General features: G+C 38.2%; 2 protein-coding genes across 2 annotated transcripts; one reads left to right on the top strand and one right to left on the bottom strand.

Annotated features, from left to right (window-relative positions):
* Positions 1–43,046: 43,046 nt before the first annotated feature.
* On the bottom strand, positions 43,047–43,991 carry LOC138441590 (olfactory receptor 2T12-like). Its single transcript, XM_069592710.1, has one exon. The coding sequence runs from the start codon at positions 43,989–43,991 to the stop codon at positions 43,047–43,049; it is 945 nt and encodes a 314-aa protein (XP_069448811.1).
* A 22,984-nt stretch (positions 43,992–66,975) lies between these two features.
* On the top strand, positions 66,976–67,911 carry LOC138441589 (olfactory receptor 2L13). Its single transcript, XM_069592709.1, has one exon. The coding sequence runs from the start codon at positions 66,976–66,978 to the stop codon at positions 67,909–67,911; it is 936 nt and encodes a 311-aa protein (XP_069448810.1).
* The last annotated feature ends 4,178 nt before the right edge of the window (positions 67,912–72,089 follow it).

Below are 72,089 nucleotides of genomic sequence, written 5' to 3'. Positions count from 1 at the left end.
GGCCAACTCAAGGGAGAACCAACGTTGAACAGCTGTCCTTAGTCCACGTTTATACCCAGGGTACAAGGAGAGGGATAGGGGTCTTGCGGGTCATTTGCTGATTGGATAAGGCACATATACTGGGTGAGGGGTGAAGAATAAGGCAAATATCTTCTCCCTAAGGGGTAGGAGGGGGGAGACAGGTTATACCCTTAGGAGGACCTGAAATCCGTTAATAGTCACCACATGGGGGCGGGAAGGATGATAAGAGTCTGGTTTTTCTGTTCCTGATAACAAGACCCTCTTTGGTTTTATCTTCCATCCTTGGGTCACCACAGAAACCACATATGCTACGTGTTCTGAGTTTACATACTTAACTTACTACAGCGCCAATTACACTGGAATCACTCAGTGTGTTTATCTTCTCATAATTAGGCAACAGGGAGAAGGAAGTTTTAGCGAGTTTACTGAAATTTTCAAGGAAGAAGACATAATTATCTATGCTGAATAAGTACTTTCAAGAAAAAAAAGACTTCTACCTGTTTGTCTTAGGAGAGAAGATAGAAAACAATGCAAGCTATTATAATTAAAGATGAGGGAATGAATTTCTCAGAGGGCTAAAAACTTAAATTTCTGTTTTCTTACCATGAGGATGGTTAGTAGACATTCCCTAGGAATGAAATCCTTTTAATTTTAACTGCATTGTGTCTTCCTTGAATGTTACAGAGCATAAGAATTCAGTAAAAACACAATTCAGGGCAGGTATGGATTCCAGATTCCATGAGTATGCCAAGAATTTAAATGGAAATATATAAATAATTTACTTCTTAAAATACCTAGAAAGAGAAGAATATATTTCACTTTCATGGATATATATTCACATGGATATATCATGTCTGTAAAATTAGATTTGATTTAGTATGGGGGTTAAACAGAATAATGTACTTCAAAAATATATTGAAAGAAGTGATATTATGATCTGAAACCATTCTCATGAATTCTATTCTATTCCTAGATATACCATATCTATAATTCATTATTTTTCATTTGATTAATATATAAATAACCATAAAGTTTCCAACTTTGGGTTAAGTTTTTTTATGGTAATATGCAAGCATGCAAGATATTTAATTTTCTTTCCTGTAAACTGCAATCTATTGAAATTGCCATACTGTGAAGACTCATACTAAGAAGTAGTATAAATAATAAGGTAAGAATGTGTTTAAACCAATGTCAAACTTTGCTGAACATGGAGATGGTTAGTTTCATAGATTTTTGTGCCAAGTATTTTTTGTAATTCTGTCATATTATTCAAAACAATATTAGTTTGACGAATATTTTCTTTGTGGATAAAGAACTGAGACAGAAGTAAAGTTACCTGCCTTAGCTCATAGATGGGATAGACTAGATAGAATTTTTTTTTTTTTCTTTCCTCATATAGTAATGGTGTTTCCTAGGTAAGAAAGAAATTGGTAGTGGAGAGAAGTGAGTAGGAAAAAAGTGGCAAGTGAGAATAATGATGTAATTGAGTTTTGAATTTGAATGGTGGTTTTGAATTTGAATGAGTTTTGAATTTGAATGGTAGTATAGACCTGGGATTTCTTTGGAAGGAATGATGCTAAAGCTGAAACTCCAGTGCTTTGGCCACCTCTTGCGAAGAGTTGACTCATTGGAAAAGACTCTGATGCTGGGAGGGATTGGGGACAGGAGGAGAAGGGGACGACAGAGGATGAGATGTCTGGATGGCATCACTGGCTCGACGGACGTGAATCTGAGTGAACTCTGGGAGTTGGTGATGGACAGGGAGGCCTGGCGTGCTGCAATTCATGGGGTTGCAAAGAGTAGGACACGACTGAGCGACTGAACTGAACTGATAGACCACATTCAATTTTAATAAGCATAGTTCAGCAACAGGTATTTATAAGTTGGCATGCGTTTTTTTTTTAAAGACTTTTGCATGTTGTATTATTGTTTAGTGTAACTTCAGATGAACATAAAAGTGTACTGATAACAAATATTCATAGTGGTTTTTTTTGTAATATGCTTTAAACAATATTGCCAGTGTTTTTGAAAAGCAATATTATACTCTCTGATCATGTAATTCTCCCGACTCATACCAGTGATAACTGTTTCCTCAATATTGCTATAATTCTTTTAAAAATGTATCATCTGTGCTTAAACTTAATATAACAGGATTCATTAAAGTGTTTCTTTGTGGTGTATTTTTCTATTCAACATTCTATTTTTGAGATTCATTATTATTACTGGTAGCTATGATACATAATCCCATTATTGATGTATATTTGGGCTATATTTTACTGATAGATAAGTGTTGTTATGATCAGTCTTGTTCATGTCACTTCACTCTTTTTTGTATTCTTTAATTCATGATTTCCATGATTACTGGGTTGTTATTGCTTGGACACATAAGCATCATTACAGTGTCATGAAATCCATGACTTTTCTTTGAGAAGTGATGAGATATAGAAAGCCACTACAAAATAATAAAAGAATATGCTATGAATGTGTTAGAATATTCTATGACAAAGTGAAAAGTTTATTTTAAGCAAAGCAGCGAGCTTGAGATAAAATATATTTAGACAAACCATAAATTAACAACTAAGGCAAAAAAGTTAACTCTGAAGGCAAAAATTGAAGCAGAGTTTAAAATTATGTACCTCATTATATTAATATTTTTGAGAAAACAATAAGTATTCTGAAAAAAAAAGATGTACAAATTTGAAATTTATTCCAGAAATGCTTTTGCTATATTTTCCTGCCAAGGGAGATGCTGCTCAAAATGCTGTGCTTTGTTGTTTAGTCATTAAGTTGTGTCTGACTCTTCACCACCATCTAATCACAAGGATATTCATCAATTGATCACACATCCTGTGACTCTCTCCCTCATGTGTGTGTGCCTGCTCAGTTGCTTCAATAGTGTCTGACTCTTTGTGACTCTATGAACTGTAGCCCATGAGGCTCCTCTATCCATTAATATCCTAGAACCAAGGTCTAGTTTCCTCATATAAGAAACAGCATTTGTTTAGTTTTAAAGAACATTCTTGAGTAAATATCCACATGATTCTTATATAGCTGGTAGTAGGTAAGGCAATATTTGATATCTTCCATCTATATCAATATTAAAATGCTATAAATGTTTGATATAGCTGTTTCTTGACAGATTGTCTGGGACAGGGCAAGCTCAGTGAAAGCAATTTCAACACATGACTGTGAAGGGAACTTTGAAGTTTAGAGATTGGAGACAATATGATACAAACAAGTGTGAGTTTCTGTAAGTTCAACATGATGGAACTAAGAAACTTCAGAGGAAATGTGTAGTTTACACATTTGTTACCCAATCTTGTTTTGATATTATATCACTCAACAGACTTATAAGTTGTATGGCAGACATGTCCAGGCTATATTTAATAGGAGTATTCAAATTTTTATATCATTTTTGTTACTAAGACAAATTTTTCCCCACATGTGCTAGCAGGATATGGGCTAACTTTATCTTGTTTGCATGAACTATTCAGATTTTATGATTGCTTTGATTTTAGTTTCATTTTTATAGAAATCTTATTGATAATACAATATTCTATACTACTCTAACCTGTGAACTTCCAGATGTTCAAACTGGTTTTAGAAAAGGCAGAAGAACCAGAGATCAAATTGCCAACATCTGCTGGATCATAGAAAAAGCAAGAGAGTTCCAGGAAACATCTATTTCTGCTTTATTGACTATGCCAAAGCCTTTGACTGTGTGGATCACAATAAACTATGGAAAATATGAAAGAGATGGGAATACCAGACCACCTGACCTGCCTCCTTAGAAATCTGTATGCAGGTCAGGAAGCAACAGTTACAACTGGACATGGAACAACGGACTGGTTCCAAATAGGAAAAGGAGTACATCAAGGCTGTATATTTTCACCCTGCTTATTTAACATATACAGAGTACATCATGAGAAATGCTGGACTGGAAGAAGCACAAACTGGAATCAAGATTGCCGGGAGAAATATCAATAACCTCAGATATGCAGATGACACCACTCTTATGGCAGAAAGTGAAGAGGAACTAAAGAGCCTCTTGGTGAAAGTGAAAGAGGAGACTGAAAAAAATTGGCTTAAAGCCCAACATTCAGAAAACTAAGATCATGGCAACCACTCCCATCATTTCATGGCAATAGATGGGGAAACAATGGAAACAGTGAGGAACTTTATATGCTTGGGCTCCAAAATCACTGCAGATGGTGACTGCAACCATGAAACTAAAAGACGCTTGCTCCTTGGAAGAAAAGCTATGACCAACCTAGACAGCATATTAAAAAGCAGAGACATTACTTTGCCGACAAATGTCCATCTAGTTAGAGCTATGGTTTTTTCCAGTAGTCATTTATGTATGTGAGAGTTGGATGATAAAGAAAGCTGAGTGCTGAAGAATTGATGTTTTTGAACTGTGGTGTTGGAGGAAAGACTCTTGAGAGTCCCTTGGACTACAGGGCGATCAAACCAGTCAATCATAAAATAAATCAGTCCTGAATATTCATTGGAAGGGCTGATGCTGAAGCTGAAACTCCAATACTTCGGTCACCTGATGTGAAGAAGTGACTCATTGGAAAAGACCCTGATGGTAGGAAAGATTGAAGGTGGGAGGAGAAGGGGAAGACAGAAGATGAGATGCTTGGATGGCATCACCGACTTGATGGACATGAGTTTGAGCAAGCTTCCAGAACTGATGATAGACAAGAAAGCCTGGCACACAGGCGGCGGCGGCGGTGGGCCGGTGCACTAAGCGCGGCCAAGAGCTACCCCACGTCTGAAGTCAGGGACAGCGGCCCAGAGTGCCAGGCTGTGACGGCGCAGGAAGGGCCGGGAGGAGCCACCCCGCGTCTGAGGTCAGGGCGGCGGCCGGGAGGAACTACCCTGCGTCCAAGGTCAGTGGTGGCCGGGAGGAGACACCCCATGTCCGAGGTCAGGGGTGGCCAGGAGAAGCCACCTCGCGCCTGAGGCCAGGGGCGGTGACCCTGAGGAGCCACCACGACCCCGAGGCCAGGGGCGGCAGCTGGGAGGAGCCACCCATGCCCGAAGCCAGGGAGGAGCAATGGCTGAGCAGGCACAGGAGGGCCTAGAGGAGCTATCCCAAGTTGAAGGTTAGGAATGGCGGCAGTAAGGAGATAGCCCTCTTCCAGGTAAGGAGCAGTGGCTGTGCTTTGTTGGAGCAGCCGTGAAAAGATACTGCACGCCCAAGGTAAGAGAAACCCAAAAAGATGGTAGTTGTTGCAAGAGGGCATCAGAGGGCAGACACACTGAAATAATACTCACAGAAAACTAGTCAATCTAATCACACAAAGACCACAGCCTTGTCTAACTCAATGAAACCAAGACATGCCTACAGGGCAACCCAAGATGGGTCGGTCGTGGTGGAGAGGTCTGACAGAATGTGGTCCACTGGAGAAGGGAATGGCAAACCACCTCAGTATTCTTGCCTTGAGAACCCCATGAACAGTAGGAAAAGGCAAAGTGATAGGATACCGAAAGAGGAACTCCCCAGGTCAGTAGGTGCCCAATATGCTACACGAGATCAGTGGAGAAATAACTCCAGAAAGAATGAAGGGATGGAGCCAAAGCAAAAACAATACCCACTTGTGGATGTGACTGGTGATAGAAGCAAGGTCCGATGCTGGAAAGAGCAATATTGCATAGGAACCTGGAATGTCAGGTCCATGAATCAAGGCAAATTGGAAGTGGTCAAACAAGAGATGGCAAGGGTGAACATCGACATTCTAGGAATCAGCAAACTAAAATGGACTGGAATGGGTGAATTTAACTCAGATGACCATTACATCTACTACTGCGGGCAGGAATCCCTCAGAAGAAATGGAGTAGCCATCATGGTCAACAAAAGAGTCCGAAATGCAGTACTTGGATGCAATCTCAAAAACGACAGAATGATCTCTGTTCATCTCCAAGGCAAACCATTCAATATCAGAGTTATCCAAGTCTATGCCCCAACCAGCAACGCTGAAGAAACTGAAGTTGAATGGTTTTATGAAGACCTACAGACCTTTTAGAACTAACACCCAAAAAAGATGTCCTTTTCATTATAGGGGACAGGAATGCAAAAGTAGAAAGTCAAGAAACACCTGGAGTAACAGGCAAATTTGGCCTTGGAATGCAGAATGAAGCAGGGCAAAGACTAATAGAGTTTTGCCAAGAAAATGCACTGGTCATAGCAAACACCCTCTTCCAACAACACAAGAGAAGACGCTACACATGGACATCACCAGATGGTCAACACCGAAACCAGATTGATTATATTCTTCGTAGCCAAAGATGGAGAAGCTCTATACAGTCAACAAAAACAAGACTAGGAGCTGACTGTGGCTCAGATCATGATCTCCTTATTACCAAATTCAGACTGAAATTGAAGAAAGTAGGGAAAACCGCTAGACCATTCAAGTATGACCTAAATCAAACCCCTTATGATTATACAGAGGACTTGAGAAATAGATTTAAGGGTTTAGATCTGATAAAGTGCCTGATGAACTATGGAATGAGGTTTGTGACATTGTACAGGAGACAGGAATAAAGACCATCCCCATGGAAAAGAAATGCAAAAAAGCAAAATGGCTGTCTGCAAAAGCCTTACAAAGAATTGTGAAAAGAAGAGAGGCAAAAAGCAAAGGAGAAAAGGAAAGATATAAGCATCTGAATGCAGAGTTCCAAAGAATAGCAAGAAGAGATAAGAAAGTCTTCTTCAGCGATCAGTGCAAAGAAATAGAGGAAAACAACAGAATGGGAAAGACTAGAGATTTCTTCAAGAAAATTAGAGATACCAAGGGAACATTTCATGCAAAGATGTGCTCGATAAAGGACAGAAATGGTATGGCCCTAACAGAAGCAGAAGATATTAAGAAGAGGTGGCAAGAATACATGGAAGAACTGCACAAAAAAGATGTTCATGACCCAGAAAATCATGATTTTGTGATCACTAATCTAGAGCTAGACATTTTGGAATGTGAAGTCAAATGGGCCTTAGAAAGCATCACTATGAACAAAGCTAGGGGAGGTGACGGAATTCCAGTGGAGCTATTTCAAATCCTGAAAGATGATGCTGTGAAAGTGCAGCACTCAATATACCAGCAAATTTGGAAAACTCAGCAGTGGCCACAGGACTGGAAAAGGTCAATATTCATTCCAATTCCAAAGAAAGGCATGCCAAAGAATGCTCAAACTACTGCACGATTGCAACTTATGCACTCAATTTCAGAAAAATAAATGACCCAATCAAAAAATGGGCCAAAGAACTAAATAGACATTTCTCCAAAGAAGACATATGGATGGCTAACAAACACATGAAAAGATGCTCAACATCACTCATTATCAGAGAAATGCAAATCAAAACCACAATGAGGTACCACTTCACACCAGTCAGAATGTCTGCGATCGAAAAGTCAGCAAGCAGTAAATGCTAGAGAGGGTGTGGAGAAAAAGGAACCCTCCTACACTGTTGGTGGGAATGCAAACTAGTACAGCCACTATGGAGAACAGTGTGGAGATTCCTTAAAAAATTGCAAATAGAACTGTCTTATGACCCAGCAATCCCTGTGCTGGGCATACACACCAAGGAAACCAGAATTGAAAGAGACACATGTACTCCAGTGTTCATCTCAGCACTGTTTATAATAGCCAGGACATGGAAACAACCTAGATGTCCATCAGCAGATGAATGGAGAAGAAAGCTGTAGTACATATACACAATGGAGTATTACTCAGCCCTTAAAAAGAATACATTTGAATCAGTTCTGATGAGATGGGTGAAACTGGAGATGATTATACAGAGTGAAGTAAGCCAGAAAGAAAAACACCAATACAGTATACTAACACATATGTATGGAATTTAGAAAGATGGCAATGATGACCCTGTATGCTAGACAGCAAAAAAGACACAGATGTATATAGTGGACTTTTGGACTCAGAGGGAGAGGGAGAGGGTGGGATGATTTGGGAGAATGGCATTGTAACATGTATACTATCATGTAAGAATCGAATCGCCAGTCTGTGTCCGATGCAGGATACAGCTTGCTTGGGGCTGGTGCACGGGGATGACCCAGAGAGATGTTATGGGGAGGGAGGTGGGAGGGGGGTTCATGTTTGGGAATGCATGTACACCCGTGGTGGATTCATGTCAATGTATGGCAAAACCAATACAGTATTGTAAAGTAAAATAAGTAAAAATAAAAATTTAAAAAAAGAAAGCCTAATTTCTATCTAAATTTTGCATTTCTTTTAAAACGTCATCAGAGATAAATATTGTATTTTAAAGATTAACCTAGGTACTAGTTTCTAAACATGTGTTATACTATCCCTATTATTATCTCCATATATGAATTTTTTTAAAATACATTTATTTATTTTAATTGGAGGCTAATTACGATATTGTAGTGGTTTTTGCCTGGAGAAGGCAATGGCAGCCCACTCCAGTACTCTTGCCTGGAAAATCCCATGGACAGAAGAGCCTGGTAGGCTGCAGTCCATGGGGTCGCTGAGAGTCGGACAAGACTGAGCGACTTCACTTTCACTTTTCACTTTCATACATTGGAGAAGGAAATGGAAACCCACTCCAGTGTTCTTGCCTGGAGAATCCCAGGGACAGGGGATACTGGTGGGCTGCTGTCTGTGGGGTCGCACAGAGTCGGACATGACTGCAGTGACTTAGCAGCAGCAGCAGCAGTGGTTTTTGCCATACATTGACAAGAATCAGCCATGGGTGTACATGTGTTCCCCATCCTGAATGTCCTTCCTACCTCCCTCCCCATCTCATCCCTCAGGGTCATTCCAGTGCACCAGCCCTGAGCACATTTTTAGTAATGTATTCTCAATCTGAAACATATACCTTGTGTCTATGGATGATATTTATGCTATAAACTTGAGGATAATTATCTAGTATGACTTCTGGTAGTCTTAAAGATTATTCAAGAGAAATACTTCTTCATGGACACACAATAGATCATTATAAATTAAGATGATATATAGTTCTTCTGTTTTTCTATGAGAGGCAAATTTTTATATTTCTTCGTATATATATCAGATTCATTACAATGAATAATATATGATTACATATATATTTAAATTACATGATTGCTTTATTATGTAAAAACTAGCTGTGTTTTTCTCTTATGATGCAAATTTTATTCTAAACATGAGGTTTTTTTTTTAATTTAAATTTATTTAGTTTAATTGGAGGCTAATTACTTTACAATATTGTATTGGTTCTGCCACACATCAACATGAATCCACCACGGGCATACACGTGTTCCCCATCCTGAACCCTCCTCCCACCTCCCTCCGGGTCATCCCAGTGCACCAGCCCCAAGCATCCTGTATCGAACCTGGGCTGGTGATTTGTTTCTTATATGATATTATACGTGTTTCCACGACATTTCCCCAAATCATCCCACCCTCTCCCTCTCCCACAGAGTCCAAAAGACTGTTCTATACATCTGTGTCTCTTTTGCTGTCTTGCATACAGGGTTATCGTTACCATCTTTTTAAATTCCATATATATGCATTAATATACTGTATTGGTGTTTTTCTTTCTGGCTTACTTCACTCTGTATAATATATGATTATATTTTAAATGAAGTTTTGTGATTGTATTTAATATTGAGAGACTAATTAAATTTCTTTTTCGTTTGTGAGCGTGAGTTAACATATTTTGGGTTTGTTGCTTTGTAGTAGGACAACAGAAGACAGTGTTTTATTACTAAAAGTTTATCATATAACTGGCACCTATTTTATACCAAATCTGGATTGACTCTAGTTAGGTGGTTTTAATGTGCAGTTCAGAGAGAGGACATTTTACTGCTATGAAATATATTCCTCTGCCAGGTGTTACCATGGCAACCACACAACTTTGTTTTCTTTAAATTTTTTAATAACAGATACTTACTGATACCTGAGAATTTCCCTCGATTGCTCTACTAGATTAGGGATCTAATTAACCCTATGTTCCCAAGGGCAATGATAAAGTTTTAAATCTTGCTAATTGAGAAGTTATTTAATAAGGCACTGTGGGGTCTAAACTTAGTCAAACTCATTAAAACTTTTCTGCCAGAATCCCAGAGCCTGATTTAATGAACCCCTGAACACTGCTCTTCCAATTAGGCCATTCCCTTTCATGCTTAGAGCACTGAGTTGCCTATGATTAGTGTCATCATTTCTGATAGTGAGCATCCAAGGCCCGTGATGTAAGAGAAAGAAAAAGTGAATCAAAGATTCTTAGAACTTACCTAGACTTGTAGGCAGTTGGAAGTGCCCCTCAACTTTTGTTTGCCAATTTCATTAAGAATATATTAAGTACTAGAAGATCCCACAATATCTTTCAATACATTTTAGAACACAAATAAAATTATATGCATAAAGGATTATATAACAAGTCCAACAAAGCCAATAGTGATTAAGAGGGCTTGTTTGGCAAACTTCCAAATCTTGAAGGCTGACGAGATGTTGTTATTTCTAGTATCTCTTTGTTTCTTAATAATTTAATAAAATAATATTTCAAGGAATCAAACAAGAATATCGTAGACAGTCTTTTAGACAATTATTTTATTCATACCAACACCAGAGGAGGAGGCGAGGAGAGAATAAAAGCTATGAGATCATTTATCCCTGTAATACTTTTAATCTCCTAATGGCTGTCATATATTACTGACATATTCAATTTCAATGATACGTAGGCTTTGGAGTGTTAAGACATAGTGGAGTTGTGTAAGTCATGAGTATATTGCTCTAAGGACAAAAAATCTCAAATTCACTCATTGATTCTTCACAGTCCCTCACATGTATGGTTTCTCTGAGAGGCAATGCCAGTGTTGAAATGCCAGAGTTCAATGCCAAGTTGAAAAGACTCAATGTAAATATCATGATTTGGAGATTTGTTTTTCTCCAATTCCAATATAGCTGCTTAAAGAACTGAATCTGCCTGGAGAGCTGCTCTAGTCTCCCAGAATTTAGTTTTCTGCCTAAATTCACAGGCAAGCTCAGCATTTTTAAGACTCTTCTTTAAGGGTGAAGAAATTGACCCCAGGAAGGCACATACACTGAAATAAATAATGGAAAGCTTCTCTTTAAAAACAGAAACTATTTTATGCATAATAGTGTGTATATATGTTAATCCCAGCCTCTGAATTTATCCCCCAGCTCCCTTTCCCCTTTAGTAACCGTATGTTTAAGGACTGCTACAACTCAACAACAGCAACAAAATAAATCATTCAATTTAACAATGAGCAAAGGACTTGGCAGTTCTTTAAAGAAGATATACCAATGGTCAATAAACTTATGAAAATTTGCTCGATGTCACTAACCACTAGAGAAAACCACAAAACCACAAATTACAACCACAATGAGATGCCATTTCACATGGCCTATCCATTAAAATGTCTATATCAAAAGAAAGGAAAAAAAAAAAATCTTGACAAGATGTAAAAAAAAAGTGGAATTCTGGTGCATGGAATGGAAAATAAAATAAAATAGTTTGGCAGTTGAGCCAAATATGACTCAGCAGATTGTTTCTGAGATCCAATAATGGTTAAGTAGGACATGGATCTTGCCATAAATACATCACTCACATCAGGACATCATATATGTATCTACAAATGGAAAAATTCTCACAGAACACATACTGAGTACTAATGGAAAACCTCAAAAATTTGAACAGGCAAAAAGATCTCCATTGGACCCAAGGGATAAAAACAGAGAGAGAAAGCAAAACAAGACCTATGCCCCTGAAAGGAGTTGAAGAAGAGGAAATGCTGCCTCACCCTGGAAAGTCTACTGATAAGATCAGGCAAAACCAAAAGGGAGCTTCAGAGGCTCAGAGAAAAGCACAATAACTGGTTTGTGGCAGGTAGATCAAAGAGAGACTTACACAGATGGACAGTACCACCATCCTGCATGTGCCAGTCTGAGACATATGTCCACTGATATGGGCAGGGGCTAGGAATTGAAACTGAAGCTCTGGGTTTAGAGGACAGGCCTGGGAGAAGACAAATGTTGGCTGCATGGAGATAGCCTGAAGGGACTGGAATGTGGTAAGGCGGAAACCAGCAGTGTTCCTAGAAGAAGCCCAGGTTCACCAAAGAAGCAGACCATCATTATTAAATGGTGCATGAGAGGAGGGGCAGGGTTTTGTTTTCAGTCTTTTTCTCCATGTACCAGGCCCCAGTCCTGCAGGCTTTAGGAAAGCATACCCCAGCAGTCACTGAGATGAATTCCCATGACCCAGGCACTGCCTCAGTCAACTCCCACATGAGTGGGTTCATATGCACTAGCCACTGCCTGAGTGAGCTTCTGAGCCAACTACTGCCTCAGAGGCCCTGGGAGCAGAGCTCAGTGGATTGCCAATGCACAGAGGTAAGGTTGAAACCACAGCTGAACCCCAAGGACCACACAACTTAGAACACAGGGCTAAAATCTCTTGTCACTGCTGCATGAGCTGCACATTTATACCTTCACCACTGCCTTTATAAATTCAGCACCTATAGGACATACAAACAGACAATGGGTACTCTGACAACTGGGGCAGGTCTGGCCTTAGAAACTATGGGCTTTGTGGGCACATGCATGCAGGAGCTGGGCTGGGCCACTGGGTCAGGGTCTGAGATGCCTCCATAACTCCCACAGAGGGTCCAGGTAACCTACTACTGAGGTCCTGGGACCTGTCTTCAATAGATCTACACTGGTGATCTTATGAAAATAATGCCTGAGGGATACTACAGCCAATTGCTGACATTCTCACAGTTCAGGTAAGGTCAAGGGCAGTGCCAACAATAGTGTACTATGTGAGACCACACAACAGATGAAAGGTTACACAACAGAGCATACTCACCAATGAACAGCTTCAGTGGAGGAATACCTTGGTTCCTCTCCCAGTGGGGCCGCTCCTATCTTGCCAACCTAGCACCAAAACTCAGAAGTGTAGCTCAGAAACAAATATGAGGGATTCTACTCTAATGATTAGGATCAAGCCTCTGCCTCTGACAGGAAAGTGACAATCACAGAAAAAAAGAGGAGGCCCTGCTCTATATCCAATGCAGACTTCTGTCACCACAACATGAGTAACACCTCCTATCAAGAGGACAATGGCCAGCATATACTGAGAAAAGAGGAGCAAGAATCCATAGTAAAAAACAGCCCTCACACTAAAAGCTATTAAACCTATTATACACATGGAGTGAGTGAGTGAGTGAAGTCGCCCAGTCATGTCTGACTCTTTGCAACCCCATGGGCGGTAGGAGCCTACCATGCTCCTCTATCCATGGGATTTTCCAGGCAAGAGTACTGGAGTGGGGTGCCATTTCCTTCTCCAGAGGATCTTCCCAACCCAGGGATCGAACCCAGGTCTCCCACATTGCAGGCAGACACTTTACTGTCTGAGCCACCAGGAAGTTATACACGTGGATGATCCTAACAAATACAGCCCTCCAAGGCCATAGTAAATAATTGTTTCTCCTAAACTCATGGAGCAAGAAAAATATACGTAAAATGAAGAAGCAGAAGAACCACCCTCAGTTAAAAGATCAAGCTAATTTCACTGATGAAAAACGTAAAATAGATTCACATTAACCGAAAGTAACAGAACAGAAGCCTAGCACAAAAGGAAATCATTGAACCACAAAAGGAAAACAGAACAAACAAAAAGTCTACAAATAGTAAGTTCCGGAGAAGATTTGGAGAAATAGGAACTGATAAGGTCCACATGGGGTTCATTGATAAGATGGCTCCCTATGTCGACCTTGGAAACGAGGAATAAAATCACAGTGATCCATGAGACTGACCAAATTGCCCAAATGGCATCCTGTTATCTCACTGGCACTTATCTTCTCAAAGCTGTGAGACCAGCAGATTCCAGACCTCCAGCTGTGTGACTATCCCTTCAGAGAATTTTTCATTGGTGAGGTATAAGAAGGACTCAGTCAGAAAGGGAGAATGCTGGTTCTCCTTAAGGACCAGTGACCCTCTCTTTTCCTTCTAATAAAATTCCCTTTTCTTGCCTGACTGCCTGGCTCACTCCCTTTTATCTTCACTCACCTTATATTCTGGTGCACAAACCTGGAGATCCACCCCACTGAGTGGGCTCCTCTCACAAGCCTACCTCCGGTGATCCCCTCCCTTGGACCTTGCTGAGAAACCGAGACAAGCTCCGGACTGGGACTCTCCACTTGCCTTGCTGGACTGACATCCACACACCAGCCCACATTTCATCCACTGGTTACAAGGGAGAGTGAAATCCCATTCTCTTGGATCCTTTCTCTCACCTCATTTCCAAGTCCTAGCGCTAGGTGGGAGGATCCCCAAGGCCCTCGGAACATTGGCCTTGTGCCCCATCTGACTTTGAGATAGGGGATGATCATTTCAAAGCAGACTATTCTTACTCTCTGAGAAAGTTCTGATAATGGGGACGCGCTTTCTCTTGGACCTTCCTCATCACTTTCTCCTCACTTTCTTTCACCCTTGTCTAACCTTCCTATTCAGCCGCAATGGGAAATTCTCAATCCCAGCCCTTAAAATCTACTCCTCTAGGATGCTTTCTCCAAAACCAAAAGCTTTGGGCTTCCAAGGGGAGATATAGACTAAAAAGACTTATTTACTATTCTAACACTGTCTGGCCACAATACAGACTTGATAACAGGCCCCAGTGGCCAGAAAATGGAACTTTCAATTTTGACATTCCACGGGACCTTGGTAACTTCTGCCGCAATGGCAAGTGGTTAGAAATCCCTTATGCTCAGGCTTTCTTTGCTCTTCGCTCTTGACCTCTCTCTGTGAATCCTGTACTACTTCTCAAATACTCCTAGCCTACTCTGGGCCATATCCTCCTAATACAATGTCTCCCAATCCCTGTTCAGACTTTTCTTCTTCCTTTGGCCCTTCTGACCACAGCTCACCCCTCAGCACTCCCAGTCCCCTTTCAGCCACTCCAGATCCAGTTCCACAAACTCCACCTTACGTCCCCTCCTCCCTCCCTCCTTCTCAAGGCCACCCCAGCCCCCAAACCCCCTCCCCAGCCTGTGCCTGAGATAAGTGCTGAGACCTCAGCCCCATCCTCTAACCTGAGGATCCCAAGGTTTTACCCAGACCTCCCTAGATCCCCTGCATGTACCTGATCCCAAACAGCTTAAAAACAGGAGACTTCACTGCAGCAGCCCACTCCTTCCCCTGCCCCACTCTTTCCTTCATGGGAAGTAGCTGGAGCAGAAGGCATTGTTCGGGTTCATGTCCCATTCTCCCTCCCTGATCTATCTCAGGTTGAAAAGCATCTTGGCTTCTTCTCCTCAGACTCTGAAAATTATTTAAAAGAATTCAAGTCTCTTACCAGTCTTATGACTTAACCTGGCATGATATTTGCATCGTGCTTTCCTCCACTCTTCTCCCAGAAGAGAAGGAATGAGTATGGCAAGCCTCTCAGGCGCATGCTGATGAGATACACTGGAGAGATGACACTAAGCCCATAGGGGCAACGGCTGTCCCCCGAGATGATTCCAGCTGGGATTATCAGGCAGGCAGACCTGGATGAGCAGCCAGTAATCACATGGTTGCTTGCCTCATTGTGGGCCTTCAAAAGGCAGGTCATAAAGCCGTCAACTTTGATAAATTCTGGGAAATAACTCAATGACTAGATGAAAACCCAGCACAATTTCCAGCCAGGTTAACGAAGAACTAAAAAAATATACAAAATTAGACCCCACTTCAGCAGAGGGCACCATTGTCCTTAACACCCATTTTATTTCCCAGTCATCCCCAGATATTGGAAAGAAACTTAAAAAAGGCAGAAGAAGGCTTCAATGAGACCTTTTAAATTTAGCCTTTAAGGTTTTCAATAACCAGGAAGAACAGACAAAGCTAGAGATCAGGCCAAATGCCACGTTGTAGCCACTGCCCTGCATAGCTCCATGCCTCCATCAGCCAATAAGGAAAGGAAGCCACCTGGGCCCTGCTTCAAATGCAGCAAAGAAGGCCACTGGGCCTGCTCATGCTTAAGGACAAGGCCCCCTCCAGGTCCATGTCCCAGCTGTGGCATAAAGGGACATTTGGGTTGACTGCCCAAATCCCCATCCAGGAATCTGGACATCTCCTCTTGGTCCAGAGCAGGAGTCCTCTGACCCAGCTCTGCCCAGACTCCTCAGACACTGTTGAAGACTGAAGGTGTGCAGGGTCCCAGGCCTCAGTTCTCATCATCTTTAAGGAGCCCAGGGTAACTCTTACAGTGGCAGGTAAGCCAATCTCTTTTCTCATTGACACAGGGGCCACTTACTCTGCTATGCCTGCCTACTCTAGAAAAACCAGGGTCTCTCAGGTCTCTGTTATGGGGGTTGACAGTTTAAAATTTACCCCACGAATAACCAAGCCTCTACCTTGCTCACTTCAAGATACCCCATCTTCCCATTCTTTTCTCATACTCCCCAAATGCCCCCCTCTTATTCTTGGGAGAGACCTCTCAAAATTCAAAGCCTCTATTATTATCCCAAGCCCACCCTCTGTCTGTTTTTGGAGGAAGCCTGTTGTTTCCACACCAATAAATCAGGCGTTGTAAAGGCAGCAGCAAGGAATCTGACAAAAAGCAAGAAATTGAGAATACACCAACACCTCAGTAATTCATGGGAAAACTGTTTAAGCAATTGAAATTGGATACCCTGGGTCCTACCTTTTCTAGGCCTCTACTTCTACTTACCTTTATTTTAAATTTTGGCCATGTTTAATACTTCTATTTTCAAAATTTCAGGATCGCTTACAAGCCTTCACCAAACTAACTATTCATGAACTACTTCTAAATCACTCAGATTATCAAAAACTTTGACCCACACAAATCCCCTCGTAATCTTACCCCTATGCTGCAACAGTTATAGAAGACTGACCTTCAGGCCTTATCCTAAATCAAAAAGGCTGGAATGAGAGGGTCCACAGGGGTCATTGATAAGATGGCTTGTTACGTTGACCTCCCAAACAAAGAATAAAATCACAGTGGTCCTTGAGACGGACCAAATTGCCCAAATGGCATCCTGTTATCTCACTGGTGCCTATCAAAGCTGCGAGAACACCAGATTCCAGACCTCTGGCTATGTGACCATTCCTTCAGGGAATTTTTCATTGGTGGGGTATACTCCATCAGAAAGGGAGGACACTGGTTCTCCTTAAGGGTCAGTTACCCTCTCTTTTTCCTCTAGTAAATTTCCCTTTTCTTGCCTGACTGCTCAGCTCGCTGTCTTTTTCTCTGCACTCACCTTATAGGAACCTTCCTACACTGTTAATAGGAATGTAGATTGATACCGCCACTGTAGAGGACAGTATGGTGGTGGTGGTGGTTTAGTCACTGAGTCATATCTGACTCTTGCAACCACATGGACTGTAGCTCACCAGGTTTCTCTGTCCATGGGATTTCCCAGGCAAGTATACTTGAGTGAGTTGCCATTTCCTTCTCTAGGGGATCTTCTTAAACCAAGGATTGAACCCAGGTCTCATTCATTGCATACAGATTCTTTAATGATTGAGTCACCAGTGAATCCCTGGAGAACAGTATGGAGGTTCCTTAAAAATCGGACATTCTTTCTTTCATTATTATTTTTTCAGCCACCAAGTTTCTCTTTTCTCATAGGGACTCTGACAACATGAATAATAGGTCTGTTGGAGTCCTATAGAGCTCTGAGTTTGTATTTATTTGCTTTAAGCTTATTTTATTTTTTACAGGGGAATAATCTCTACTGTTCTATCTTCATGTTCACTGATTCTTTTCTTTACCTTCCTTTTTCTACTAATTAACCCATCCAAAGCTTTAGAAAACTGATACTGCGCTTTTTAGTTCTAAAATTTGCATTTGATTCTCCTTTCTATGTTTTATTTCTTACTGAGAACTTTATTGATTGATATATTTATTTTAAAAAAATCAACTGTTTTAAATTAGTCATTGAATCAGTTTTATGATATCCGTTTTAAAGTCCTTGTCGGATAAATCCAAAATCTGTGTCATCTCATTGACAATATTTGCTGATTTTGCTTTCATTTTATGGTTTTCTTATTTCTTTCTTATAGAATAATTTATGTAATGATTTTCAAAGCCATCCTGAGCATTTAGGGTATTATATTCTGAGACTTTAAATCTTACTTAAATTTTGTTTTACTGGATCTCTTCTAATAACACACTGCATGGTGAGGGTAAAAGTACAGGTATTCCACTTGGCCTCTTTTGACATTTTAGGGAGGAAGGGGGCCTATTACTCTTCTAATGATTTCCATTTGTGCTGACATGTAACCAACCAGTAGGGATAATAATATGCGGATGTTAGTAATGGATGCTTATGTTCATTTATTTCTTAGCATAATTACTTGTAATATTAAAGTGGTTAGTCAAATATCATGAGCTGGAGCATGTTTTCTCTTTTGTTTTAATATTAGTATGCTATTTTCCCCTTAATTATTTCATTGGCTACGAGATTAAAATTAAGAGAGCCTTAATTTTTTTTTCTTGATCCTCTAACCTGTTTTGAGTCGTTACTTGTTTGTTGTTATTAATTTTTTCTATAAAGGTTTCCCTTGTAATTTTTTTTTACCTCTCTTTTCTATCAAGTGCACAACCTAATCTTAAAAAGTCAAATTTATTGGACTAAGAACATACATTTATCAAAGCCAGGGGATACTTGAAACAACTGATAGTCCCAAAGCCTATATATAGTACGTTTTTGCTATACATACATATTTATGATGAAGTTGAATTTATGTTAGGTATAGTAAGAGGTTAGCAACAATAGCTAATAAGAGGAAAATTATAACAATACATTGTAGTAAGTTATGGGAATCTGATTCTATATCTCTCAAAATACCTCATTGTGCAAAAACAATGTGTTTTTCATCTTAACTTATCACATATGTACAACTTTTACAGTTGAGGTGCCATAGCAAAATGTGCACAATTTTTTTCTTACTCTTGTCTTCACATTCCCATGGATAGATTTATTCTTACCATAGATCTTAGCAACCTAAGTGTACATTTTTAATGTCCTTATTAAGAGAAGAACTATTATCCCTTTTTCACTTAAAGAAATCACTTTCCAAGTTTTGTTTTTATTTTCAAGTTTCCAGATTTTCTATTCTATTTATTAAATAAAATAGGGATTATTTAAACAAAATACTGCTGCAATACTGTGACAGTTGACAAAATAGCCAAAATGACTCAGTTCAGTTCAGTTGCTCAGCAATGTCCAACTCTTTGTGACCCCATGGACTGCAGCATGCCAGACTTCCCTGCCCATCACCAACCCCCAGAGCTTGCTCAAACTCATGTTCACTGAGTCAGTGATGACATCTAACCATCTCATCCTCTGTCATCCCCTTCTCCTCCCACCTTCAATCTTTCCCAGCATCAGGGTTTTTTTCCCAGTGAGTCAGTTCTTTGCATCAGGAGGCCAAAGTTTTGGGGCTTCAGCTTCATCATCAGTCCTTCCAATGAATGTTCAGGACTAATTTCCTTGAGGATTGACTGATTGGATATCCTTGAAGTCCAAGGGATTCTCAAGAGTCTTCTCCAACATCACAGTTGAAAAGGATCAATTCTTTAGCGCTTAGCTTTCTTTATAGTCCAACTCTCACATCCATACATGACTACTGGGGAAAAACAAATCTTTGACTAGATGGACCTTTGTTGGCAAAGTAATGTCTCTGCTTTTTAATATGCTTTTTAGTTTGATCATAGCTTTTCTTCCAAGTAGCAAGTGTCTTTTAATATCATGGCTGTAGTTACCATCTGCAATGATTACAGAGTCCAGGAAAATAAAGACTGTCACTATTTCCATTGTTTCTCCATCCATTTGCCATGGAGTGATGGAACCAGATGCCATGCTTAGTTTTTTGAATGTTAAGTTTTAAACCAGCTTTTTCACTGTCCTTTCACTTTTATCATGAGGCCCTTTAGTTCTTCTTCACTTTCTGCCGTAAGGGTAGTGTCATCTGCATATCTGAGATTATTGATATTTCTCCCGACAATCCTTGATTCCAGCTTGTGCTTCATCCAGCCTGGCGTTTCTCATGGTCTGCTGCTGCTGGTGCTGCTAAGTCGCTTCAGTCGTGTCTGACTCTGTGCGACCCCGTAGATGGCAGCCCATCAGGCTCCTCCGTCCCTGGGATTCTCCAGGCAAGAACACTGGAGTGGGTTGCCATTTCCTTCTCCAATGCATGGAAGTTTAAAGTGAAAAGGAAGTCGCTCAGTCGTGTCCGACTCTTAGCGACCCCATGGACTGCAGCCCACCAGGCTCCTCCGTCCTTGGGAGTTTCCAGGCAAGAGTACTGGAGTGGGGCGCCATTGCCTTCTCCGTTCTCATGGTCTACTCTGCATGTAAGTTAAATAAGCAGGGTGACAATATACAGCCTTGATGTACTCTGTTCCATGTTGTGGTTCCGTGTCGTTCCATGTCCGGTTCTAACTATTGCTTCTTGACCTGAATACAGATTTCTCAGGAAGCAGGTAACATGGTCCGGTATTCCCATCACTTGAAGAATTTTCCACAGTTTGCTTTGATCTACATGACACAGTCAAAGACTTTGGCATAATCAATAAAGCAGAAAGATGTTTTTCTGGAACTCTCTTGCTTTTATGATGATCCAACAAATGTTGAAATTTGATCTCTGGTTCCTCTGCTTTTTCAAAATCCAACTTGAACATCTGGAAGTTCTTGGTTCCCATACTGTTGAAGCCTGACTTGGAGAATTTTGAGCATTATTTTCCTTCATATGAGTGCTATTGTGCACTCTTTGGCATAGCCCTTCTTTGGGACTGGAATTAAAACTGACCTTTTCCAGTCCTGTGGCCACTGCTGAGTTCTCCAAATTTGCTGGCATATTGAGTGCAGCACTTTCACAGCATCATCTTTTAGGAATTGAAGTAGCTCAACTGGAATTCCACCACCTCCACTAGCTTTGTTCATAGTGATGCTTCCCGAAGCCCACTTGACTTCTCATTTAAGGATGTCTGGCTCTAGGTGAGTGATCACATCACCGTGGTTATCTAGGTCATGACAATCTTTTTTGTATAGTTCTGTGTATTCTTGCCACCTCTTCTTAATATCTCTGCTTCTGTTAGGTCCGTACCATTTCTGTCCTTTATTGTGCCCATGTTTGCCTGAAATGTTCCCTTGGTATCCCTCATTTTCTTGAAGAGATCTTTAGTCTTTTCCATTCTATTGTTTTCCCATATTTCTTTGCACTGATCTACTATATGACTTATTGGCAGGATACATTTGACAAAGTGATAATCCACATCCCTAGGGGAATGAGTATGGTGGTGAGAGGTTTTATCATACTACTTAAAGTAGTGTCCACTTTTAAACTGTTGACTAAAAACCATAGTCACAACCTGAAAGTAGAGACTTATTTTATTTGGTGAGAATGTTAGGACTTTGAGCCCAGGAGACAGCATCTCAGTAGCAGGGGGAAGTCAGTCTATATACAAGTTTGCAACAAAAGGAGGAGGCAGCCTGAACATCAAAGATCAGATATCAAATTAAGGAATTTAGTTTACTTTGTATATGAAGACACAAGCCTCTGGACTCACTGAATTCCTTCCTTTCATATGCATCTCAGCTGTTTGGGGCCAGTCTTGTTCCCTTGTTCACCTTGCTTCTTGCATTTTGCCAGCTCCTCAGCAATCACCTTGAGGGGTGGTGGCATCCTCTGGATTGCAGTTTTGGTTGCCCTTGTTCACATTTGGAAGCCAGAAATCACTGATGGCTGTGACTTTTCTTGATGATTAATATGGCAGGAGCTATTTTCATTTCATAAAACTTAAGAATTTTTATTTCTAGAATTTTTCATTTAATATTTTTTATTTATTTTACTATGTTAGCCACTCAGTTATGTCTGACTCTTTGTGACCCCATGAACTGTAGCCTGCCAGGCTTCTCTGTCTAAGGAATTTTCCAGTCAAGGATACTCGGGTGGATAGCCATTCCTTTCTCCAGGTGATCTTTCTGACTCAGGGATCGAACCAGGGTCTCCTGCACTGCAGGCAGATCCTTTACCATCTGAGCCGCCAGGGAAACCCAACAGTTTACCATGGGTAACTGGAAACATGGAAAACAAAACCAGGGATAAAAGCAGGGAAACCACTATATAAGAAATACTATGCAAAATAGTTATATCAAATCCACAAAATATTGTTAGAGATGTTAAGAGAAAATTAGCATTTAGATGTATAATATGGCTTTTGACTGAGGCATAATATTTTACCATGATTATTCTCTCTCAGTCGATGTATGGACTAACATAAACACTAGAAGTAAATGCATAGTATGTTTTTACATCCTTCAAGTACACTGTCAACTGAAAAAAATACTCATGAGTTAAGAATTAAGTATATTTGATCAGAATCATGAGAACCCCAAGTCCAAGAAACAGCATCTCAGGTAGCCCAGAGAGACTCCTAGGAAGTGAGGGAAAGATGCAGGCTACATAGAAGTTTGAAGCAAGGAGACAGGTAATCTGAATACAAAAAGAACACTGTTATTGAAGAAAACTGGATCTCACACACTAAGGGATTTAGCACTCTTCTGTGTGTAGGAAGATGCAAGAGTCTAGGTTTACTGAAATAATTTCTTTTATATGCATCTCAGTTATCTGGGGTCACATCTTGCTTTTTGAATGGCTATTGTTCACATCCTTAATTTCTCCTTTTCCTTAAGGAGTGGAGAATATGGTGGGTGGCTGCCTCTTGCCCTTTCTTGTATCCACCCAGCTCTAAGTTGCTCAGCTCTCACAGTGGACAAAGTGATTGATGACAGCTGAATGGCTGGTATTGTTTAACCTGGGCTCATAATTTTGCATTTGAAAGACTGGAATTCCTGATGACTGTAATATGGCTTGTTTACTGGTATAGCAGAAAATATTTCATTTCACAACACAATGATTTCTCAGAAAGTACACACCTAAAGGGCCACTGATCATAATTCTTTTTAATGATAAATTAAATTTTATCAAGCTGAAAAACTTTGTTCATCAATATACACTTGTTAGAAAACAAACAGTTCAGCCACAGAGGTACTTTGAACAAGGTACTTTGGTTCAAAATATTATACTTGAAAATATTTTACAATTCAATGATATAAATATGTTCCTGGTGAATTTAAAGTTCTTACTTCATTGCAAAATCAACCAAAGATGAAGCAGAGAGGTTAATAAAATAAAATAAAAATTTATTTAAGCAAGGACATTCTCTCAGAGGGAGAGCAGACAGGTGAGGAGTTGCTTCCCTAAGTTTCTTTGGAAAGCTGGTTACAAAGAGCATAAAAATACAGGGGTAAAATATTCACTGGGAAAGTAAGAATTTGGGGTTGTATTCCCTAATTTTTCATTCTAGCTGTAATTTCCCAAGGGGAGAAGGGATTGTTGTCCTTATTTATCTTAGATCAGAAGGGCCATGGCATCAGTATATGATAGTTACTTCTTAGGTGTAGTTAGAATAGGAAAAAGGAGTCCAGAACAGTGGTAGCTAAAAGCCAAGGAAGGGAAAACCCCATGAAAAGGGAACAAAGTAAGATCCAAAGACCAGAGTAAGGACCTTAGGTAGAACAAATAACACTCCTGGCTAGCCCAATTTACTTAGGGCATGCCCAGGGGGAGGAGAAAAAACATATGAAAAGAGGAGCCAAAGGGCTGGAGGCCTTTCTTCTCTTCATGTCTTTTGGGTCAGCATGCCCTCATGCCTTGAGGATGTATTTTCCTTTACTTTCTAAATATAACTGAGCTGTAACACTGCTCCATCCGAGGGATGTAATACTGGTCCACTTCAAATTTCTGTTGTGACAAGACAGAACTGAGGAAATTACAAACTCCCCTGACATGTGTAAGGGTAATTTTATTGTTGTTGTTGTACTTCAATAACTCAGTCCAGTCTGACTCTTTGTGACCCCATGAACTGCAGCACGCCAGTCTTCCCTGTTCTTCACTATTTCCCTGAGTTCACTCAAACTCATGTCAATCCAACTATCTCATTCTATGTTATCCCCTTCTCCTCCTGCCTTCAATGTTTCCCATCAACAGGGTCTTTTCCAATGCTTCGGCTCTTCCCATCAGATGGCCCAAGTATTGAAGCTTCAGGTTCAGCATCAGTTCTTCCAATGAGTATTCAGGGTTGATTTCCTTTAGGAATGACTAATTTGATATCCTTGTTGTCCAAGGGATTCTCAAGAGTCTTTTCCAGCACTATAGTTCAAAGGCATCAATTCTTCAGAGTTCAGCTTTTTTTACGGTCTAGCTCTCACATCCGTATGTGACTACTGGAAAAACTATAGCTTTGAATATACAGACCTTTGTTGGCTAAGTGACGTCCCTGCTTTTTCATACAATGTCTAGGATTGTTATAGCTTTTCTTCCAAAGAGTGACTTTAATTTTGTGGCTGCAATCATCATCTACAGTGATTCTGGAGCCCCCCAAAATAAAGTCTGTCACTGTTTCCACTCTTTCAACATCTATTTGCCATGAAGTGTCAGGACTGGATGCCATGATCTTAGTTTTTTGAATGTTGAGTTTTAAACCAGTTTTTTCACTCTCCTTTTTAATTTTCATCAAAAGGCTCTTTAGTTCCATTTTGCATTCTGCCATTAAGGTATTGTCATTTGCATATCTGAGGTTATAAATATTTCTCTCACCAATCTTGATTCCAGCTTGAGCTTCATCCAACCTGGCATTTCTCATGATGTACTCTGCATATAAGTTAGATAGCCAGGGTTACAATATACAGCCTTGATGTGACACTTTCCCAATTTTGAATAGTTCATTGTTCCACGTTCAGTTCTAATTGTTTCTTCTTGACCTGCATTCAGGTTTCTTAGGAGACATGTAAGATGGTCAGGTATTCCCACCTCATTAAGAATTTCCCAGAGTTTGTTGTGATCCACACAGTCAAAGGCTTTAGCATTGTTAATGAAGCAGAAGTAGATGTTTTTCTGGAATTCTCTTGCTTTTTATATGATCCAACAGATGTTGGCAATTTGATCTCTGGTTCCTCTGTCTTTTCTCAATCCAGCTTATACATCTGAAAGTTCTCAGTTCATATACCCTAGCTTGAAGGATTTTGAGTATTACCATGCTAGCATGTGATATGACTGCAATTGTGTGGTAGTTTTAACATTCTTCACATCAGGTTCCAGACGTGAGTTTGAACAAGGTCTGGAAGCTGGTGATGGACAGGGAAGCATGGTGTGCTGCAGTCCATGGAGTCGCAAAGAATGTGACATGACTGAGTAACTGAATTGAACTGAACTTGAACATTCTTTGGCATTGCTCTTTATTTGGGATTGGAAGTAAAATTGGACTTTTCCAGTCCTGTGGCCACTGCTGAGTCTTTCAAATTTGCTGGCATATTGAGTGCAGTACTTTCATAACTTCATCTTTTCAGATTTGAAGTAGTTCAGCTGGAATTCCATTGTCTCCGTTAGCTTTGTTCATAGTGATGCTTCCTAAATCCCACTTCACTTCACACTCCTCAATGTCTGGCTTTAGGTGAGTGATCATACCATCATGGTTATATGGATCATGAAGACCTTTTTTGTATGGTTCTTCTGTATATTCTTGCCACCTCTTCTTAATATCTTCTGCTGCTGTTAGGTCCATATCTTTTCTGTTCTTTATTCTGTTCATTTTTGCATGAAATGTTCCCTTGGTATCTTAATTTTCTTGAAGAGATCTCTAGTCTTTCTGTTTCTATTGTTTTCCTCTATTTCTTTCCATTGTTCACTTAAAAATGCTTTCTTATCTCTCCTTGCTATTGTTTGGAACTCTGCATTCAAATGGTTATATTTTTCATTTTCTTCTTTGACTTTTGCTTCTCTTTTCTCAGCTATTTGTAAGGCTTCCTCAGACAATCATTTTGCTTTTTTGCATTTCTTTGGGATAGTTTTGATCACTGCATACTGTATGATGTTATAAACCTTCGTCCATGGTTGTTCAGGCACTCTGTCTATCAGATGTAATTCTTTGAATCTATTTGTCAGTTTCACTGTATAATCATAGGGGATTTGATTTAGGTCATACCTGAATGGCCTAGTTTTTTTTCCCTGCCTTCTTCAATTTAAGTCTGAATTTGACAATAAGGAGTTCATGATCTGAGCCACAGTCAGTTCCCAGTCTTATTTTGGCTGACTGTAACATAGAGCTTCTCCATCTTTGGCTGCAAAGAATGTAATTGGTCTGATTTTGGTATTGACCATCTGATGATGTCCATGTGTAGAGTCATCTCCTGAGTAGTTGTAAGAATGTTTGCTATGGTAAAGCATCTGCGTACAGTGCGGGAGACCCGGGTTCAATCCCTGGGTCAGGAAGATCTCTTGGAGAAGGGAATGGCAACCCAGTCCAGTATTCTTGCCTGAAAAATCCCATGGATGGAGGAGCCTGGTAGGCTACAGTCCATGGGGTCGCAAAGAGTCGGACATGACTGAGTGACTTCACTTTCCTTTCACTTTCATTTTGCTATGTTTGCTATGACCAACAAACTCTATTAACTCTATTGGCAAAACTTTATTAAACTTTGCCATGGTTCATTTTGTACTCCAAGGCCAAACTTGCCTGTCACTCCAGGTATCTCTTGACTTCCTACTTTTGCATTCCAATCCCCTATGATGAAAAGGGTGTATATAGTAGTTAGTTCTAGAAGGTCTTGTAGGTCTTCATAGAACGGATTAACTTCAGCTTCTTTATCACTAGTGTTTGGGGCATAGACTTTGATTACTGTGACACTGAATGGCTATCTTGGAAATGGACTGAGATCATTCTGTCATTTTTGAGACTGCACCCAAGTACTGCATCTCAGATTCTTCTGTTTACTATGAGGGCTACTCCATTTCTTCTAAGGGTTTCTCACCCACTCTAGTAGGTATAATGGCCAGCTGAATTAAATTCACCCATTCTTGTCCATTTTAGCTCACTGATTTCTAAAGTGTTGATGTTTACTTTTGCAATCTCCTGGCTGACTACTTCCAGTTCACTTTGATTCATGGTCCTAACATTCCAAATTCCTATCAATATTGTTCTTTACAGCATCAGACTTTATTTTCACCACCAGACACATCCACAATTGGGCTGTTTCCCCTTTCGCTCAGCCTCTTCATTCCTTCTGGAGGTATTTCTCTACTCTTCTACAGGAGCATATTGGACACCTGCTGACTTGGGGGCTCATCTTTCAGTGTCACATCTTTTTGCCTTTTCATACTGTTCATGGGGTTCTCAAGGCAAGAATGCTGAAGTAGTTTGTTATTCCCTTCTCCAGTGGATCCATAAAGAGCAACAGGTTATATTCTAACAGAGGAGATTTCCAGCTTTCCCCACCATCTTTGCCTGCTAGCTGGAAACTGATCACTCAAAATTTGTGGTTTCCTGTCAATCTTGAGGTTCTTTTGTCTGCCTATGGACCCCCATTGTTTACAATACAAGTGATTTCCTACCATTTGGCCCTGCCTCCATTTCTCTGCTCATTCCTAGACACCTGCCTGCTGTAACAAATGGAAGCAAAAAAAAAAAAAAAAAAAAGGACAAAGGACTGAAGATATTTCATGAAAGATGATTTATGAATGGCCAGTCAGCTAGCATTTTTAGAGCACAATGCTGCTGCTGTGTGTGCTCAAGTCATGTCCGACTATTTGCAACCACATGGACTGTAGCCCTTCAGTCTCCTCAGTCCATGGAATTTTCCAGGCCAGAATACTGGAGTCAGTTGCCATTTCTTACTCCAGGGTGTCTTCCCTGCCCAGGGATTGAACCTGAGTCTCTTGTATCGCCTGCCTTGGTAACTGGATTCTTTACCACTGCACTACCTGGGAAACCCGATATGTCTCATACCAATTTAATTTTTAAACCAGCCAAAAGCACCCTAGAAGGTAGAGAAAAATGTTGATGTTGCTTAGTCACTACATAATTTTCAACTCTTTTGCAACTCCATGGAATGTAGACCAACAGGCCCCTCTGTCCATGGGATTTCCTAGGATCTTCTGAATTGGCAGGCAAATTTCTTACCACTGGGCCACCAAGAAAACCCAGCGAAAAATATGTTCCTCTCCAATAGTAGCTAACCTTATCAGATTAGATTTCACCAAAAAAGTGTTGATAGAGAAGCAAGTTGAAAATTTTCCTGAGATGTTGCAAACAATTATATGGAGATAATCCATTTAGAAGATTGCAAAGGAAAATTCAATGATGTGGGAAGAAGAGGGATAGTGGGAGATGAGTGGCTCAAAGGACAAAGAAGAAGAGGATCATCAAAAGCTTGAAATCTTGATTAAGTGGGTGATAAGAAAAGACTCAAACTGATTATTTACCTAACAATATATAGGCTATCAGTTACCATATCATGGGGAGATTTGATAAAATTAATTTACAGGTGAATTTGATTTTCCCCTACTTATACAGTGTCTGGATTGTACATAAAACATTTTTTTAGATGGGGGAGGAGTAACGTAGGCAATTTTGTCTGCCATTTTCTAATTTGCACTGATACAGAATGTTGAAATAATGGTAGAAGCTGTAGTGGACTTTTTCTTTTCTTTTTCTTCTTCTTTTTTTTTTTTTTACCATGCAACAATTATAAGTTGAGAGCTAAACCCAAGAGATAGCAGAGTAGAGAGGGAAACAGTGTTAGTGAAACTGATATTGTTGTGCATCTACCACTGTTCCACCAGGCTGTTCACCTTGACCTTCTGTTAACTAAGAGAGAAATGCATCAAGATTAGATGACTTCCATTTCAAGCCATTCATTTTCAAAAGCTGAATTGAAGCTGAGTAAAATTACACAAAGACACACAAATTCACACACACACACTTTTGATATCAGGGTGCACCCTTCACCATAAGCTTAACAATGAGCTCTATTTGGTACATGCAGTTTGTTACTGGTTTTGGAGACTTCTTTCATTTTTACAGCAAAAGTAATTTTTACATATATTTGATATTCCATGTATGCAGCTCAAGTATAATGAATTTACACCAGTTATTTTGTGATCAGATTTGACATAACATAGGCAGTGTATCTCATATATTTGTCAATTAATATTTGTCTATAGTATCTTCCCTCTGAATATATAGGTTTACTTGAATAGATTTCAAAATATAAGAGTTGATTGTCAAAATTTCTGACAATATTAGAAACTCTGTTGTTTGTAATTATTGACTGTAGACATTTATCAATGTTGTTAAGCGTTCTAGTATTCTGGTAGATTTGGAGGAAAGTGATGAAGTATAAATATGTTTATCAAATGGCTAAGTAAAGGTAAATTATTCTTACTTTATTCAGGATCAAATTTACAAATAAATTTGTTTTCTGAAAGATTGACAAATTCTGTCCTAAGAAGTCTAATTATTTGACAGTTTGGTTTTTAGTTTTGGTGTAGGCATAGCATCAAGACAATAAATACAAGCAAAGTATTAATGTATCAATAAATACATTTGTTACTACTTAAAATTTGATAACCATGTACTCTAGAGGGAAAATCACGTGAACCAACTCATGGCTACATCTAACAATAACAGTGCAAAATAATTTAATATTTTGATAGCACAGATTTAGTGGCTCACAGATGCCAGGCATGAATGTGCAATTCTATTGTCTGTTTTCTGGTTTTTCAACATGTTTCTGTAGTCACAGACCTCATTCATTATTTCAAACAAAAATCAGGAGAGGTAAAAAGATTGATAAGTTATATAATGCCTTTTCAAACATGCCTGAGACTCAGCTAATGATTTTTTTTCTACTTGAAAGGAAGAACAAACATATATAACTTTTTTTTCATACTTGGTACTTTTCTATTTCATAAACAGAGAGATTTTACTAATTAGATGTGGAATATGGGTATAGAACCTAAAAATTGTAGTCTTTACACCAATGTGCTTGAAAACATTCAAATATATTGGAATGGATGTAAAATATCAAATATCTGATGTTGGATAATTTTTTACACCGTACAAAAAAAAAAAAAAAGAAATAACTGAAGGATTGTTGAACTCCTCATTACTAATTTTCCTGCTTACAAAAAGTGATAAATATTCTACTTCCTTTAATATTTTAGTTTGTACCTTAAAATAAGAATATTAATATTTTTAACAGACATATACAGGACATTCCGTCCAAAAGCAAAATAATGCCCATTCTTCTCAAGTGTTCATGAAAATATCGAGGATAAATTATCTGTTAGTCAACAAAACAAGTTTTAATAAATTAAATATTTAAATTGTATCAAACATCTTTCTGGACTACAGTCATATAAAATTAGAAATCAATTAAAGAAAATTGTAGGTTTTACAAATATGTGGATATTAAACAATATAAAGGTCTTCTCTGGTGGCTCAGACTGTAAAGAATCTGCCTGCATTGTGGGAGACCTGAGTTCGATCCCAGATTGAGAAGATCCCCTGGAGAAAGTCATGGCAACCCATTCCAGTATTCTTGCCTGGAGAATCCCTATGGACAGAAGAGCCTGGCCAGCTACAGTCCATGGGGTCACAAAGAGTCGGACACAACTGAGTAACTAAGCACACACAAACAATAGACTGCAACACAAAAGTCAGTTAAAAAGGAATAAGAAATCAATTAAAATATATTGAAAGAAATAAACTTAGAAATATAGCATATCAAAATTCATGGAACTCAGCAAAAGTAGTTTTAAAGGAGAACTTCACAGAGATAAATGCCTTCCTAAAAAAAATAAGACTCAAATAAGTAACCTAATTTTATACCTAAAAAAGCTAAAAGATGAGAAAAAAAAATGAAGCTCAAAGTTAGGAGGGAGGAAATCACAAAGATTAGAGCAAAAATAAATGAAATAGAGACTGAAAATACCATAGACAAGATAAATAAAGCTAATAATTAGTTCTTTGAAAATATAAACAGAATTGGCCAGTCTTTAATCAGACTCAGCAGGAAAAAAGTATAGAAGTCTTAAATAAACAAAATCAGAAATGTAAAGGAAATATTATAAATGATACCCTGGAAACAAAGGGTCATAAAAGACCATTATGAATAATCATATAACAACAAATTTGACAAGGTAGAAGAAATGAATAAATTTCTAGAAATAAATGTTTACCAAAATTGAATCATGAAGAAGTAAAAAACCTGAAAAGGTTGATTACTAGTAAGGACATTAAATCATTAAACAACAACCTCTCCACAAATAAAAGTTCAGGATCTGATAGCTTCACTGGTGAATTCTACCAAATATTCAAGAAAGAATAAATCATAATTCTTCTCAAGCTATTTTAAAAATAAATGAAAGAGGTGAAGAGGCAAAATTTCTTTTATATACATTATACAAGGCTAAAATTACACTGCTAACCAATACCATATTAAGAATGCTATGAGAAAAAAAATAGACTGCTATCCCTGATGAACAAAAATTCAAAAATTCTCAAGATATTAGTAAATACTGTATCAATACACTGAAAGGATCATCCACTGTGAGGAAATAGGACTGTCAAACCTTCAAAAATCATGCTCCATGAACAAAAAAATGGATAAAAATCATATAATCATCTCAATAACATCAAAACCAGCATTGGAATACATTCACAACTTTTTTAATAATAAAAGCTGTCAGTAAAATGCATATAGCAAAAATGTATTTCAACATAATAAAGGTCATATATGACAAGCCTGCAGCTAACTTCATACCCCATGGTGAAAAGTTGAAAACATTTTCTCTAACATCAGGAAAAAGATAAAGTTGCCCACTCTTGTCACTTTTGTTTAATACAGCCAAGGAAATTAGACAAAAAAGAAATAAAATATATCCATATTGGAAAGAGAGAAGTAAAACTGTCACTATTTGCAGATAAAATAACTATACATCTACAACAAGTTGGAGATTTCACCAAAACATGATATTGTGAATAAACAAATGGTATAAAGTTGCAGGATACAAAGATAATATATATTTCATTTTAATATGCTAATAAGAAACTATCAAAAGAAGAATTTAAGAAAGGAATTCTTTTGGCATTTGCATTAAAAGAATAAAATACCTAAGAATAAATTTAACCGAGGAGTTGTGAGATCTGTATAATGAAAAATACATGATACTAATAAAAATAATTAAAGAAGAGAAATAAGCAGAAAGATGTTTCGTACTCATGTACTGAAGGAATTAATATTGTTAAAATGTCCCCACCACCTAAAACAATCTATAAAATCAATACATTCAAAATTTCTACATCTTCTTTACAGAAACAGAAAAATATTAAAATTTGTATGAAATCACAAAGACCCTAAATAACTAAAGGACATTCTCTTTAATAAACAGTGTTGGGGAATCTGACAGCCACATGCATGAGAGTAAAAGTAGACCATTACCATACATCACACAAAAGTTATGTCAAAATTAAAAGCAAGCATGAAACCATCAAACTCCTAGAAGAGAATATATGTGATAAGTTCCTTGATAGAAGTCTTGGTGATGACTTTTTGGATCTGACACCAAAAGCAAAGGTAGCAAAAATAAAACAAACAAGTGGGACTAGATCAAACTAAGAAACTTCTGCACAGCCAAGAACTCTTCAACAGAAAGAGAAGGCAACCTATTGAATGAAAGAACATGTTTGCAAACTGTATATTTGGTAAGGAGTTAATATTTAAATACATAAAAACACATACAACTCAATTTTTAAAAATCCAGTTAAAAACTTGGCAAGTCTGAGTAGCTATCTTTCCAAAGAAGGCACACAGATTCCCAAAGGGACATGAGAAAGATGCTTAACATCATGAATCATTATGGAATTGAAAGTCAAAATTATAATGAAATATCACCTTGCACCTGTTAAAATAGCTATTACTAGAAAGACAAGAAGCAACATTTCTGGCAAGAATATGAAAACAAACAAAAAAAAGAAATCCTTGTCCACTGCTGGTGAGAGTGTACACTGGTTTAGCCATTATAGAGATCACTAAGTGTAAAAATAGAATTATCATTTGACCCAGCAATTCTACTTCTGGGTATTTATCTCAAGAAAATGTAAACACTCAAAAAGATATATGTGCTCCTATATTCACTGCAGCACTATTTACAGTAGCCAAGATATAGAAATAAAGTAAATAATTATCAGTGGATGAATGGATGAAGAGATTGTGACATTTGCAACAACTGAAATGGACCTCAAGAGCATTATGCTAAATAATAAGTCAGCCAGAGCAAGAGAAATTCAGGTGATCTCTCTTATATGTGAAATCTGTTAAAGAAAATACAACAACAAAACAAACTGATACAGAGAGAGAATAGATTCATAGTTAACAGAGGCAGGAGTGGGAGAGAAAGAAATTAGTGAAATAATCAGAAACTAAACATAAAAATAAAATAACAGTAAAGTTACAAGTAGTATAGCCCTATAGACATTAGAAGTTACACTAAATAAATATTTTATGTTGTAGTGATGATGATGATGTTTGTTATCATGCTATTCAGGAACTTTTATTTGCTTATATATTAACAACTCTGCTGCTGCCACTGCTAAGTCACTTCAGTTTTGTCTGATTTTGTGTGACCCCATAGAGGACAGCCCACCAGGCTCCCCCGTCCCTGGGATTCTCCAGGCAAGAACACTGGAGTGGGTTGCCATTTCCTTCTCCAATGCATGAAAGTGAAAAGTGAAAGTGAAATTGCTCAGTCATGTGTGACTCTTAGCGACCCCATGGACTGCAGCCTACCAGGCTCCTCCGTCCATGGGATTTTCCAGGCAAGAGTACTGGAGTGCGTTACCATTGTCTTCTCCATAAACAACTCAGGTATATCCAAAATATAATACCACTCAGCAACAAAAATAAATAAATTTTTGGTGCTAGGTTTTGATAGTTTTGCTTTATTGTTCAGCATAATATCCTGAATCCAAAAATGAAGTCTCAAAACTATAGACTACACCAATACAGTACTGTGATAAGAAAAGCAAAAAAAAAAAAAAAAAAGACAAAACAAAACCAAGACAAATACTTTGTGAAAATCCTAGAACCTGAGGGTGAGCTGAATATATCCCTTGGATCAGAGAATGACCTTATTAAAATGTTGTGCTTATTTGTTTTTTAAAGAAAAGACACTTTGAATATTCTGGCTTTCTCCCAGAGAAGCACAGCATAGCCTGGTGGTTCCTCTGGGCATATAATTCCTCCACTAGGAAAAAGAGAATCCAAAGTTGACGTACACTATCCCCAGAGTTGTGGGACACTTACCAAGAGGCCCATGTAGGTCTTGCCTCATAAGATACTGGGGAATAACTGGGAAATATGCAGAGCTGTGCCATTAAGGATCAGATAGAGAAGGAAAGTGGAAGGTTCAGAGAAAGAAGCATACTAATATTGGAAGACTGAATTTCTGTCCATTGTGGAGCCTGAACAGAGACCTCAACCAGCAATTCTGCTCATTTACAAAGCCAAGCTACTGACCTTACTGGTTAGGGAACTCAGTCAGCTGTTTTGTTTGTCCTGGGTCTCTAGCTTGCAGTTACGCACATTACAGAGTCAAAGCAACAGCCCTCCCATGAAACAGAGCAGAGTCTGTTACTGCATATCCATCTGCCCAGAGGTCATTGTGACCCCATTCTTGCCTTGAGAACCCCATGAACAGTATGGAAATGAAAAAATATATGGCACTAAAAGATGAACTTCCCAGGTGATAGGTGCCCAAAATGCTCCTGGAGAAGACTGGAGATAACTCCAGAAAGACTGAAGAGAGCTAAAGCATAAACAATGCCCAGTTGTGGATGTGACTGGTGATGCAAGTAAAGTCTGATGCTGTAAAGAACAATACTGCATAGGAACCTGGAATATTAGGTAGGTCCATGAATCAAGGTAAATTAGAAGCGATCAAACAGGAGATGGTAAGAGTGAAAGTGGATATTTTAGGAATCGGTGAAATAAAATGGATTGGAACAGGTGAATTTAATTCAGATGACCATTATATCTACTACTGTGGACAAGAATCCCTTAGAAGAAATGAAGTAGCCCTCATAGTCAACAAAAGAGTCAGAAATACAGTACTTGGGTGCAATTAAAAAATGACAGAATGATCTCTGTTCATTTCCAAGGCAAGTCATTCATTATCACAGTAATTCAAGTCTATGCTGCAACAAGTAATGCTGAAGAAGTTGACTTTAAATGGTTCTATGAACTAACTCCCAAAAGATGTCCTTTTAATCAGACTGGAATGCAAAAGTAGGAAGTCAAGAGATACCTGGAGTAACAGGGAAGTTTGGCCTTGGAGCACAGAATGAAGCAGGGCAAAGGCTAACAGAGTTTTGCCTAGAGAACACATTGATAATAGCAAACACCCTCTTCTAACAATGCAAGAGAAGACTCTACACATGGACATTGACAGGTGGTCAATACCAAAATCAGATTGATTATATTCTTTGCAGCCAAAGATGGAGAAGCTCTATACAGTCAGCAAAAACAAGACCAGGAGCTGACTGTGGCTCAGATCATCAACTCTTTATTGCAAAATTCAGAATTAAATTGAAGAAAGTAGGGAAAACCACTACACCATTCAGATATGACCTAAATCAAATCTCTAATGATTATACAGCAGAAGTGAGAAATAGATTTAAAGGACTAGATCTGATAGACAGAGTGCCTGAAGAACTATGGATGGAGGTTTGTGACATTGTACAGGAGGCAGTGATCAAGAGCATCCCCAAGAAAAATAAATGCCAGAAGGCAAAATGGTTGTCTGAGGAGGCCTTACAAATACTGGGAAAAGAAGAGAAGTGAAAGACAAGGAGAAAAGGAAAGATATACCCATTTGAATGCAGAGTTCCAAAGAATAGCACACAGAGATAAGAAAAGAAACAGAGGTGATCAGTGATCAGTGCAAAGAAATAGAGGAAAATAATAGAATGGGAAAGGCTAGAGATCTCTTCAAGAAAAGTAGATACTAAGTGAACAGTTCAGGCAAAGATGGGCACAATAAGGACAGAAATGGTATGAATCTAACAGAAGCAGAAGATATTAAGAAGAGGTGGCAAGAATACACAGAAGAACTATATAAAATAGATCTTCATTACCAAGATAACCATGATGGTGTGTTCACTCACCTGGAGCCAGACATTCTGGAATGCAAAGTCAAGTGGACTTTAGGAAGCATCACTAAGAACAAAGCTAGTGGAGGTGATGGAATTCCAGGTGAGCTATTTCACTTTAAAGATGAACTATTTCATCTAAAATCTATTTCATTTAAAAACTATTTCCAGTTCAGCTATTTCACATAAAAGGTGATGCTGTGAAAGTGCTGCTGTCAATATGCTAGCAAATTTGGAAAACTCATCTGTGGTTACAAGATTGGTAAAGGTCAGTTTCATTCCAATCCCAAAGAAAGACAATGCTAATGAATGTTCAAATGACTGCACAATTGAACTCATCTCACACACTAGCAAAGTAACCCTCAAAATTATCCAAGCCAGGCTTCAACAGTAAGTGAACTGTGAAATTCCAGGTGTTCAACCTGAATTTAGAAAAGGCAGAGGAACCAGAGGTAAATTGCGAACATCGGTTTGATCATCGAAAAAGCAAGAGAATACCAGAAAACTGTGTACATCACAACAAACTATGGGAAATTCTTCAAGATATGGGAATAACAGACCATGTTACCTGCCTCCTGAAAAACCTGTATTCAGGTCAAGAAGCAATAGTTAGAACTGGACATAGAACAACAGATTGGTTCCAAATTGGGAAAGGAGTACATTAGGCTATATATTGTCACCCTGCTTATTTAACTTCTATGTGTAGAAAGCAAGTACAACAGAGAAAAAGCAGACTCCATGAAAGGCATGTGAAAGCATTATCAATCTTGCTGACCAGATACAAGACATATGACTCTTGGATTAAGTCCAGAGGGAACAGAGAAAAATCTTGAAAGCAGGATGTGTGCCCAGAGGTGAAAAGCCATCATCAGACTGTTCCATGACCTGACGTCTCTGAGTCAAATGTTTTTCATATCTGGAGCTTTGTTATTTAGACAGCAACCTAAATCATTAGTTAAAAGTAAATCTTTCTTAGCTAATCTTTATGTTACTTTCCTAGCCTATCTTTAATAGCCATATCATTCCATATGTTTCTGAGAGCATGTCTCCCTTGGATGTACTCCCCTGCCTGAAAACATATAATAAAGCTGATTTGATCAGTTTGGGCACCTTCACCTCAGAGTGGTGTTGGCCCCCTGATCCTCACTTTCAATTCTTGTGTCTTTCTCATTCTTTTGCCATATCACGCTTTTGGGAAACCCTGGCTTGTTGAGTGGGACTCGACATATATGCAGAGTACATTGTGCAAAATTCTGGGCTGGATGCAACACAAACTGGAATCAAGATTTCTGGGAGAAATATCAGTAACCTCAGATACACAGATGACACCACCCTTAGGGCAGAAAGCGAAGAACTAACAGCCTCTTGATGAAGATGAAAAAGGAGAGTGAAAAAAGCTCACTTAAAATTCAGCATTCAAAAAACTAAGATCATGGCATCTGGTCCCATCACTTCATGGCATATAGATGGGGAAACAGTGGCAGACAATAAAGTGTCAACTTTCCTTTCTTGAGCTCCAAAATCACTGCAGATGGTGACTGCAGCCATGAAATTAAAAGATGCTTGCTCCTTGGAAGAAAAGCTATGACAAACCTAGACAAAGTATTAAATAATATGGACATTACTTTGCAGACAAATGTCCATCTAGTCCAAGCTATGGTTTTTCCAGTAGTCATGTATGCATGTGAGAGTTGAACCATAACAGTGGCTTATCAATGAAGAACTGACACTTTCAAACTGTGGTGTTGGAGAAGACTCTTGAGAATCTCTTAAAATAGATAAGAAACCAAGGACCTATTGAATACCACAGAGAACTATATTCAATATCTATAATAATATATAATAGGAAAAATCTGAAAATAATATATATATGTATGTATAACTGAATCACTTTGCTTTACACATGGAACAGTGTGAATCAACTATACTTCAGTAAAGAAATTACGCATATACTTAAAAAAAATAAAGAGAGAGAATCTCTTGGATTGCAAGGAGACCAACCCAGTCAGTCCTAAAGGAAATCAATCCTGAATATCTCTGGATCGACTGATGCTGAAGCTGAAGCTCCAATACTTTGGCCACCTGATGCAAAGAGCCAACTCATTTGAAAAAGACCCTGATTCTGGGAAAGACTGAAGGCAGGAGGAGAAGGGGACAACAGAGAATGCGATGGTTAGATGGCATCACTAACTCAATGGACACGAGTTTAAGCAAGCTCCCAGAGATAGTGAAGGACCGGGAAGCCTGGCATTCTGCAGTCCACGGTGTCAGAGAGTTAGACAGGACTGAGAGACTGAACAACAACAACCACAGCTAGAGAGCTTACTCGTTTCAAGGAAATGAGGCAACTAACACCCAGCGCCAAGTTCAGTCGCTCAGTCATGTCCGACTCTTTGCGATCCCATGAATTGCAGCATGTCAGGCCTCCCTGTCCATCACCAACTCCCAGAGTTCACCCAAACTCATGTCCATCGCGTCAGTGATGCCATCTCGCCATCCCATCCCCTGTCGTCCGCTTCTCCTCCTGCCCTCAATCCCTCCCAGCGTCAGAGCCTTTTCCAATGAGTCAACTCTTCGCATGAGGTGGACAAAGTACTGGAGTTTCAACTTTAGCATCATTCCTTCCAGAGAACACCCAGGACTGATCTCTTCAGAATGGACTGGTTGGATCTCCTTGCAGTCCAAGGGACTCTCAAGAGTCTTCTCCAACACCACAGTTCAAAAGCATCAATTCCTTGGCACTGAATTTTCTTCACAGTCTAACTCTCACATCCATACATGACTACTGGAAAAACCATAGCCTTGACTACATGGAACATTTGTTGGCAAAGTAATGTCTGCTTTTGAATATGCTATCTAGGTTGGTCATAACTTTCCTTCCATGGAGTAAGTATCTTTTAATTTCATGGCTGCAATCACCATCTGCAGTGATTTTGGAGCCCAGAAAAATAAAGTCTGACGCTGTTTCCACTGTTTCGCTATCTATTTCCCATGAAGTGATGGGACCAGATGCCATGATCTTCATTTTCTGAATTTTGAGCTTTAAGCCAACTTTTTCACTCTCCACTTTCACTTTCATCAAGAGGCTTTTTAGTTCCTCTTCACTTTCTGCCATAAGGGTGGTGTCATCTGCATATCTGAGGTTATTGATATTTCTCCCAGCAATCTTGATCCTTCTTGTGCTTCTTCCAGCCCAGCATTTCTCATGATGTACTCTGCATATAAGTTAAATAAGCAGGGTGACAATATACAGCCTTGATGTACTCCTTTTCCTGTTTGGAACCAGTCTGTTGTTCCATGTCCAGTTCTAACTGTTGCTTCCTGACCTGCATATAGGTTTCTCAAGAGGCAGGTCAGGTGGTCTGGTATTCCCATCTCTTTCAGAATTTTGCACAGTTTAATGTGATCCACACAGTCAAAGGCTTTAGCATAGTCAATAAAGCAGAAATAGATATGTTTCTGGAACTCTCTTGCTTTTTTGATGATCCAACAGATGTTGTCAATTTGATCTCTGGTTCCTCTGCCTTTTCTAAAACCAGCTTGAACATCTGGAGGTTCACGGTTCACATATTGCTGAAGCCTGGCCAAGAGGAGCAACCCCATGTCCAAGGAGAGGTAGCTGCGCAGGCACAGGAGGGTGGAGAGGAGCTACTCCACGTTCAAGGTCAGAAGGGGTGGCTGTGAGGAGATAACCCTTGTCCAAGGTATGGAGCAGTGGCTGCGCTTTGCTGGAGCAGCTGTGAAGAGATACCGCACGACCAAGATAAGAGAAACTCAAGTAAGATGGTAAGTGTTGCACGAGGCATCAGAGGGCAGACACACAAACCAGTGCCAAGTAAATAAATACTAAATGTTAAAAAACTACAATGGTAAGCTACTTATTTCAGTGGCTAAAATTAAAAGGACTTAAATGGCAATCCACTCCAATACTATTGCCTGGAAAATCCCATGAACAGAGAAGCCTGGTAGGCTAAAGTCCATGGGGTCGCAACGAGTCTGGACACGACTGAGCGACTTCACTTTCACAATAATGTAGAACAACTAGCATTCTCAGTTTGTAAGTGAGCTTTGCCTATAAGTTCGCATAAAAATCTTAGGAAAATTTAACATTATCAAGTACTGATCAATATTATTAAAACTAATGAACTAATAATTCCACTGTTGTCTAAACAGAAATGAAAGCTGAGTTTATTAATTGGTAATACAGAAATGTCTGCAGCAGTTTAATTTACAGTAGTCCAAAATTGGAACAATTCAAGTATTCACAAGAGATGAATTAATAAGTGTTATAGTATTAATATTACACAATAAATAAAGCATAATATTTAATAGGAATATAAAACTATAAATGTTCATAGTACTGAGGAAACAAAATATGGCATAACTAACACTGATATTTTATTTTATTATTTATTTATTTATTATTATTTAAAAAAATTATTTTTACTTTATTTTACTTTACAATACTGTATTGGTTTTGCCATACATTGACATGGATCCACCACGGGTGTACATGCGTTCCCAAACATGAACCTCCCTCCCAGCTCCCTCCCCGTAATATCTCTCTGGGTCATCCCCGTGCACCAGCCCCAAGCATCCTGTATCCTGCATAGGACATAGACTGGCGATTCGTTTCTTACATGATAGTATACATGTTTCAATGCCATTCTCCCAAATCATCCCACCCTCTCCCTCTCCCTCAGAGTCCAAAAGAGAGACACAGATGTGTAGAGCGGACTTTTGAACACTGATATTTTAAATAAGGATTTCTGGAGTTATTGACTGGAAGATAGCAAAAGGAAAACTTCAAGAATACTAGAAATATTCTAAACCTTAATATTTATTGTGGTTACACTGGCATAAACATATGTAAAATTCATCAAAATTTACTTGTGAATTTGTATTTAATAACATTAATTAAAATCTGTATCAACTGTAGAGAAATGACTTAATGATGATATATTCAAGTTCATTCCCCAATTAAAATTCTCTTATTATTCATACTTTTGATATATTGCCTCTATCTGGTACTACTTTATTTCTAGACATATATAAAAAATATACCAGTGCAACTTTTGGTATTTTTTGTGCAAATTTTATTAAAGAATTAAGAGTGGGAAATCCCCAAAGTAAGCAAAACAATAAACAGGTGTACATTGTATAACTTTGAAAACTATTTTGAAATAATTTTTTAAATTATTGATATCATATTTAACTCATTTTGTTCAGATCTGTTATTCAGTCACTCTGTTGTGTCTGACTCTTTGCAACTTCATGGACTGCAGCATGCCTGCAGTCTTCCTTGTCCTTCACCATCTCCGGGAGCTTGCACAAACTTCGTTATGGTCCAACTCTCACATCCATACATGACTACTGGAAAAACCATAGCTTTGACTAGATGGACCTTTGTTGGCAAAGTAATGTCTCTGCCTTTTAATATGCTGTCTAGGTTGGTTATAGCCTTTCTTCCAAGGAACAAGTGTCTTTTAATTTCATGGCTGCAGTCACCATCTGCAGTGATTTTGGAGCCTAAAAAAATAAAGTCTCTCACTGTTTCCACTGTTTCCTCATCTATTTGCCGTGAAGTGATGGGACCAGATGCCATGATCTTAGTTTTCTGAATGTTGAATTTTAAGCCACTTTTTCACTCTCCTCTTTTGCTTTCATTAAGAGGCTCTTTAGTTCTTCTTCACTTTCTGCCATAAGAGTGGTGTCATCTGTGATTGCATAGGCCAATTTACGCAGTTTCTGATGGGCGTTTGACTTTGATGGCCAAATGTTCTGTTGTATTTGCCTAGGTTGTGCCTTTAACAGATAAATAGTCCTCTTTCCCAACCCTTAAGGAGTGACTTGTATTTTGCATAAGAAATAACCCTAGTGATCTGCACATTTGCAGAGATCAAGTGTCTGAAATAATTTTAAAAAAGAAATAGCTGATTATTACTCACATTTGAAAACTCATTATCATCAGGTGGTTTATTAAGACTGAGCATATTTATACATCTCAGGTCACATCCATGGACCCATGTCCATCATAAATCAATATACCCTTTAAATATTATGGACAAAATCAGTTTCAAAAATAAGAGTTTATTTGTGGTTTGTGTTAAAACATATTACTCGCTGCAGTTACAAACATTTTTCACTCTTTGTTATTGGCGATAATATTTAACTAACTTCCTGTTTATTTAGAAAATGGGAATCAAAATACTTATATCACATGGTTGTCATAGGATGAAAAATAATTTCAGGCTTCTGAGGTAAGGGAATCTGCCTGTCTGTGCATGAGATGCAGGAGAGGTGAATTCAATCCTTAGGAGAAGGTAATGGCAACCCACTCCAGAACTCTTGCTGCTTAGCATGAGTTACGCTGCTAAGTTGCTTCAGTCATTGCCGACTCTGTGCGACCCCATAGACGGCAGCCCACCAGGATCCCCCGTTCCTGGGATTCTCCAGGCAAGAACACTGGGATGGGTTGCCATTTCCTTCTCCAATGCATGAAAGTGAAAAGTGAAAGTGAAGTCGCTCAGCCATGTCTGACTCTTCGCTACACCATGGACTGCAGCCTACCAGGCTTCTCTGTCCATGTGATTTTCCAGGCAAGAGTACTGGAGTGGGGTGCCATTGCCTTCTCTGAGCATGAGGTATAGCAAATATTAAAAGCTCGAGAAACATTATATCTTGATATGGGCCAGTATCCTTGCTTATAAAAGCCCATGGACAGAGGAGCCTGGCAGGCTGCGGTCTATGGGGTCACAAAGAGTCAGACTACTGAGGGACTGAGGGAGCGTGCGCGCGCGCGCGCGCGCACACACACACACACACACACACACACGGTAGACTGACAATTCTTAACAACTTCCTATTATACCAACCATTGAATTTAATTTTCTCTTCAAGCATTACTAAAGAAGAGATAGCTATAATATGGTTATAATGCTAATAACTTCAATAATTTGACAATGGGTAATGTTAAAAACTGGGACTAAGTTTGCTGACATTTGTAGTCTGCACATTTTCCCAGCCACCTTTTCAAGGCTTCTCTGACCTCACAGTTCCTCCAACTGTAGATGAGGGGGTTCAGCACAGGAGTAAAGATAGTATAGAATGCTGACACAACCTTATCATGGTTAGCTGACCTGTAGGATTTGGGTCTCATGTAGATAAAAATGGCAGGTCCATAAAAGAGTGCCACCACAGCTAAATGGGAGGAACAGGTGGTGAAAGCCTTCTTGAGGGCTTCTTGAGAATGCAAATGGAGAACAGCAGAGAGAATAAGGCCATAGGAAGTCAGAATGAAGGAAAAGGGAATTAGGAGCATTAACACACAGCAAACGTACATGACATTTTCAAAGACTGATGTGTCAGCACAAGCCAAACACACCAACATGGGGGCCTCACAGAAGAAATGATCGATCTCGTGAGCGCTGCAAAATGGGAAGCTCAGTGTAGTGGCCACTTGCATGAGCCCATCAGCTGCCCCCAGGAACCAAGAGCCCAAAGTCATTTGAATACATAATGGCCAGTTCAGGAGTACAGGGTATCTCAGTGGGTGGCAAACAGCTACATAACGGTCATAGGACATGGCAGCTAAGAGGAAACTCTCTCCACCACCAAGCGTGAGTGAGACAAAAATCTGCAACCCACAGCCAGCAGGAGAGATGGATTTGTTCCATGTCAGGTAGGCAGCAGCCATTTTGGGCACGATGGAGGAAACCAGCATCAGGTCCATGAGGGAGAGTTGGCTCAGTAGGAAGTACATGAGCCTGTGGAGTTGGGGGTCCAGGAGAATCAAGAGAAGCATGAGGGCATTGGCCATCAAGGAAGCAATGGCCATCGTCAGAACCATCATAAATAGAAAGAGGTGGGATTTCGTGTGCTTAAAGATTCCTAGGAGAATAAAGTCTGAGGTTGCATTTCTCTTCTCCATGATTTCTGTTGGATATGACACTGGAAATGGAAAAAAAAGAAAATGTAAGGGCTTTTATTATCCAAAAATCATAGTTCAACTTCATAACTTCTGGGTATGTAGTGGATATGGGATCCAAGGACCTGATTCAAAGCCTAACTTCCTGTTTATAATGAGTCTTCTTGACCTATCATCCACTTCTCTATAGTGGAGTGTTAATTAATGTTAATATTTTAAGTAAAGTGAAAGTGAAAGTGAAGTCGCTCAGTCATGTCCGACTCTTTGAGACCCCATGGACAGTAGCCTACCAGGCTCTGCCGTCCATGGGATTTTCCAGGCAAGAATACAGGAGTGAGCTGCCATTTCCTTCTCCAGGGGATCTTCCCAACCCAGGGATCGAACCTGGGTCTCCTGCATTACAGACAGAAGCTTTACCGTCTGAGCCACCAGAGAATACTGTATTAACTAATTAAGATGATAGATTAAAATAGACCAAAAGCAGAAAATGATGTCAAGGGTTAAATAATTGTAAATAGTTACTTTGACTATACATTTTGTATTGTTATTTTATGCTCTTATTATGTGTCATGAAACCAAATTAACTTATTGAGGAAATAAACACTCACTTAAAAATTTGTCATCTATATTTTCTTAATCACAGGTAATTTTTTCTAAATTTTGGAAATTGTAACATATTCAATCTAGTGTTTTTTTTTTTAATATATAACAAGAAATTATAGTTCCTAGGACCATGAAATGGAATGGATGAATATAAGTGAAACAAAATTTCTGCATTGAAGAGAGATAATATCCTCAGTAATTGATGAAAATGTTCTTTTTTTCTTTTTCTCACTGAATCACTATTCTATTCACATGATTTTAAAATGCAGATATTCTAGTTCATTACTCTCTCCTCTGAAATCTTCAGTGTCTTCCCACAACACTTATTCTCACAAACTTATTTCTCCAGTTTACTAAGCTTGGTGACAAGCCCTAAACACCATTTCACTGCAAAGTATACTATCACAGAGACTTCACATCATCAGGTGCATATGACAGGGAAGACCGAAAGATCTTTCGTGTTAATAAATGCTCAGAGAAAATACCAATAAATATAATGAGAAGTAACATAACTAAAAGGACAAAGAAGCAATTTTAAAGCAACTTCAATACCATGAAGTGTAATTATTAACAAAATGTAAAGATACTTTGGAAGAAAAAACACTTTATTTTAAAAATACCTAAATTCAAATATGTTGCTTGTCTTTAAACATAGTTTTTAATATTCAACAAAAAAGAACCATTTTCTTGTGCTGTGTGTGCTTAGTCACTCAGTCATGTCTGACTCTTTGGGACTCCACGGACTGCAGCCCGCCAGGCACCTCTGTTCATGGGGATTCTCCAGGCAGAAATACTGGAGTGGGTTGCCATGCCCTTCTCCAGGGGATCTTCCCAACTCAGGGATTGAACTCAGGTCTCCTGCATTTCAGGTGGATTCTTTACCATCTGAGCCACCAGGGAAGACAAAACTGAAATGACTGAGATAAATGAGTACAGCTTCATTAGAAAGGATTTACATGAATCCACCACAGGTGTACATGTGATCCCAAACATCATGTCAATGCATGGCAAAACCAATACAGTATTGTAAAGTAAAATAAAGTAAAAATAAAATTTTTTTTAAAAAAAGAAAGGATTTACAGGTTGAAAGCCATTATACACAGAATACAAGTAAGAATTTTTTAGTGTTTACCATTTTTAAAGTCGATAAAGACATGTAAATTTATAAAGAGCAGAAGAGTATGCAGCTGCAAGGAACCAATAATCCCTTGTTATTAGGAGAAAAAAAATGCACAAATGTGCCACTTTAAAAAAAATGAATGTAACGTTTGCAGATCATGGCATCTAGTCCCATCACTTCATGGCAAATAGATGGGGAAACAGTGGAAATAGTGACAGATTTCATTTTTGGGAGCTCCAAAATCACTGCAGATGATGACTGCAGCCGTGAAATTAAAAGATATCTTGGAAGAAAAGTTGTGACCAACCTAGACAGCATATTAAAAAGCAGAGACATCACTTTGCCAACAAAGGTCTGCCTAGTCAAAGCTATAGTTTTTCCCGTACTCATGTATGGATGTAAGAGTTGGACTATAAAGAAAGCTGAGCACCAAAGAATTCATGTTTTTGAACTCTGGTGTTGGAGAAGACTATTGAGAGTTCCTTGGGACAGCAAGGAGATCCAACCAGCCCATCCTAAAGGTAATCAGTCCTGAATATTCACTAGAAGGACTGATACTGAAGCTGAAACTCCAATACTTTGGCCACCTGATGTGAAGAACTGGCTCATTTGAAAAGACCCTGATGCTGGGAAAGATTGAAGGTGGGAGGAGAAGGGGATGACAGAGGATGAGATGGTTGAATGGCATCACTGACTCAATGGACATGAGTTTGAGCAAGCTCTGGGAGTTGGAGATAGGCAGAGAGGCCTAGGGTGCTGCAGTCCATGGGGTCAGAGTCGAACACGACTGAGTGACTGAACTGAACTGAACTGAAGGTTTGCAGACCTCTTTATTTCTGATATGGTGAAGAAAGCATCACCAAATCTTTAGAGATGTAACAATTTCTAAGCCTGTTGTCTAGAATTTGTCCACTTATTTATTATTACAGAGGGAGGTAGTGATGCTGCTTTCTATTCTAAAGAGTTTGATTTTGTGAATATCTTAATTCTGTAAAAATCATATGGCCATCATAGCCCACCTCTTGCAAAGAAATCATGACATCATACACACTAGCAGTCTCTGTAAAACACCTGCAGAAAAGCAGTGCTAATGGCTTATTAAATCACTATTTGAACCACAAGAACATTCACATTTGAACAGACATAAAACACATATTAACACCAGTATCTTTTGGAGATTTGTTTAAGCATCAGATACCAGAAAAAATAGATATTCTACTTTACCCAATCAAGGCATTGTTAAACCTTGTGAGTCCAAATAACCTCTGTCTAGTATATGCAGTCCCTTGTTGTATATACTATTTAAAATATCTTTCTCCTATTTTTGCCATGAACCTTGAATTCAGACCCCTTCTGCCTTCATTATAAATTTAAGTTACACTTGGGTTCATCTTACTGATGATGAACAAAGATCCCAAGACCTGGAAAATAAGTCCTGGTTTAAGAATCATTCTGTCATTTTCTACATATGTGATAGATCAGTCAACTTTGTTTTGTTTGTTTACTTATGCTTAAAATTATAAGCCTCCTAAACAGATTACTCAGATAATTAAAAGAAGACATTTTGTACATGACAGATTTTTGAAATAATTTCCCAAGTCATTTTGCAGATAAAATTTTAAATTTTAATTTAATTCATCATTCAGGATCATTTGCTTCCAATTAAAAAAAAATTCACATAAACAGGAGCTAGAAAATCTTAGTATAATACATTGATTTGATAAATTGACTGAATGCTCTGGCAAATTGAAGGTGACATTCAAAGGCGAAACATAAATGACAGAGATACACACATACACATGCATGCAGGCATGTATGTGTTTAAATTAAATAAGAGTAAAACTTGGAACTATTACTGTTTATAATGAAAAAATAGTAAAAGTACATAAATCTGCTATATTTGTTTATTGTTTTAATAAATTACACTGCTCAGAATTCAATATGGTAATTTAATAAAAATGTCAGCTTAAATGTATTACATAATTCTTTCAGTTATATAGACAAGCAGCTTCATCTTTTTTTCCTAAATATCATACAAATTATGTTTAAATGAAGAATTTATGTAATTATGAATATATCAATGTATTTACTTGCTATGTGAAATGTTTAGCTGTTAAGTAAAAGGCTACATTAACTCAGCAAATTATGACTATGGACACCCCCTTATAAGTATTTCTTCATTAGGCCAGTTGTGGACAAAAGTAATTCCAGCATGTTATTAATAAATAGGGCAAAAAAATTGAAAAAAATTAAAACTATACATATTTTTTTCAGAAATGATAGAAATATTTCTCCTGCAGAAATAGATGATGTATACTTTTTTAGAAAGTTTTATTTATTTATTTTTTCAGTCTCTTATTTTTAAAATTTTTTTCACAATAAAATGTTTTATTTTTTTTTTCTACAAACTGTGGCCTGGGATTTTATTTTATTTTAATATAAATTTATTTATTTTAATTGGAGGATGTGTACTTTTTTAGGCGCACATGTATGTATCTTTCAGAGAAAGAAAAGGAGACTTTGTTTCATTTTCTTTAAAGCAACAGTATATCTTGCCCCCCACCCCTGATGTTTTATACTTATTTTGTACCCGTTATATGAAAAATATTTTATAAACTCCACTAATCTCAAAAGTATGCCCTTTCTGATGCTGTTACACAAATTGATTATAGTCTCCCCCTAGCCATACTTACTTGTAAACGCTGGTAGAGATCATTGTCATGAATTATTGGGAGTTGCCCTTTATAAACTCCTTTTCTCTTCTGCCATCCTGCACTTCACAAACAAAGTGGCTTTACAGTCACAAGATACTGATATAGTATGGTTATTTCCTTAAAACTGTCCCACACTGTTCAGTGAAAAATTACCGTATAATTAACTCAATAAACTGACTGAATTCACTGCCATTTCAAAATGACTTTTTAACTCACAGAGTGGACACAGCCCACAACTTACACATAGACAATAGGGAGGCTTTTATTTTTTATCATTTGTGGATGACATTTTACAAAATTACTATGAAATTAAAAATTCAAATGTAAAGCATCAAGTACATAGCAAATATGAATTAATTGAGACATCTTTGTCAGGTTTTGGTATTAGGGTGATGGTGGCCTCATAGAATGAGTTTGGAAGTTTACCTTCCTCTGCAATTTTCTGGAAGAGTTTGAGGAGGATAGGTGTTAGCTCTTCTCGAAATTTTTGGTAGAATTCAGCTGTGAAGCCATCTGGACCTGGGCTTTTGTTTGCTGGAAGATTTCTGATTACAGTATCAATTTCCGTGCTTGTGATGGGTCTGTTAAGATTTTCTATTTCTTCCTGGTTCAGTTTTGGAAAATTGTACTTTTCTAAGAATTTGTCCATTTCTTCCACGTTGTCCATTTTATTGGCATACAACTGCTGATAGTAGTCTCTTATGATCCTTTGTATTTCTGTGTTGTCTGTTGTGATCTCTCCATTTTCATTTCTAATTTTATTGATTTGATTTTTCTCTCTTTGCTTCTTGATGAGTCTGGCTAATGGTTTGTCAATTTTATTTATCCTTTCAAAGAACCAGCTTTTGGCTTTGTTGATTTTTGCTATGGTCTCTTTTGTTTCTTTTGCATTTATTTCTGCCCTAATTTTTAATATTTCTTTCCTTCTACTAACTCTGGGGTTCTCCAACTCTTCCTTTTCTAGTTGCTTTAGTTGTAGAGTTAGGTTATTTATTTGACTTTTTTCTTGTTTCTTGAGGTATGCCTGTATTGCTATGAACTTTCCTCTTAGCACTGCTTTTATAGTGTCCCACAGGTTTTGGGTTGTTGTGTTTTCATTTTCATTAGTTTCTATGCTTATTTTGATTTCTTTTTTGATTTCTTCTGTGATTTGTTGGTTATTCAGAAGTGTGTTGTTCAACCTCCATATGTTGGAATTTTTAATAGTTTTTCTCCTGTAATTGAGATCTAATCTTAATGCATTATGGTCAGAAAAGATGCTTGGAATGATTTCGATTTTCTTGAATTTATCAAGTTTAGATTTATGGCCCAGGATGTGATCTATCCTGGAGAAGGTTCCATGAGCACTTGAAAAAAAGGTGAAATTCGTTGTTTTGGGGTGAAATGTCCTATAGATATCAATTAGGTCTAACTGATCTAATGTATCATTTAAAGTTTGCGTTTCTTTGTTAATTTTCTGTTTAGTTGATCTGTCCATAGGTGTGAGTGGGGTATTAAAGTCTCCCACTATTATTGTGTTATTGTTGATTTCCCCTTTCATACTTGTTAGCATTTGTCTTACATATTGTGGTGCTCCTATATTGGGTGCATATATATTTATAATTGTTATATCTTCTTCTTGGATTGTCCCTTTGATCATTATGTAGTGGCCTTCTTTGTCTCTTTTCACAGCCTTTGTTTTAAAGTCTATTTTATCGGATATGAGTATTGCCACTCCTGCTTTCTTTTGGTCTCTATTCGCGTGGTATATCTTTTTCCAGCCCTTCACTTTCAGTCTGTATGTGTCCCTTGTTTTGAGGTGGGTCTCTTGTAAGCAGCATATAGAGGGGTCTTGTTTTTGTATCCATTCGGCCAGTCTTTGTCTTTTGGTTGGGGCGTTCAACCCATTTACGTTTAAGGTAATTATTGATAAGTATGATCCCGTTGCCATTTACTTTATTGTTTTGGGTTCGGGTTTATACACCCTTTTCGTGTTTCCTGTCTAGAGGATATCCTTTAGAATTTGTTGGAGAGCTGGTTTGGTGGTGCTGAATTCTCTCAGCTTTTGCTTGTCTGTAAAGCTTTTGATTTCTCCTTCGTATTTGAATGAGATCCTTGCTGGGTACAGTAATCTGGGCTGTAGGTTATTGTCTTTCATCACTTTAAGTATGTCTTGCCATTCCCTCCTGGCCTGAAGAGTTTCTATTGACAGATCAGCTGTTATCCTTATGGGAATCCCCTTGTGTGTTATTTGTTGTTTTTCCCTTGCTGCTTTTAATATTTGTTCTTTGTGTTTGATCTTTGTTAATTTGATTAATATGTGTCTTGGGGTGTTTCGCCTTGGGTTTATCCTATTTGGGACTCTCTGTGTTTCTTGGACTTGGGTGATTATTTCCTTCCCCATTTTAGGGAAGTTTTCAACTATTATCTCCTCAAGGATTTTCTCATGGTCTTTCTTTCTGTCTTCTTCTTCTGGGACTCCTATAATTCGAATGTTGGAGCGTTTCATATTGTCCTGGAGGTCTCTGAGATTGTCCTCGTTTCTTTTAATTCGTTTTTCTTGTTTCCTCTCTGATTCATTTATTTCTACCATTCTATGTTCTATTTCACTAATCCTATCTTCTGCCTCCGTTATTCTACTATTTGTTGCCTCCAGAGAGTTTCTGATCTCATTTATTGTGTTATTCATTATATTTTGACTCTTTTTTATTTCTTCTAGGTCCTTGTTAAACCTTTCTTGCATCTTCTCAATCCTTGTCTCTAGGCTATTTATCTGTGTTTCCATTTTGATTTCAAGATTTTGGATCATTTTCACTATCAATATTCGGAATTCCTTCTCCGGTAGATTCCCTACTTCTTCCTCTTTTGTTTGGTTTGGTGGGCAACTTTCCTGTTCCTTTACCTGCTGAGTATTCCTCTGTCTCTTCATCTTGGTTATATTGCTGCGTTTGGGGTGGCCTTTTTATATTCTGATAATTTGTGGAGTTCTCTTTATTATGGAGCTTCCTCACTTTGGGTGGGGTTCTATCAGTGGCTTGTCAAGGTTTCCTAGTTAGGGAGGCTTGTGTTGGAGTTTTGGTGGGTGGAGCTGGGTTTCTTCTCTCTGGAGTGCAGTGGAGTGACCCGTAATGGGTTATGAGACATCAAAGGTTTTGGGATAATCTATGACAAACCCACAGCAAACATTATCCTCAATGGTGAAAAATTGAAAGCATTTCCCCTAAAGTCAGGAACAAGACAAGGGTGTCCACTTTCACCGCTACTATTCAACATAGTTCTGGAAGTTTTGGCCACAGCAATCAGAGCAGAAAAAGAAATAAAAGGAATCCAAATTGGAAAAGAAGAAGTAAAACTCTCACTGTTTGCAGATGACATGATCCTCTACATGGAAAACCCTAAAGACTCCACCAGAAAATTACTAGACCCAATCAATGAATATAGTAAAGTTGCAGGATATAAAATCAACACACAGAAATCCCTTGCATTCCTATACACGAATAATGAGAAAGTAGAAAAAGAAATTAAGGAAACAATTCCATTCACCATTGCAACAAAAAGAATAAAATACTTAGGAATATATCTACCTAAAGAAACTAAAGACCTATACATAGAAAACTATAAAACACTGATGAAAGAAATCAAAGAGGACACTAAAAATGGAGAAATATACCATGTTCATGGATTGGAAGAATCAATATAGTGAAAATGAGTATACTACCCAAAGCAATTTACAAATTCAATGCAATCCCTATCAAGCTACCAGCCACATTTTTCACAGAACTAGAACAAATAATTTCAAGATTTGTATGGAAATACAAAAAACCTCGAATAGCCAAAGCAATCTTGAGAAAGAAGAATGGAACTGGAGGAATCAACTTGCCTGACTTCAGGCTCTACTACAAAGCCACAGTCATCAAGACAGTATGGTACTGGCACAAAGACAGACATATAGATCAATGGAACAAAATAGAAAGCCCAGAGATAAATCCACACACATATGGACACCTTATCTTTGACAAAGGAGGCAAGAATATACAATGGAGTAAAGACAATCTCTTTAACAAGTGGTGCTGGGAAAACTGGTCAACCACTTGTAAAAGAATGAAACTAGATCACTTTCTAACACCGCACACAAAAATAAACTCAAAATGGATTAAAGATCTAAATGTAAGATCAGAAACTATAAAACTCCTAGAGGAGAACATAGGAAAAACACTCTCAGACATAAATCACAGCAGGATCCTCTATGATCCACCTCCCAGAATTCTGGAAATAAAAGCAAAAATAAACAAATGGGATCTAAATAAAATTAAAAGCTTCTGCACAACAAAGGAAACTATAAGCAAGGTGAAAAGACAGCCTTCTGAATGGGAGAAAATAATAGCAAATGAAGCAACTGACAAACAACTAATCTCAAAAATATACAAGCAACTTATGCAGCTCAATTCCACAAAAATAAACGACCCAATCAAAAAATGGGCCAAAGAACTAAATAGACATTTCTCCAAAGAAGACATACGGATGGCTAACAAACACATGAAAAGATGCTCAACATCACTCATTATTAGAGAAATGCAAATCAAAACCACAATGAGGTACCACTTCACACCAGTCAGAATGACTGCGATCCAAAAATCTGCAAGCAATAAATGCTGGAGAGGGTGTGGAGAAAAGGGAACCCTCCTACACTGTTGGTGGGAATGCAAACTAGTACAGCCACTATGGAGAACAGTGTGGAGATTCCTTAAAAAATTGCAAATAGAACTCCCTTATGACCCAGCAATCCCACTGCTGGGCATACACACCGAGGAAACCAGAATTGAAAGAGACACATGTACCCCAATGTTCATCGCAGCACTGTTTATAATAGCCAGGACATGGAAACAACCTAGATGTCCATCAGCAGATGAATGTATAAGAAAGCTGTGGTACATATACACAATGGAGTATTACTCAGCCGTTAAAAAGAATTCATTTGAATCAGTTCTGATGAGATGGATGAAACTGGAGCCGATTATACAGAGTGAAGTAAGCCAGAAAGAAAAACACCAATACAGTATACTAACACATATATATGGAATTTAGGAAGATGGCAATGACGACCCTGTATGCAAGACAGGGAAAGAGACACAGATGTGTATAACGGACTTTTGGACTCAGAGGGAGAGGGAGAGGGTGGGATGATTTGGGAGAATGACATTCTAACATGTATACTATCATGTGAATTGAATCGCCAGTCTATGTCTGACGCAGGATGCAGCATGCTTGGGGCTGGTGCATGGGGATGACCCAGAAAGTTGTTATGGGGAGGGAGGTGGGAGGGGGGTTCATGTTTGGGAATGCATGCAAGAATTAAAGATTTTAAAATTTAAAAAAATAAAATAAAATAAAAAATTAAAAAAAAATAAAAAAATAAAAAACTAAAATTAAAAAAAATAAATAAAAAAAAATGAATCAATTGAGATGCCTTCTTAAAAAATGAGTAAATGATTTTCAAACTAATTAGACTCACCTCTATAGAAGAGTCACAATCCATGAAACGTGCATATATACATATTTGATGCTCGATTTTTCTGATAGGTTGGCTACAAATGTTTGTTTTTATGAGTGCTGAGGATACTGCTTTCTGCTCCTGGCTACATGCCATATTTACTTAGCAGTCCTATACGACTGCTTAAAATATCCTACACCTACAAAATGTCTTCCCTTGAGCAATGGCACTTGCAAAGGCACATCTTCTATGGCAAGGGAACACAGATAAATGTTTCTTAAGAGTAAATGATGAAATGAACTAATTTACCTCCTAGGTTTTTGTTAAAGCAAAAGAATCCTGAGTGGTAAGATGAAGCAATGTGACACTGTTTGGAACAGCAAATACAAGAAATTGTGCAAGGCAAAACTGGAATTCTGCTCCTTGAACCAAACACATGTGATTTAATTGCCTGAAATAGTTCTACAAGAATGCAAACAATATTAATACTTTAAAAAAAACTGTCCTGAGATACCGGAGTAGAAAGATTGATCTCTAAATAGTTTTAAATTTGTGATTCTCCGACTTTAGGGAATACATGAATCACCAGAAGGGCGTGTTAATTACACTTTGAGAAATATTTCCTTAGTTATACCATCTAAAGGTGAATGTTGACTCTATCCTGAACTGGATGTCAGTGCTCCATAAACTCATCAATTGCAAATTTTGTGTGTGTGCTTAAATCCTTGTGTCTATTCCTTATCCATTTCACAATCTTGCATTACTGTAATGAATAACCCCTGTCTTTCTTTTCCAGGAAATATGCATAACATTGCTTACTTGGTAGCATTATTAGAGGATTAAATCAAATAGTTGTAAACTACCTGGAAAGGTATCTGGCCCATTGTAAATGCGGTATCAGTGTTTATTGTTATCATCATTGTGATTGTTTCGAACAGGGGAAAAAAAAAATCTCTAAACTAGTGTTTCTGTTGATATTGACCCAAGCATTGTGAAAAGTTATCTATAATAGAAAATATAGCAAATGGAAAAGAGCCTGTCATTTCTGTATAATCCTGGAGCATTGTTTAAGATGCTTGTTTAAAGATTGTTTAGCTCTCCAGGTGAATGCATCTGTGTTTAACTTGCTATTTACTACTTATTTAAGGCTTAGAATTTGTGAAGTTGTGTATGAACATGTGTATTTGTGTCCAGTACAGGTGCAAATAATTTCTGTCCAGTAATGCAAGAAATCAGCCAGCTTAACTGAAAACAGAAATACTTCACCATGTAAATTTAGTGGGAAAGGATCGTTTCTTCAGGACATGCATTGTGAAACTGGATACTCATATGCCAAATAATAAGATAGAAATCTTATTTTACATCTTATACAAAAATCAACTAAAAATAGAGTAAAGGTCAAAATATAAGATGGAAAATTGTTAACTTCTAGAAGAAATTATTAGGAGAAACTTCCTTGACATTGTGTTAGTAATGATTTTTTGGATATGGCTCCAAAAATTCAGGCAACAAGGGCAAAAATAGGCAAGTAGTATCATATCTAACTAAAATGTGTCTTCACAGCAACGTGCTGCTGCTGCTGCTGCTAAGTCGCTTCAGTCATGTCGGACTCTATGTGACCCCATAGACGGCAGCCCACCAGTCTCCGCCATCCCTGGGATTCTCCAGGCAAGAACACTGAAGTGGGTTGCCATTTCTTTCTCCAAGGCAGGAAAGTGAAAAGTGAGAATGAAGTCGCTCAGTTGCGTCCGACTCAGCGATCTCATGGACTGCAGCCTACCAAGCTCCTCCGTCCATGTGATTTTCCAGGCCAGAGTACTGGAGTGGGGTGACATTGCCTTCTCCATCACAGCAACATTAACAATCACAAAATAGGCAATGTACACATTGGGAGAAAATATTTGCCAACTATATATCTGATAAGGAGTTAATATATGAAACATATAAGACCTTAGTGAATTTAACAGCAGAAAAACATCTCAATTATAATACTGGCAAGTACCTAAATTGACATTTTTACAAAGAAGATACACAAATGGCTAATAGGCTCATCATAAAAAGGGGTTCAGCATTCACTAATTATCAGGGAAATGCAAATCAAAACCACAATAAGATGTCCCCTAACACCTCTCAGACTGTGAAGAAGGCTGAGCTCCGAAGAATTGATGCTTTTGAACTGTGGTGTTGGAGAAGACTCTTGAGAGTCCCATGGACTGCAAGGAGATCCAACCAGTCCATTCTGAAGGAGATCAACCCTGGGATTTCTTTGGAAGGAATGATGCTAAAGCTGAAACTCCAGTACTTTGGCCACCTCATGCGAAGAGTTGACTCATTGGAAGAGACTCTGATGCTGGGAGAGATTGGGGGCAGGAGGAGAAGGGGATGACCCAGGATGAGATGTCTGGATGGCATCACGGACCTGATGGACGTGAGTCTGAGTGAACTCCGGGAGATGGTGATGGACAGGGAGGCCTGGCGTGCTGCAGTTCATGGGGTCACAAAGAGTTGGACATGACTGAGTGACTGAACTGAACTGAAAATATGATGCTGTGAAAGTGCTATACTCAATATGCCAGCAAATGTGGAAAATTAATCAGTGGCACAGAACTGGAGATCAGCTTTCATTCCAATCCCAAAGAAGGGCAATGCCAATGAATGTTCAAACTATTTCTTTAATATTGCCCTCATTCACATGATGGGAAGGTATGCTCAAAATCCTTCAAGCTAGGCTTAAACCAGTAACTTTCAGATGTACAAACTGGATTTAGAAAAGGCAGAGGAACAAGAGGTTGAATTGCCAACATTCATTGTATCATGGGGAAAGCAAGGGAACTCCAGAAAAATATCTAATTCTGCTTCATTGACTATTCTAAAGCCTTTGACAGTGTGGATCACAACAAACTGTGGGAAACTATTAAAGAGATTGGAGTAACTGACTATCTTACCTGTTTTCTGAGAAACATGTATGTGGGTCAAGAAGCTACAGTTAGAATCAGACATGGAACTATGGACTGGTTCCAAACTGGGAAAGGAGTATGACAAGTCTGTCCATTGTCACCCTGCTTATTTCAGTTATATGCAGAATATGTCATGTGAAATGCCATGCTGGGTGAATCACAAGTTGGAATCAAGATTGCTGGGAGATATATCAGTAAGAGTGGCATCATCAGATATGCAACTGAGACCACTTTAATGGCAGAAAGTGAAGAGGAACCAAAGAGTCTCTTGATAAACGTGAAAGAGGACAGTAAAAACAACAAAAAAAAATGCTGGCTTAAAATTCAACATTAAAAAAAAAAAAACTATATAATGCCATCCAGTCTCATCACTTCATGGCAGATAAAATTGGAAAAAGTAGAAACAGTGACAGATTTTATTTTCTTGGACTCCAAAATCACTGCAGTACTTGACTGCAGCCATGAAATTAAAAGACACTTGTTCCTTGGAATTGAAACTATGACAAACATAGACAGCACGTTAAAAAGCAGAAACATCACTTTGGTGACAAAGGTCCACCCATTAAAGGTATGACTTTTTCAGTAGTCAGGTATGAGCGTGAGATTTGGACCATAAAGAAGGCTGAGCACTGAAGAATTGATGCTTTTGAATTGTGGTGCTGGAGAAGACTCTTGAGAGTGCCTTGGACTGCAGGGAGATCAAACTCATCCATCCGAAATGAAATCAATCCTGAATATTCATTGGAAGGATTGTTGCTGATGCTGAAGCTCCAACACTTGGGCTACATAATGTGAAGAGCTGACTTATTGGAAAATACCTTGATTCTGGGAAAGATTGAAGGCAAAAGAAGGGCATGACAGAGGACAAGATTGTTAGAAAGCATAACTGACTCAATGAACATGAATTTGAGCAAACTCCAGGATGTAGAGGAGGACAGGAGAGCCTTAGCATGTCGACAGGACTGCAAAGAGTCAGACAAGACTTATCAACTGAAAAATAGTAACAGGAAATAATAGGGAGTTATGGGTCTAAAGTTCAGGACACTTGTACATTCAGTTGTCATAGAATTGGAATTGTGATTGATACTGTTTTAATACATTTTTTTTCTTTTCCATCTGAGTCCACAGATCATTAAAGTGTGTTGGAGTTTTGCACAGAAGAGGATGCATATATTACTAGTTTAGAGAAAGTCTGCAGAGATTATGGCCATATTGTGACTTTACCAAGAAGCTAACTCAAGATTTATTTATCTTTTTTAATAATTTTAAAGTGAGATTTGTCACATAGTTCTGAATTTTATACTGTTTTATAGAAAACAGTCATGTTTTGCTGCTCAGTGGGTCCTTTGGTCTTGATAGCATGCTGAGGATGAGATTTAACCAGGTTAGAGTAAATGCAAAGAGGATGCCGTATGGTAGGGGGACACAGACATTAATATAATTGCTATAAGAAAATTATGCACATATTAGTAACTTATCCCTTAATCAAAGGGGATAAGTTATTAATCAAAGGCAAAGCAGTGAAATTAATTCATTGCTTTATATTTTATTTTATTTTCACTATATAAATGCATATAATGTATTTAATGTACATATAATACATATAATGTGCCATATATATAGTACAGCATTGTTATTTATTAAGTAAAATCTTGCTAAACAATATTCCACGATCTTTTCCCAGGATAAGTAACCCCATTTTAATACTTTTCTTGATTATAAATTTGTTAATTGAATGGGGTAATAAATCCTAAAATGCATTGAGGCTTTTCTCTGTGAAAGGTACTATGTAAACATCTGACATATATTATTCCATTTTGTTCTTAGAATATTTTTTAGAACAACTTTAGAAGCTTAGCATAAACTAGAACCTTAAGTAATTTTTCCCAGCCAACTGCTTAACCAGTGGTGGGCCTGGCAGGTTGGATTTTTCTCTGTATCTAAATTCTTATTGTATTGTACCACCTCTAACTTTCCACTTCAGTAGAACAGCTGACTGGAGTAATATTTTCATGTATCACTTATCTACTCGTCAATAAAAGGAAGGAAGTATTTTGACATAGCAAAATTTAGTTTAGTCACAATCACCAATAATTTCCTCTGTCGTTGTTCAGTCACTAAATTGTGTCTGACTCTGCAACCACATAACTGCAGCACACCAGGCTTCCCTGTTCTCCACTATCTCCCAGAGTTTGCTCAAACAGGCAGGAAAACTGTCTCTGATACTGTTTGTATTATTCAGCCAAGTACCAATAAGTACTATCTGCAACTCTTCAGTCTGTAGATTTCTAACTTACAAAATTTTAACATACATGATGTGACATCTCACAGGTATTAAGTCATGTTTTGGAATAATGAAGTTCATCCTTCTTTGGGATTCTGGGAATGCAACATCAATTGAGTTGACTCTTTTTTCTCTAGGTGCAGAACTGAGTTCGTCTTCAAATAAGCAAAGTCAACTAAATTTCCAAGATTTTGGCCACAGTGGACTTGGACATTGGGGATCAATTACAGGAGAGAGAGAAATGTCTAAAGAGTTGATGATGTAACAGTCTGCATATAAAGTGTTACAACTTAGCTTTCTGTCTTCCAACAGTAGGATCTGAGGAAACGAAGTATAAAATGTGTTAGTCTGTATTCACTGAAACAGGTAATAGGAAAGAAAGTTGCTTTAACTAACCAATACCTATGCAAATGGAAAAATATTTCACTAGACAGAGTTAAGTTGTTTTCTAATTCCAGTGAGTCTTGGACAAAAGGAAACTAAAAATGGCCATGCTGCTGCTGCTGCTGCTAAGTAGCTTCAGTCGTGTCCGACTCTGTGTGACCCCATAGACGACAGACCACCAGGCTCCTCTGTCCATGGGATTCTCCAGGCAAGAGTACTGGAGTCTGGTGCCATTGCCTTCTCCAAAAATGGCCATAGTTTTATGCTAAAGAAAATGATATACAGTAGGAGCAATGAGGAATATATATCACAACGTGTTTTCAGAAATTTCCTTCTCATGAATTTTAGCAAATAAAGCAGAGATTCTTATGTCAGACAGAGAGTTTTGATTTGATGTAGACACTTTTAACCAATGACATGATCTTGTAGCTTAGCCCAAGAAGCAATGTCAGTAAAATTTGGTACTTAAACATTTTAAATAATTTAATGTACTGATAGCAAGAAATTGTGCCATTATAAGGCTACATTCTCTCTCAAAATACGCAAGAACTTCAGAAAAGGTGAGTCATAGTATTTTTATAGAATTGAGTTGATTTGGGTTACTAGGGAGTAACTTTGAAGATATGGTTTTCCTGTCTTAGGAAAATATTTTGTTCTGCACAGAGAATAAGCAGTTTCAAAGCAAATTGGAAAAGTAAAGTGTGAACTTGAAATATAAAAATGTAAAAAGAGGTAATATGTACTGGATTGAAATATATTACGTGTGGCTCTGGAGTGATGTGTTACCTTAACTAAGACATTTTATTTCTCTCTATATGATATTTCTCAATGATTAAGATATAGAATGGACAAAGAAGAATGACACTGACTAGGACCTCTGTGCTTGCTGAACACAGTCTGTTTAGGTCCATCTTCAGAGCTGTCCTATAAAGTTGTGGGAATTAAGTTAGCTGAGACTCAGACAATTTCTTTACTGGTCTTGGACTGACTGTCTACAAGACTTTTTTTAAGGGTCCCTGATATGTAACTTTTGCAAAAATAAGTTCAGGACCCTGACACTGACACATTTACATATAGCAGATTCTGTAAGTTGAAATTGTGTTTTCCTTTTAACTCTATGAATGTCAGAAATATGATTCTTAAAATGACCAACAGAAGCATTCATTGTAGGCCCAACTGTAGTCTCAGGGACAATATTCTCCAAGTTATAATATAACCAAAGGGTATTGTTTCATGTAATTTTGGTGCATTAAGTAAAGTCCATACCCAATAAAGAAATCTATTGGGTATCAACAAAAAGAGACCCTGAGTTCCAGCTTCTGCGATCCATATCCTAAAAGCTTCAAGTTCCAGATTTATAGAATATTGAAATTAACTGTTGCTTTCTGTTGTCTAACAAAATGTCAGTTTTTAGTTTAGAAAGAAAAATAGGTGTTGTAGCTATCATCAAAATATCTTTATGATACTCTGAGCTCTCATTCATACAGCATAAAATCAACATACTTATGTGTCTTTCTACAAAATTACTGGCCCATACAATACGTTAACAGAGCTAGAGCTGTTTGTATAGCACTTACTATTGGAAACACACGGCCTAGGAGGACTGGTTGGTATTTTTCCTCCCCTGAGTTTAGACCTGAATTAAATGAAGAAATGAGGAAAGTGCCCTATGAGACTGTTCTCTTAATTTCCAAGCCACATTTACTAAAGACTGATTTTTAAACTGAACTGGCTACCTTTTATGAGTATCACACTAACTTACTTTTCAGGCAATGCTTCCATTCATTTTATCAGACAGATAAAATGTTGAAAGCCACTATGCAATAGTCACTATGTAAGGGTGCAGAGAAAGGATGATTCATCAAGTAATACTCTATCCCTAAATTGGTAAACAACTGTCCTGATTTTCCCAGGGCTTCAGTTCGGTCGCTCAGTCATGTCCGATTTAAAATGCAAGCTCCTATCATAGTATAATAGTTCCTACACAAATGCCCTAATGTTCTACACATCAAAAACCCTGATCTCATTGGTATTGTTCTGAGAAACAAAATAGATATTCCATTTTACCTGTAGTTCACTCTGAGTTGAAAATTCTTTAACCAGACTTTCTTTAATATTGCCTACTGCTGGGTTTGTTTATTTATTTTTTCAGTTCTTTCATATATATCTTTATTTCTTTACCCTAGATATTTTTATTTTTAGTACTAACCATTATATAACAACAGATAACAACACTGAGTTTATTGCTTTACTGTTTTTTCACTTACTAAAATTTAACTTTTGGTTGTGAATTGTGTTTTAATCAACAAAACAGCTCAGTGCCTAGAAACACTGTTATAAAATAAAAAATAAGTGAATATTGTTTTTAAGGATGAGTATACTTTAATGATGGTGACTATCTTTTGTTCTTAACTGTTAGGTTATTATTTTTTATTTCTAGAAAAAAAGAAAGAAATTTTTATTTCTTAAAAAAGCAGACGATATCTAGGACTGCCTCTCAGTTCAGCTCAATTCAGTTGCTCAGTCGTATCTTATTCTTTGCGACCCCATGGACTGCAGCACGCCAGGCCTCCCTGTCCATCATCAACTCCTGGAGCTTGATCAAACTCATGTCCATCGTGTTGGTGATGCCAACCAACCATTTCAACCTCTGCCATCCCCTTCTCTTCCTACCTTCAATCTTTCCCAGTATCAGGGTCCTTTTCAATGAGTCAATTCTTCATATCAGTTAACCAAAATATTAGCATTTCAGCTTCAGCATTAGTCCTTCCAATGAATATTCAGGACCAATTTCCTTGAGGATTGACTGATTTGATGTCCTTGAAGGTCAAGGGACTCTCAAGAGTCTTCTCTAACAACACTGTTAAAAAGCATCAATTCTTCGGAGCTCAGCTTTCCTTTATAGTCCAACTCTCACATCCATACATGACTACTGGAAAAACCATAGCTCTGACTAGATGGACTTTTGTCTGCAAAGTAATGTCTCTGCTTTTTAATATGCTGTCTCGGTTGGTCATAGCTTTTCTTCCAAGGAACAAGCTTCTTTTAATTTCAAGGCTGTACTCACCACCTGCAGTGATTTTGGAGCCCAAAATAATAAAGTCTGTCACTGTTTCCATTGTTTCCCCATCCGTTTGCATTGAAGTGATGGAACCGGATGCCATGATTTTAGTTTTTGAATGTTGAGTTTTAGGTCAGCTTTTTCACTGTCGTCTTTCACTTTCATCAAGAGGCTCTTTAGTTCTTCTTCACTTTCTGCCATAAGGGTGGTGTCATCTGCATACCTGAGGTTATAGATATTTCTCCCGGTAATCTTGATTTCAGCTTATACTTCATCCAGCCTGGCATTTCGCATGATGTACTCTGCATATAAGTTAAATAAGCAGGGTGACAAGATACAGCCTTGACATACTCCTTTACCAATTTGTAACCAGTCCATTGTTCCATGTCCAGTTCTAACTGTTGCTTCTTGCCCTGAATACAGATTTCTCAGGAAGCAGGTAAGGTGGTCTCATATTCCCATCTCCTGAGGAATTTTCAACAGTTTGTTGTGATCTACACAGTCAAAGGATTTGACGTAATCTATAAAGCAGAAGTAAAGGTTTTTCTGGAATTCTCTTGTTTTTATGATGATCTAACAGATATTGGCAATTTGAGTTCTAGTTTTTCTGCCTTTTCTAAATCCAACTTGAGCTTATGACATTTCATGATTCACCTACTGTTGAAGCCTGACTTGGAGAATGTTGAGCATTATTTTGATAGTGTGTGAGATGAGTGCAATTATGTGGTAGTTTGAACATTTTTGGCATTGCCCTTCTTTGGGTTTGGAATAAAAATTGACCTTTTCCAGCCCTGTGGCCACTGCTGAGTTTTCAAAATTTGCTGGCATATTGAGTACAGCACTTTCACAGCATCGTCTTTTAGCATTTGAAATAGCTCAACTGGAATTCCATCACACCCACTCTGTTTGTTGTGATGCTTCCTAAGGCCCACTTGACTTCACATTTTAGGATGTCTGGCTCTAGGTGAGTGATCCCACTGTCATGCTTATCTGGGTCATGAAGATCTTTTTTGTACAGTTCTGTGTATTCTTGCCACCTCTTCTTAATGTCTTCTGCTTCTGTTAGGTCCATAATTTCTGTCCTTTATTGAGCCCATCTTTGCATGAAATGTTCCTTTGGTATCTTTATATTTTTTGAAGAAATATCTAGTCTTTTCCTTTCTATTGTTTTCCTCTATTTCTTTACATTGATCACTGGGGATGGCTTTCTTATCTCTCCCTGCTATTCTTTGTAACTCTGCATTCAAGTGGGTATATCTTTCCTTTTCTCCTTTGCCTTTTGCTTTTCTTCTTTTCATAGCTATTTGTAAGGTCTCTTCAGACAACAATTTTGCCTTTTTGCATTTCTTTTTCTTGAAGATGGTCTTGATCATTGCCTCCTGAACAATGTCATGAACCTCCACCCATAGTTCTTCAGGCACCCTGTCTATCAAATCTAATCCCTTGAATCTATTTCTCATTTCCACTGTCTAATTATAAGGGACTTGATTTAGGTCATGCCTGAATGGTCTAGTGGTTTTCCCTACTTTCTTCAATTTAAGTCTGAATTTGGCAATAAGGAGCTATTTGACAATAAGGATCTCCTCTAGCAACAATGATATTGTGTACCTCTTTTGTGCCATTATGCATTTTTTATTGCTAGCATTTGCCAACTAAACAGATATACATGTTTTTTTCCCCATTTCTCTATGGTAAATTTTTTTTTCCTCACAATATTATTCATGCTGACCAAAGTTACATGAACTAACAGTTGATTTTAAGTTATGAAACAGGAGTAATTGCAACAAACCATTAATTCTTGTTCCTTACTGTTTAAAAGAGTAATAGCCCAATCAACATTATCTAAACCTTCGACATAACATGGCATTAAGAGTCTTCTTCAGATGGAACAACACAAAAGAAAGCATATAGTCTATCTGTCACTTAAGCTGAGTAAATGAAGTATAAAACATATTAAAAATAAAAAGTATACTGCATTCACAGGTTATATGTGTTTGAGAAGCTGAGAATGTACAAATGGCCATAATTAACATGAAAGTGAAAGTGAAAGAAAGTTGCTCAGTCCTGTCCGACTCTCTGCAACCCCGTGGACTGTAGCCTCTTCCGTCCATGGGATTTTCCAGGCAAGAATACTGGAGTGGGTTGCCATTTCCTTCTCCAGGAGATCTTCCCGACCCAGGGATTGAACCTGGGTCTCAGGCATTGTAGGCAGACGCTTTACCATCTGAGCCACCTGGGAAGTCCCCATAATTAACAAGACACATAGAGAAAAAGAAGCTATAAAATGTTGGAGGCCTCTGCCTGTCAGCCTCTGTTACTACAGGCACTCCCCACACATCCCCATGGTACTGCCATGTATCTTCCTCTCCCTGGCCTGAATGAGCATGTGAGCCCTCATCTGACTGCTGCTTTCATCACAAATGCTTTCATCACATCTGCTTTCATCACATCTTGTCTGGGTGGGGAACAGACGTCAGAGGGCACTGTGCACGCAGAGTGAAGTCGCTCAGTCGTGTCCAACTCTTTGCGATCCAGTGGACTGTAGCCCACCATGCTCCTCTGTCCACGGGATTTTCCAGGCAAGAGTACTGGAATAGTTTGCCATTTCCTTCTCCAAAGGATCTTCCCAACCCAGGGATCGAACCTGGGTGTCCTGCATTGTAAGCAAGTCGCTTTACCGCCTGAGCCACCGGGGAAGTCCATACAAGCAGAAAGTGAAAGTGAAGTTGCTCAGTCGTGTCCGACTCTTTGCGACCCGGTGGACTGTAGCCTGCCAGGCTTCTCTGTCCATGGGATTCTCCAGGCAAGAATACTGGAGTGGGTTGCCATTTCCTTCTCCAGGGGATCTTCCCAACCCAGGGATTGAACCTGGGTCTCCTGCATTGCAGGCAGATGCTTTATCCTTTGAGCCACTAGGGAAGCCGTTCAAACAGAGGTAAGGCCTAAATCGAAGCTGAGCTCCAGGAGCTGTGTGACCAAAGAAAAGGAAGGAAATTCTCTGGTGCAGAGCTGCAGGCCAGGCCAAGTGCGTGTGCTCAGTCATGTCTGACTCTTTGTGACCCCATGGACTGTAGCCCATCAGGCTTCTCTGTCCATGGGATTTTCCAGGTAAGAATACTGGAGTGGGCTACCATTTCCTCCTTCGGGGGATCTTCCCAAAGCAGGGATCGAAATTGTGTCTCCTGTGTTACAAGATTATGTACCCCTTGAGTCACTGGGGAAGCTCATAAAATATTGTTTTCAGTCTCTAAGTTGTGTCTGACTTGAGTTACACATAAAAATTTCCAAGGAAAAGTGTAGACATAAAAAGTTGGGAAAGTTTCCAGAAAGGAAAGTTTATTCATTTTTACCTCTTCTTGATTTTTAAAATTATAAGTAATATATTACTTTTCTTGATTTAAACACTTAAGTCTAAAGACAGTAAGCTACAAATCAAAAGCTGTTTTTTGCTCATACCCTCTTTCAAGTGAGATTTCCCTGGTGGCATGGTAGAAGGGTCTGCCTACAATGCGGGAGACCCGGGTTCAATCCTGGGTGGAGAAGATCCCTTGAAAAAGGCAATGGCGACCCACTCCAGTACTCTTGCCTGGAAAATCCCATGGAGGGAGGAGCCTGGTAGGCTACAGTCCATCGGGTCGCAAAGAGTCGGACACGACTGAGCAACTTCACTTTAACTTTCTTCCAAGTGAAAGTTTTCCATTGCTAGGACTCTACTGCCATCTACTGTGTGGCAAATTAAGTAAAGAAAAATAGTAACTGTCTTCTCCAGTTTCAGTGTACTTTGGTCTATATGAAGTTAAGCCAAATCTTTTTCAAAAGAGCAATGATTACACTGTTGTGTTGAATAAGGCACGGTACACAGAGCAACACATTTACCAATTAGGAAACTTGAAATATTTAAACAACTAGAAGTTTGAAGCAGCCACACAGGCTCAAAAACAGGGCTAATTGAAGACCTAGAATTTAAGCATATAGAAAATCCCTGAGTCACATAAGTCAGTTACTTTGGTGAATATGTTGTAGCAACCCAACAGACACTGGGAAAGCAGGGATTTGTGTGACTTGTTAAACTGTGAGTGATGAGCCTGGCTGGGAGTTATACAGAAATGAGTGCTTTAGTTACCTTGCTTATCTTTGCTGGCTATGATACTAGATTTTAAACTTAAAGATCACTTGATAAGATGCTTACCAGAGAAAAATGGAAGTGAAGCATTCAATTCAGATATTGAAATTGATTCAACAAAGGTTTCAGTATTGACTGAAAAACAATTCATTCTAAGTAAACATTAATAAATGTTCCTTTTTATGCTCCTGTTTTGTTTCATTTAATGTTTTATGCTCTTTTTCTTTTTGTCTCTGTTAGTCTTTCAAGAGAGTTAAAGCAATACGTTTTCATGGAGAAATGGAATCACACTTCCAATGATTTCATTTTGTTGGGGTTGTTCCTCCCAAATCAAACTGGTCGGCTTCTCCTACTTCTTATCATCCTCATATTCTTTCTAGCCTCTGTGGGTAACTCAGCCATGATTTACCTCATACGTTTGGATCCCCGGCTCCATACACCCATGTACTTTCTCCTCAGCCAGCTCTCCCTCATGGATCTAATGTACCTCTCCACCACTGTCCCTAAGATGGTGTTCAACTTTCTCTCCAGCCAGAAAGGCATCTCCTACCTGGGATGTGGAGTGCAATCTTTCTTCTTCCTGACCATGGCATGTTCTGAAGGCTTGCTCCTGGCCTCAATGGCCTACGATCGTTATGTGGCTATCTGCCACCCCCTGCACTATTGTATCTGCATGAGCAAAAGGATGTGTGTGAAGATGATTATGGGATCTTGGATCTTGGGGTCTCTCAACTCCCTGGCACACACAGTCTATGCCCTCCATATTCCTTACTGCCAGTCCAGGGCCATTGATCACTTCTTCTGTGATGTCCCGGCTATGTTGCCTCTGGCCTGTATGGACACCTGGATCTATGAGTACATGGTTTTTGTGAGCACAAGCCTCTTTCTCCTCCTTCCTTTCCTTGGCATCACTGCTTCCTATGGCCGAGTTCTTTTTGCTGTCTACCATATGCGTTCAAAAGATGGAAGAAAAAAGGCCTTCACCACCTGTTCAACACATTTAACTGTAGTGACGTTTTACTATGCACCTTTTGTCTACACTTATCTTCGGCCCAGGGATCTCCGCTCACCAGCAGAAGATAAAATTTTGGCAGTCTTTTACACCATCCTCACCCCCATGCTCAATCCCATTATCTACAGTCTGAGGAATAAGGAAGTCCTGGGGGCCATGACGAGAGCGTTTGGGATATTCTCTTTTACAAAGTAATAACTATGGCTCTCTTTACCCTCCTTTATTCTCTCTTTCTATGGTGATTAGGATACCCTAGAGCACTGCTATCTGATAGAAATATATGAGCTATTCTGTAATTTGAAATTTTCACTTAAAATATAGCTACTAAGCATCATTTAAAAAGTGAAATTAATCTTAATAATGTATTTACTTAATCCCAAAGTTATAATCAATACTGAGATTAAAAACATTGATATTAATGACATATTATTGTAAAATATTATGCAATATATTTGTCACATACATGTACATATATCACTTATAATAATATACTCATACTGACATTATCATTTCTACATGCAATGGATACAAACTTATTGATGCAATCTATTACCTTATTTTCATTCTAAGTCTTTACAGCCCTTATATTTATATTTATAGGCCATTGCAATTTTTGACTAGACACATTTTTAAGTGCCCATTAGCCACATAGGGCCAGTGGTTACTGTGTTGGAAAACGCAGGCCTAGAACATGCAATCAAATGTTTTCAAATGTTTCAAATGTAGTGTATAAAATTACATTTGTGGTATATAAAATATGGATAGTGGGACATTAAGTAACAAGCAAAGCAAGCTTACTAGTGTGTTTATGAGTTTTTTTTTAAACCTGTTTCAATCTTTTATTGTGATTGTAATTAACTTCCAGAGTCCATCATAATGTAATATCCTTTATGATACTATTTTGAGGGGGCTTATTTGGCTTAGAATTTTTCAGATTTCAATAAATATATAGAGATTAAGTGACCTTTGTAGAATTGTGAGAATAATCAACAGTTTTATTCTACATTCAAATTAAGAAAAGTATGTATTTAAATGACCTTAAAGAAATTTGTATTTGACAAAGTCATTTACTGATGGCAGGGAAACAAAGAACTGAGGAGCTACAGCGTGCAACATATAAAATGAAAGCAATGTCTCAGATTTCAGTTGTAACATGTAAAATCTGAATGTGAGCTTATACACATTGAAATTCTATGCTAATATGTCATAATGTTGTGTTTAACAAAAGTTTTACTACTGGTGTTTTACTAACACACTTGAGTTATTTCCCGTCTCTCCATGACTGGGGTTATGTAGGAGTTAGTTTTAATGATTATGGGGGGAAAAAGGCTTAGAGGAGTCCCTCTCCCACAAATTCTCAATTACTGCACAAGTTTAAGCTCGTAGGATCTTTTCCTGGTCTTTTTAAATTAAATTTCTTCTCAAGTGTTTAAATTTTAAATTAAATTTAAATTAAATTTCTTCTCAAGTGTTTTCATGACTCAAGTCCATTTTAATTATAAAATATATTCTAGAATTTCTTGATCAAGTTAGTTTCCTAAAATATATATATATGAAAATTTCATTCCACAATCTTTGATTTACTATTGTATTCACAAAACTTTCTAATCTCAAGTTCAGGCTCAGGTGCTTTTATTTATTTATTTATATTTTTTAAAAATATAAATTTATTTATTTTAACTGGAGGTTAGTTACTTTACAATATTGTATTGGTTTTGCCATACATCAACATGAATCTGCCACAGGTATACACGTGTTCCCCATCCTGAACCCCCTCCCTCCTCCTTCCCCATACGATCACTCTGAGTCATCCCAGTGCACCAGCCCCAAGCATCCAGTATCATGCATCGAGCCTGGACTGGCAATTTGTTTCATATATGATATTATACATGTTTCAATGCCATTCTCCCAAATCATCCCACCCTCTCCCTGTCCCACAGAGTCCAAAAGCAGTTCTAATGAGGTGAATGAAACTGGAGTCTACTATACAGAGTGAAGTAAGCTAGAAAGAAAAACACCAATACAGTATACTAATGCATATATATGGAATTCAGGTGCTTTTAAAATGCATATCAAATCTACCTTTACCTGTGTCTAACATCCAGACTACAGACTTAGTGCCAGAATTCTTTTAGACCTCCAGTTTGCCCTTGTAGCCGTCTATTCCTTTCCGCATCTGAAATTTAGCTTGGGTTATTCCCACTTCTGGAAAGTTTTTCTTCACCTTTTTAAAATGTTTTTTTTTTTTACTGTACTGGTTCTCCATTTCTGTGCAGGTTCTTTTTCTAGTTGTGGCAAGTGGGGGCTACTCCCTAATTTCAGTGTGCTGGCTTCTCATTGTGTTGGCTTCTTTTGTTACAGAGCACAGGCTCTAGAATGCAAGGGCTTCAATAGTTGTGGTGCATGGGCTTAGTTGCTTTGCAGCATGTGGTAACTTCCCAGACTAAGGATTGAACCGGTGTTCCCAGCATTACAAGTCAGATTCTTAAACATTGGACCAGCAGGGAAGCCTGCAGATTTTTTTTTTTTAAGACTGCCAATCTGAGTTACACTTTTATTAATATATAACACAACATTTTCTTCTTATCATCTTATCCAGTCAATATCTTCCTCTCCCACACCTGCACTCTTATAGTGCTATGGAAGTACTTGTCAGTAGTAACTCTATTTTGTATATCAGGACTCTGTCTGTTATGATATGGAACAGTGCTAACCCTGATAACTGGCAAATTAACATGTTACTTGCTGGGGAAGAGCCTTCTAAGAACTATTGTTGAGAAAGATATTTCTGATAACTGTACAAAAATGTGGTTTTCTTAATAATGAGGGAAATGTCTTTGCAAGGGAATAAATTGTAAAAGAAAAAATAATAGCCTCCAGTTGTAGCTCTTGGCAAACAACTTGTGAGACCTATTGTACTCTGTTTTTCCTTTTAAAAAAAGAAAAGAAAATCTTTGACTCCAGAAATGGACCCTGTTTTGTTTACTGCTGAAATCTGTGTTACCCAAATTGCTTTTCTAAGACCTCAAATAAGTGCATTTGTTTTAGAGACTGTCTTTTTTTCTCTGATGGCAGTGCTTATGATAACATATTTTACTGAATCTTATTCTTGTCTATGTCCATACTTGTCTCCTTTTAGACTTAAGCTCATTGAATGTAGTAATATTTAAGAAAATAATGCCAGTTAATATCTAGCAATTATAACTGTTTCTGCAATACTATGATTCTGTTATTTTCTCCACTTTGAGTGAGCACAGGGAGGTTTGGGGCAGCAATAAACCCTCCATCAGGTCATAGAGCTAGGAAGAGTAAGTCTCAATTTGGAAAATAGTTTTCTTTGAATCAGAGTTTAAATTCGTAGCCTCTGCATTACCCTGCATGAATAAGAGTCTTGTCATTTTGATATGAGTTTTGGTAATTTTTTTATTTACAAAAAGATACATATATTTGATCTTCATTTCCTCCATTCCTGGCATAGAGCCCCTAAAACACAGAGTTTCTTAAGGGACTAAAAATACAGTAGTCTTCTCTTGTGTAAATAAAGTTATGTAAAATAAAGCTTTATAGAGCTTGTAAATAATATTCTTGTTAAATAAAGTTTGTTATGTAAACGAGGTAACTTTGAAAAAGGCTCTAAGTATCTGGTTGCAAGGGGAGTAAAACTTGTAACTAAAGGGCTGAAACTTTAAGTCTTACTCCCTAGAGCCCCAGAATGAGGAGGTGAACAAGAGTTGATTCACCAATGGCCAAATATTTCATTAACCATACTGATGAAATGATGAGCTTACCTGATGGCTCAGATGGTAAAGAATCTGCTTGCAATGCAGGAGACCTGAGTTTGATTCCTGGGTCTAGAATATCCCCTAGAGAAGAAAATGGCAACCTACTCCAATATTCTTGTCTGAAGAATTCCATGAACAGAGGAGCCTGGTGGGCTACAGTCCATGGGGTTGTAAAGAGTTGTACATGACTAAGCAACTAATACACCCACTGATGAAATAAATATTCACATTTTCAGGCAAGACAAGAGAAGTTTAAATGTAGCAATTTTTTTCTACACTTTGCCATTCTCTTGTACCCAACTCACATGCTAACAAAGTAATGCTCAAAATCCTCCAAACCAGGCTTCAACAGTAAGTGAACCATGAGCTTCCAGATGTTCAAGCTGGATTTAGAAAAGGCAGAGGAACCAGAGATCAAATTGCCAACATTTGTTGGATCATAGAAAAAGCAAGAGAATTCCAGAAAAAATATCTACTTCTGCTTTATTGACTATGCCAAAGCCTTTGACTGTGTGGATCACAACAAACAGTGGAAAATTCTTAAAAAGATGGGAATACCAGACCACCTGACCTGCCTCCTGAGAAATCTGT

Source organism: Ovis canadensis, chromosome 5 (genome assembly GCF_042477335.2).
Source record: "Ovis canadensis isolate MfBH-ARS-UI-01 breed Bighorn chromosome 5, ARS-UI_OviCan_v2, whole genome shotgun sequence".
NCBI lineage: Eukaryota > Metazoa > Chordata > Mammalia > Artiodactyla > Bovidae > Ovis > Ovis canadensis.
The sequence above is the reverse complement of the archived record's forward strand: the minus strand, read 5'-3'. Positions and strand labels throughout refer to the sequence as shown.

Coding starts and splice junctions, on each gene's coding strand:
- LOC138441590 (XM_069592710.1), bottom strand. CDS start 43,991: ATGGAGAAGAGAAATGCAACCTCAGACTTTATTCTCCTAGGAATCTTT.
- LOC138441589 (XM_069592709.1), top strand. CDS start 66,976: ATGGAGAAATGGAATCACACTTCCAATGATTTCATTTTGTTGGGGTTG.